This window comes from Tursiops truncatus, chromosome X (genome assembly GCF_011762595.2).
Source record: "Tursiops truncatus isolate mTurTru1 chromosome X, mTurTru1.mat.Y, whole genome shotgun sequence".
Taxonomy (NCBI): Eukaryota; Metazoa; Chordata; class Mammalia; order Artiodactyla; family Delphinidae; genus Tursiops; species Tursiops truncatus.
Window position 1 is genome coordinate 43,182,840 of NC_047055.1, and position 71,910 is coordinate 43,254,749.

The 71,910-nt window shown below is 41.0% G+C and overlaps 3 protein-coding genes across 14 annotated transcripts; 2 read left to right on the plus strand and 1 right to left on the minus strand.

The window, feature by feature from the left end:
• The first annotated feature begins 12,027 nt into the window (after window positions 1–12,027).
• ARMCX2 (armadillo repeat containing X-linked 2) lies at window positions 12,028–21,427 on the plus strand. 7 transcript variants are annotated; one of them, XM_073799609.1, is made up of 5 exons: window positions 12,029–12,166; window positions 17,251–17,322; window positions 18,211–18,274; window positions 18,594–18,666; window positions 19,025–21,427. In XM_073799609.1, exon 5 carries the CDS (start codon window positions 19,154–19,156, stop codon window positions 21,011–21,013), a length of 1,860 nt encoding a protein of 619 aa, XP_073655710.1. In that variant the 5' UTR covers window positions 12,029–12,166; window positions 17,251–17,322; window positions 18,211–18,274; window positions 18,594–18,666; window positions 19,025–19,153; the 3' UTR covers window positions 21,014–21,427. The 7 variants fall into 7 exon arrangements, with proteins under 7 accessions (XP_033705518.1, XP_073655710.1, XP_073655709.1 ...); XM_073799608.1 differs by lacking the exon at window positions 12,029–12,166 and adding an exon at window positions 16,843–16,995; XM_033849627.2 differs by lacking the exon at window positions 17,251–17,322 and having other exon boundaries at window positions 12,028–12,166.
• Window positions 21,428–43,336: 21,909 nt separating this feature from the next.
• Window positions 43,337–48,119, minus strand: ARMCX3 (armadillo repeat containing X-linked 3). Of its 4 annotated transcripts, none has more exons than XM_004328980.4 (5): window positions 47,971–48,119; window positions 47,366–47,445; window positions 46,998–47,058; window positions 46,652–46,722; window positions 43,337–46,385 (listed from the first exon to the last, which is right to left on the minus strand). In XM_004328980.4, exon 5 carries the CDS (start codon window positions 46,234–46,236, stop codon window positions 45,097–45,099), a length of 1,140 nt encoding a protein of 379 aa, XP_004329028.1. In that variant the 5' UTR covers window positions 46,237–46,385; window positions 46,652–46,722; window positions 46,998–47,058; window positions 47,366–47,445; window positions 47,971–48,119; the 3' UTR covers window positions 43,337–45,096. The 4 variants fall into 4 exon arrangements, with proteins under 4 accessions (XP_004329028.1, XP_033705328.1, XP_004329027.1 ...); XM_033849437.2 differs by having other exon boundaries at window positions 46,998–47,095; XM_004328979.4 differs by lacking the exon at window positions 46,652–46,722.
• Window positions 48,120–53,380: 5,261 nt separating this feature from the next.
• Window positions 53,381–56,314, plus strand: ARMCX6 (armadillo repeat containing X-linked 6). 3 transcript variants are annotated; one of them, XM_033849684.2, is made up of 4 exons: window positions 53,381–53,511; window positions 53,813–53,903; window positions 54,233–54,348; window positions 54,655–56,314. In XM_033849684.2, the coding sequence occupies exon 4, from the start codon at window positions 54,804–54,806 to the stop codon at window positions 55,698–55,700; it is 897 nt and encodes a 298-aa protein (XP_033705575.1). In that variant the 5' UTR covers window positions 53,381–53,511; window positions 53,813–53,903; window positions 54,233–54,348; window positions 54,655–54,803; the 3' UTR covers window positions 55,701–56,314. The 3 variants fall into 3 exon arrangements, with proteins under 3 accessions (XP_033705575.1, XP_033705574.1, XP_073655764.1); XM_033849683.2 differs by having other exon boundaries at window positions 53,813–53,891; XM_073799663.1 differs by having other exon boundaries at window positions 53,813–53,891; window positions 54,233–54,342.
• The last annotated feature ends 15,596 nt before the right edge of the window (window positions 56,315–71,910 follow it).

Genomic DNA, 71,910 nt, shown 5'->3' on the forward strand with positions numbered 1-71,910 from the left:
TTACTGCAGTCTCTGTAAACCTACATTTCTATCTTGGATAGGAATAGCAAAGAAGTTACAAATAAACAAAAGATCACTTAGCATGAAAAAGTTAATTGTGTCACACTGGATTTAAGTGATAAATCTGTCGTAAATGAATAATAAAATTTTAAATTGAGAAGATAGTTTTACTGAACAAAACTGTTCAGTGTATTTAGCTAAAAATTTTTGAATGTTTGAATTTCTTTTCCTTGTAATCTTTGAATAAAATAACGTAAGAAGTCAGAAAAAAACAAGATAAATTAGAAGTTGTGAGTAAATACCTCCAACTCTGCAATGAGATGCAGCTACTAATAAGTATTAAACTATTTCTTTTACAAAGACCCATAATCTTTATTTCAGAAAATTACAGTTATACTTGCAGAGTATTTTGCATTTTTTCCTTTAAACTTAAAATAAATTATTTTAAAGTTAGTCAATATTGTGAAAATAATTTGTGGCTCAAAACTCACCTTTAATATTTGAAAAAAATCCAATGGCTCCAATCAAGAATTATACACTCAAAATTTTCATCATTCTTCAAAAATCACAAAATTAGAACAAATGACTTAAGCATTTTAGTATCAAAATCTCCTTCTATAAAGAAACCCTTCCTTTGTGTAATCCAAATTACTCAGAAAAACTATTTCAACTTTTTAAAATCATGCTCATTTGTTCTACTTTCTTACCATCCTTTCATTACTTCAGTGGAGCAGGAAAGGAAAAAAGGAAGGTGAATTTTTTCTTAAGTAAACTTAGTGGTGTCATAAAAAGTCTTACCATTGTCCCTGTTCTAAAAGAAAACAGACTTAAACTTCTAACCTCATAAAACAAATCATGTGTGAACTCTAAAGGTTGTTCTTTCCACCGCTGCTCTTTTCTCATTATTCAAAATGGTAATTTTTTTTCAGTTACACAATTACTGGAATTGCTCAAGAGAAAGGGAATTTACCTTTCAAAATGTGCATTAGATCACACAATCTTCCCACTCTGCCACTCAATATTTGGCATCCTGTATTTTATTTGGCAACACTATCAGTTACCAAATTCTCTCTCTCCTTTTATTGAAGTGTCTTTTACTTACAAAACAGTGCCTCCAATTCCAGCATTCTCACCTCTTCCTCTTTGTAGCAGGCCTTCTTCATTCATGCCTGTACCATTACAATGACTTCCAGACTGTTTTCCTGTCTCCAGTCTCTCTCCTCTGCACATTGCTGCCAGGATAGTTTTTTACTAAGCCACTTCCCAGATTAGAACTTCAATGGTTCTTTAAGAAGCAGATAATTCCCATGTTATTTAAACTATTCAAAGCATGAAGAAACTTTTAAAACTTTCATTTTCTTTTTTATAATGCTAGCAATAATTATAAAAGTTATAAATATATTTTCCCAATACAACTTCCAAAATCGAACACTTGGACTCTTTAGGAATAACAATGCAAAAATCTTGTATATAAAATAGAGAAGCAACAAGGACTTACTGTATAGCACAGGGAACTACATTCAATATCTTATAATAACCTATAATGGAAAAGAACCTGAAAGACAATATATACATATTTATAACAGAATCACTTTGCTGTACACTTGAAACTAACACAGCATTGTAAATAACTGTACTTCAATAAAAAAATTAAAAATGCAAAAATGTCAAATAAAATATTAGCAAATAGTACCCGACATTACATTAAAAATAATACTCTTTGTTAAGTTTCATCTCAGTAGGGTAAACCTGTGACAATATTAAGAAATCTATTGCTATCATTAATTAAAATAATAGTTATAGGAGGAAAACCATATGATCATTCTTAAAGATGCAGAAAAGGAATGTACCAATATTTATCACCTAATCCTGGCTTTTAAAAAGACTTTATAAAATTGATAAGTATATTTTCAGTCAAAGCCACAGTCATTAATGAGGAAACACAACAGAAGCATTTTCAGCAAAATCAAAAACAAAGTAACAGTGCTTTCATCATTATATTTTAACATGGTTCTGGAAGTACCAGCCCAGTGCAATCAGAAAGAAAAAGGGTATATAAATACTGGAAAGGAAGAAGCAAATTTTATCTTTATTTATAGATGATATGATTTAATACCTGGAAAAATCCAAGAAAAAAACTGGAAAGCCATTAGAAGCAATGAGCCAGTTCAGTAAGTGACCATTTACAAGATTAATACATAAAAATTAATAGCTTTCCTGTGACTAAATAAAAAACAGCTAGAAAACAAGGAAAAGGAAGTTTTTATTACTGCAGTTCCTAAAAAACCCACTAAGTCTCTGTTGCTGGAATATGTGAAAATCAGTAATTTTCTTGGGGATTAAGAAGGAATATTGTAACCTGATGTGATGAACTGGCATCCAGCTGAGGCTCAATAAAGGCTATTTCTTTCCTTCTAGAAGCTCTGACTTCAACCTCCACACATCCAAATTGGAACTTAACCCTGAACTAAAGCCCCAGTAAGACCTGCAGTAGGCCTTTTATGGAACGGGTGTTTTCCTTGGTGCCTGTGGATAAATGAACTGTTAAGGACATGGCTGGCGTGGGGACTCTTTATATCTGCACCTCCTTAGCAGCTCACCGACAGCAGTCCTTAAAAGTAGAGTAGCTGTCTCCATGCCCAGATCAGAAGCAGGGAAAAGATCAGCCCAGAACACTGATCTCAAAACTCATAGTTCCTGGTTCTGGGTAGTGGTCTTCAAACATTTATCACCTCACCATTACCCCTCTTATAACTTGCCTTCCTACACACACACACACACACACACACACACACACACACACACACACACACACATTGATAAAGTTATAAATGACTGCAAGTGTAATGTCTGGTCTCTGCTCTACCCAACCAGAAGCCCAGGAAGTTTCCAGTTAAAGAGAAACTAAGACTGTTTATACAGAATGTTTTCAACTACATAAAAAAGTCTCTAGATTGTAGCAGAGTAACATGGAATTAATTTCTTCTTTATACTCAGTTATACTTCCTAAACTGCCTTAGTATCTTATTGCCTTTTCACTGGGTTGAGTCATTGAGGCTGGTCTCTAAGCAAATGGGAACCAGAATAGATCTAAATATTCAAGTTCAAAGCTGTAGGTAAAAAGAAAAACAAAAGCAAGTCCAGGAGAATATCCGTAAGATTTTCCTTGAGGCAGGATGGCAGAGTATGGGAGCCTCAGATAGAGAAGCAAACCTAGTGTTCCTGAATGGAGAGAAAGCTGTGGAGGACACAGCTGGATTGCTATCTGGAGTGTGAACCAGGAGTCTTCTTGAAGGTTATAAAGATTTTCAGTGTCCTAATAGGACAGGACTTAGCAGTAGACCTGGCACCCAGACAAAACCCAATTTGCCTGTACTCCCTTTCCCTTGAATTTCTGTCCTCATCCCTTGCCTCCAAACCCTATACCCTGGATTAGGATTCAATCTTAATTTACTGCTCTGGTTGAGACTTGCAGTCAGCTAGAGTCATGGTTCTATTTTTTTATGTGCAAGGTGATGTTCCAAAAACTTGTTGAATCTATGCAGAAATGTCCAGACTATTCTTCATCTACAGTTGCATAGAGAGCAGGAGACATTGGAGACTGCTTTATGGACTGACTATCATTGGCCATCAGTGCCAATACCTGTTATTTCTGACGCAGGGCCCTGGTTTTCTACTACTTCCTACTTTGTGGACTTGCTCTTAGGCAATTCCATGACACCTGTTCCTAGCTACATTTTCCCTCTCTCCACAGATCAACATTTGGACAGAAAGTGTAATCATACAAGGTGATAGAAAAAGGAAGATTGAGAGAGGCTGAAGCAGCCCCTCCCCTGAAAGAAAACTAGACAAATATTGAGCATTAAATGTTTGAGGGAAGGACAAATACTTGCAGTTCTTTATTCATGGCCATGCTTGTCAAGCTGTTCCCACTTGGAAGTCTATTCCTTTTGTGGCTCCCCTACCACTCTCTCCCTTCATACATCTCACTTACCAGAAACACACCCCCCATCAGCGCAGTACAATCAGGGGTGTGTGGAGGGAGACTGATTGAAAAAAGGAAAATAATCAAAGAGTGGGAGACAAGACTGGGAATCCAGACTTTGATCTGGTCCTTACTCCCTGGGAAGATAAACAAACCGAAAGTAGGGCAGCAGAGACTGCAGAGGTATTCAGAAGAGATAAATAAGTAGCACAGAGTGCAAGAGGTCGTGGCTGCCCCAGGATCCCAGCTGGCCTCAGTCATTCCCACTCTGAAGACACACAAAAGTGGAGAATTGAGTACTCAATGAGTATCCAAGTACTCAATCAGCTCCAGGACACGAGTCTTAATATCAATCTTTGCTGATTGAAACATCCCACTTCAACATCTATCCACTGTGTCCCCAAATCCCACTCCAAGCTCCTCTGTTACCAGCCACTTCCCTAGAAAGTCTTTAAATATTTAAATTCATAATTTTTAAGGTAATCATGGTATTTTAACTAGGTGTTGACAAGGCACAGACCCAAGTTTTAGGATAAAGAAAAGTATACAGCATGAACTTAACTATAGTTTCTCTCTCTCTCTCTTCTCTCTCTCTCTCTCTCTCTCATTCTCATTCTCTCTTCCACTCTTTTTCTTTTCCTCTCTTAATATCCAGTTTTATCTTGATAAATATGGCCTTGAGCAATCCATAAATCTGAAAGAGGCAGTATGATTGATGAACTAAGGTACATCCTGAAGACAGGGTTTCCTGGTTGCCAGAGAATCCTGACATTGTGATACACTGAAGCACAGGATAAGGGAAGTAGTTTAAATAGTAGTAGTAGTAGTCCGTGCTTCCAACACCTCATCCTGTGGCCCACCTTCATTCACCCCCTCCTGTGAGCTGGCTGCCCAGAGAAGCTTTATAATGATGTGATTATTCTAACTCAATTAGCAGGGAATGAAAGGAACAAAGGAAACCTATTTTGCAGCTGGCTGGTCATTCAAAAGCATCCTAACTTGAAATGTCAGCTAATTAGGACATGGTAGGAGGGAGAGATTTTGCTTGAGTACTTAGACCTTATTAACAGACCTCACTGTGATTATTAATATTATACTTCAATAAAATAAACCAAAAACATATTACATATCCAATTTTATTTGAAGGGTGAATTTCTATTGCTCTCACCCCAGACAGACATTAGATTCATAATGTCCCAAATCATAGGAACAATTAATTCCCAAATTAGTGTTTTCTCCATTAAGCACTGACCAGTTCTTTTTAATTCCTTTTTGGTCTTTGAAGCTGTAATAATCTTTGGATATATTTAACTCTCAATTTATAAATGGGAGAGAAGCTGAGAGAGTAAGGTATGTTTGAAAAAATACAATTGGAGTAGACCTAATGGCTACAGACTCTAAAATGCAGAGAGAGTAACTGTTCTGTTCTCTGAGAAGGAAAGGCATATGCAAGAGAAAGCAGCATTTAGGATGACAATTTTAGTTAAATTTACTGAGCACTTACTATGTACCAGGCTCTGCTCTAAACATTCTACACTCAATTATACCCTGTGAGAAAGGATGTTTGTTATCCTAATTTTTCACATAAGGAAAAAACACAAAGAAATTAAATGACTTGTTTAAAGTGATACATATAGCAATTAAAAAAAAGATTTGTACCTAGGCAGTCTGACTGGAGAGTCCAAATTCATAACTATTATGCAATTCTGATAAAAATATAAAACCACAGATATTATTGGGCATCAATAAAGACGAATAATGAGAAAGTATGCTAGAGGATTAAAGGAATGCATGACTAGAGACAAAGGGCTAAACTCAGTCTCTAGCAATAAATTATTAAATCATCCTGTAACCAAGGTTTTTTTTTTAAGGAGGGAAATATAGACACACACACATACATACACACATTGAAGAGCTTAGAAATGAGGTTTCCATCTGAAAGCTAAACAAGTAAACCCAGCCACAGTGGATTTGAAGAGCAGACTGTAAGACACAATCAAAGGACTGCCTTCCCAGGTACAACAGCAGAACATGCACACACCCAACATGCCAGTCAGGGTTAAGTGAGGACCAGCCAGATGAAAGTGAAGAAAGAGCGTGTTCCAGGCAAAAGGGACAACATGTGCCAAAGCTCGGAGATGAGAGACAGCATGGTGCATTCAGAGAACATGAAAAGGTTCAGTATGGCCAAAGCAGTGAAGAAGGAAGAGTAGACAGGGGCAGGGCTGTGGAAAGCTTAGCTGTTTGGAACTTATCCCCAGTGCAGTGGGAAGCCAGCCATTGAGGTGTTTGAGAGACATGGAGGAACACAGATTGGAGGGAGATCTCTGGCTGCAGAGTATGTTGGAGCTCTCCCCACCCCACCCCATAGCAGAGGTGGGTAGATCAGTTAGGAGCTGCTGTAGTCATCCAGGAGAGAGATGGCCAGGCAAGGTTGGCAGAAGTGGTGACTGGGAAGAGGGGGCTGATGGGAAATATTTCAGAAGTAGATAGATGGGGTGTGGGGGTGAGGCAGAGGAGGGGGTCTGGTTTGGGCAGCAGAGTGTGTTGTTGGTGCCCTTCACTGAGAGTGAGACCTTTCAGAGGAGGAGGAGGGGGAGGGAGAAGGGCAGGGCAGGGAGGAGGAGGAACAGTTTGAGGAGGAAGTGGAGGAGCTCAGGTTGAGAAAAGTTGAGTTTTAGGAGTTGGTGAGTTGTCTAAATGGAGCTCTTCAGTGACCAGTTGATGATATGGGTCTGGAGTTGGGCTGTGACGTCTGTCCTGGAGATAAAGATGTAGGTATCATCAGCCTCAGACCCTGTGAGTCGATCAGCTGGCTAGAGGAAGGAGAAGGGAAATGGGAACCAGGAGAAAACTGGAGGTTCAGACAGCACAAGCCAAATGGACATCACATAGTGTGGAAAAGGAGGACCTTTGTAATATCCCAAAGTCAGTATCATTTCTTTCCTCACTGCTTTGTTTTCCTATTTACTGTGTATCTGTGTATCTAGAGGTGGGGTGGCCTGCGGAAGGGTGTGTCATCCTTTTCCTCTCTTTGAATTCTTTGGGCTGTATTTGAGGGCTCTTGCTGTTCCTCCTCTTTTGAGGAGGCAGTTTCTTTTTTCTTTTTTCCCCTCCTCTTCCAGGCTGCTTGTGCAGTTCTCTCTGTCAGAGCCTGCTGGCAGGGACTTCCTGGACATGTACATTAAGATGCAGCATAAACTAGTAGTGAAGGGCATGGGTTTTGGAGACAGTTCAGACTCTAACTCCACTAATTTCTAGCTTTGTGTACATTATCAAAGTTGATTAACTTCTCTGAGTCTTTATTTCCTCATCTGTAAATTAATACCTATCCACAATGAGATTTTATAAAAATTGAAATAAATAACACATAGAAAGCTTTCATTACATTTATCTTTATTATTATTATTATTATTACTATTTCTATTTTTATTATTCTTGCTCCAGGACAATCTGGAGCCTGCCATCCTAAGGCTTTTATGTCAGGTATCAGGAGGAAGAAAGAGTGCCCAAGAAGCATATTGTATTCATGATCTATAATAAACTTTGTACTTTCTAGATGAAGAGAAAGCCACAGGGCTAGTTAGAGCCTGATGAGCAGTTCTGGGTGTTGATTCTGAAAGCCAAAGGTAAGGTTTCCCTTTCTCAAAATACCATCTCATCTACTACAACATGTGATATGGGAAGTTCTCATATTCCAGCAGATTGGGTTGGAGTCCCAGCATCTTTCTTAATGAGATTTTGATTGGATGGTCAACCAGTAAACCAGTTCTACACTCACTCTTCAAAATAAAACTAAAATAGGTGAAACATGTTTCTCTGGATTTCTGATCCCTGGGGGGCCCTAGATGGAGATAACAGAAAGGCTCTTCTCCACTTAGTAGTCAGGATTGTCATGGTTACCAAATTGTTCACAAGACTCACAAGTACACCCTGCTCTCCTATGAAGCAGCATTTGCATTTCAAAGGAACCAACAGTTTCAAAATTCTCCTCTAAAAAACATTTGTTTCAGTGGGGAAAATGGAATTAAGTCTAGAAAACTTGATACTTGCAATAGCAAATTTATATTTGCTGCAGGAATTTCAATAATAAAGGTTTTATTAAAGGTACACGTGTATAGCTATAAAACATAGACTTCCAATGACAAATTCAGGTTTTGATTACATGGAGCATTTGTTCAGGAGTAATGGCTTTTCTTTTCCTTATCACCAAAAGCTCTATCATTAACACAAACCTTCTTACACATTCTTATCAATTTTTATCACTTTTATCACCCACTGTTAGGATAAACAAAATTTAAAGGCATCTCAACCAAGTTGGTATGTTCTTTAAAAAAATACAGGTGATAGTGGCTCCTGATTTTGATGGCGTTAATACCAACCACTCTTTACATAATGTAAGTTAGGTTTCCTAATTAATCAAAGACCTTATATCTGATTTGAATTATGAAAACATGGTTGTGAGAGAAATGCATACACTGAATAAAAATAGGCCATTAATTGGGACTTGGGAATCCTTGTCATGTAGGCATTGTAAACAGACTCTTACATAATATCCTGCAGTGTGCTGTAGTATTTTATTATCTCACAACATTAAAAGTTATGACTTTTAATTATAAGTGAAACTGGTTAGGGATAGGAGAGGGAAATAAATTGAATTATAGTGCAATTTCTCAGTATTTAATTATTTTAATGAGATATATGCTTTTAAAATGAGAAAGAACTTATCCAATGACCCATCAGTATCTATAGGGTCTTGCTTAATTTACTTACCTCCTCTTGGCCTCATCTGTCAAGTTGAGCAAGATAACTTATGGTTTAAAGAGACAGGAATTTCTCCCTAGTCACACACACACAAAAAAAATTCCTCTGTTCTGGGAAAGGGTTAGTGAAAATGAAGAAATGAGGGACTCCTAAACAAGGAGACACCTGTGCCCTGCCCCAAGAGTGCCTCAGTGATGTGGCAAATCTCAGATAGGACAGCCATGATGAGATGCTCAGCAACTTCAGCTTTGACAAAGATTTCTGGTCCTCTAGTATAGAGCAGAAGCACCAGAGCCTTGAAACCTCAAATGGATTTGCAATCTGGGACAATGTGTGTCTCAGCAGACTATGTGAATAGGCCTACCTTTCTGACACTCTGGTCCCAAATTTTGACAACACTCAAGGAGTAAGGGAACCACAAAAATAAATGAGGCTGCTTTTTTTTTTCATATTAGCAAGATGAGGGCCCAAAGTTTAAATTCCTCCAAGGTGCTTTCTATTCCCAGGAACCCAGGACCATTACATAGATGTTAAATTAATGGGTAACCCATTTGTCAGGCTAACAAGGTCCCTTTGCCTTGACACCCTCCCACCTCTGCTTGGGTCATCTGGTCTAGGTGAATAGCACCTGCCCTTCCTCTAGTAACTTCTCGGCTGGTTTCAAGAATTTGGAAGAGAGTTGTATGGCAGTCAATTTAACACCTGCCAAAGCCTGTTCTAAATGGGCCAGAGCCATACATCCTATATCTAAACATCCCTCAACCTTTGTACTAGCCTACAATCTCATAGGCAGAACACATTTTTGCAAGGTGCTAAACTACATGCTACACAGCGCCCCTCCAAAATCTGTACATTGAAGGAGGAGATTTGATTCTTACTCAGGTTGTAGAGAGAAAATTAGCCTCTGAGGGAGAGTGTTTCTGAGACAAACGCTAGAAGATTAGAGAAGTACGAGCACTCTCCTCTTTTTGTTTTGTTTATGGAGAAGCTGGGCATTTCCTGATAGACCGCACCCATGAAATAACTCCACAGCTAGTAATGCTGAAGTTAAGGCTTCCTGATGGGAAGATCACATGGATAGGAAGCACATTTTCATCACAAGAATGCAGAATGGTTGAATTGGGAGATTGAGATTGACATGTATACACTGATGTGTATAAAATTGACGACTAATAAGAACCTGCTTTATTAAAAAAATAAAATAAAATTCAAAACTTTTTTTAAAAATTAAGGAAAAAAATAATATTATACAATAACAATGATAGGTTTATAAAAAATAATGCAGATTGGTTAGTTATAGTAGAATTAGTAGACACTATTTATGCCCTGTCCAGATTCCACTTACTGGGCTAGTACATCCATCCCCCTAAGCTGCTATGAACATTGGTTGCTAAAGATTCACAGTCACACCCTTGTCAGAGGATACCTTGGAGCTAAAACCCCTTTTCTCTCACTCCAACTCACCCATACACCAAGGCTTTCGGTCAGTGGATACAAAAGCCTGGCTCCTTTGTCTCACAATGGATCAGTTCTGTGGCGCCCTTCACATCCCAGATCTGCCCTGGGCTCAAGCTGAAGTTACACTTCAGCTGAACTACAGCTATGCCTAGGTTCTTCCCCTGTCCTATCCTGCTCTCCTATCTCCATACACGTTTCATCTGAGAACACTCCCTCAATAAACTACTTTCAGAAGAATCCCCATGGCAGGCTCTGCTTCTAGGGAACTCCACTTAAGACACAAGGCTATTAATTTATGTTTCATCTCTATGGCTGTCTGTGTTCTCTGCTTTCCCTTTCTCAGTCCAGCCAGTTCTGTACTTCCTTGCCTCAGAGAAAGTTTGTGGCAGGACTTCCCAGATTTTATTTCCTCCATACCCCAAGTCCATTGTGAAAAATGAAGTTCAGGGAGTGAAGGATTTCCCTAACACTAAAAAGAAATCCCTTCCCTCACTCAATGGAAAAAGGGAGAGGTCTCTGAGTCCCTTGAATAGATGAGACCACTGGCCTGCTCCCTGACAGCCCAAAGAAAAGAGAAGGAACTCAAACCTGCTGGCCATATGATGCCCCTGGAAGTCTGGATCCTACCCAGGGCTCCCAGGCTCACCAAATTCCTATGTTCTCTATGCCAAGCAGAAGCTGCCTAACTGGTCATTCTGGAATCTGGGATGATGGCTATCACAGCTATAACTAGTGTGGAAAGACATCCTCTTGTAAGTCTATGTAGATTTTTTCTATATACGGTTATTTTTTCACAAAATTAAGATATCTAATATTTCTTTCCCATCTGAAAGGCTGACAAAAGGAGATTATGATTATGCTGTTATTATGAAACAATCTGTTAAAAGACTTTATGAAGCATTTTCATTAACTAATAAAAGGCATACCCTGCAATGTAACCTGAAAAAAATAATTCCAGGATATCATACACAGTGTAATTGCAGTAATGTTAAACACATCCACATTCTTACAAAGATAGAAAGACAAGGAATAGTAGTTGGTGGCTTATTTTTATTTTCTTCCTTACAGTTTTCTGTATTTTCTAAACTTTTTGTAGGCAGGATTAATGTCTTTTGCATCAGCTGGCCTCTTCTTATTCTGCTCTCCCAACGTCAGTCGGTATATGTAGTACCAGGAGCCAGCCCCGACCACCAGGCCTGTTGCCATCAAGCCCAAATTCTGAGCGCGGCCCATGCTGCAGCTGGAGCGAAGATCTCAGGGGACTCTCTCTCAGGCTAGTGAGAGCCGCTGGGACGCAGGAGTCTGAAACTGCAATCAAGGGGGCGGGGGTGTTCGGGGCGGAGGAAGGAAGAAGGAAATGAGGCGTTGAGCTTCTTTTTCTTTTGCATCATCAACCCACTGATAGATGGACCAGCAGACAGGGACAGACCAAAGCCAGAACCAGACAGGAACAAACAGGAGACAATGAGGACTCTGCTCTGGTGAATGCGGTGAACGCACCAACACCCGAACGTGGGTTCAAACCCGGACCTTTCCTTCTCCGTCCAGGTGGTCAGGCCTGTCTCTCACCTCACAGTCCCCCATCGCTCCACTCCCCGATAACCGCCTCCTCCCCTCCCTTCCGCCCGCTGGAGTCACCCACGCCAACCATTTCAGCTGCCTTTTACAAGGCACAACACGAAAAAGGGGCTGGGTTCGGGTGTCTCCGCGGGGAAATAGAGAAGCGCCTCCAAACTCGAAAGTCGTGCTGCTACCCTCCACCCTCACTCCAAGAGTCTCCAATCAATACCCACCCTCACCGTGACCGGCAGGAATCAGGACGGGTTTCCTCTTGTCCTCCTCCTTCCTTGCCCACAGCCACGTCACCTCAAAAGAAATTGGGAGCCGGTTACCTGAGCAAGAACCGCTATCTGGACAGACCAGCACACAGGCTCCTAGTCACATGAAGTTACGTCACTGGTGAGTTCGGGGTCCCAAATTTCCCCTCCTATTATTGGCAAAGCAGAGGGTGACCCGCCCCCTCCCAACCCCCCACCCCCACCACCATTACCACACAGGACACTGTTGCTCTTTCTAGTCTTTGCACATCCAACAAACGTGTTGTCTTTGATTATTGGAAGGGGCAGTATTTTCTCCTGAGCTACTGGCCAATTCTACTGCTTCTCTGGGGAATGGTCCCGTCCTTTTCCATGCTCCCTCCACCTTTTTTCTTTGGAATCCTTAATGTTCACCTCTGCAGTCCTGAAAATACCTGTAAATGGGGACGGTGGAAGGGGTGTCAGGAAAAGAAGCAGAGAGTAGGAATGAATTTGTTATTTTATTTTATTTATTTATTTATGGCTGTGTTGGGTCTTCGTTTCTGTGCGTGGGCTTTCTCTAGTTGTGGCAAGCGGGGGCCACTCTTCATCGCGGTGCGCAGGCCTCTCACTATCGCGGCCTCTGTTGTTGCGGGGCACAGGCTCCAGACACGCAGGCTCAGTAATTGTGGCTCACGGGCCCAGTTGCTCCGTGGCACGTGGGATCTTCCCAGACCAGGGCTCGAACCCGTGTCCCCTGCATTGGCAGGCAGATTCTCAACCACTGTGCCACCAGGGAAGCCCTGTTATTTTCTTGTTAGCACTATTCTGTTTCTTTTTTTGCCCAAATTTTATTATGGCAAAATAATGATAGAACTATTTTCATTAAAAAAAAAAGATTATTTTTTTAAAAGGCATGTTTCATAAACAATCATTCTCACTGCATAATGAGTTTTATACATGCCACTCAAAGCAATCTTAATTAATGTCTTCCACATCTTGTCACATGACGAGGCCCTGATTTAGCTAATCATTTATTTGAGAGTTAATAAATCTGCTAATGCAGCAAAGCCAACTGGCTTTATTTCTGGACTGCAAGAGAGTCGTTGTAAGTGCAATGTTGGAAAGCCATTTCTTTATTTATTCATTTGTTCAACATATTTACCGAGCACCTACTACATACCATGCATTGTTCTCCATGCTGTGGTTACAAGGGTGAATAAAACAGACCTAAATCTCTAAATCATGTGGCCCTTACATTGTAGTGAGAGAGACAAACAATAAACAAGTAAATAAACTATATATATATATATATATATATATATATATATATATATATACTGTTAGTGATACATACTAAAATATTTTAAAGCAAGGAGATATGAAAAGTCGAGATGGGTTAAACTTTCAGATAGGGTGGCCAGAGAAGGCATCACTAGAAAGGTGACCTTTCAGTAAAGATCTGAAGTTAGTGAAGGATCTAAGTGTGGTGATATCTGGGGGAAGAATATCCCAGGCAGGAGGACAAGCAAATGCAAAGGCTCTGTGAAGGTAACAAGCCCAGTATGTTCCAGGAACATCAAGGAAGCCAGGATCGCTGAGCTAGAGACAGAGCAGTAGAAGATGAGGCAGAAAGGTAATAAGGTTGAAGAGAGTAGGGCTTAGTCAGTTGTAGTGAGGACATTTGCATTTACTCTAAACAAGGGGAAGTGGGTGGGGAGTTTGAGGAGTTAAGGGGAGTGGAGTTAAGGGGAGTTTGAGGAGTTAAGTGGGTGGGGAGTTTGAGGAGTTAAGGAGACTAGAGTGAAAGGGAGACTGGTTTATCTACATCATTCATTGCAACAGCAAACTGAAGGAGAAAATAAATCTTACAATTAAAGCACTTGATAAACTGAGTCAGCCAGTCCTAAATTAAAAAACAAAAAAACTATTAGTAAAATAGGAATAGTGGAAACTTTGCCTGTGCAGTAAGGAATTATATATTTATAATTTAATGAATTATTATTGGTTAAATTAAATTAAGTATAAAAGAAAATAGCCTTAGTCTGATGAAGACTATATCAGAGGCTCTTTTGACCTAGCAGATTCCTCACTCTTTGTGGGCTACCAAGACCACAGAACTTGTGACTTACCTCTACTCACTGATATTATTTCCTTCTACTACTTTTTGTGCAGTACTGGTAAACATAAACAAAAATAACCTTGAAAAACAGATAAAATATATCAGAAACAGCAAAAGTTACACTAAATGATGAAACTTCATAAGAGGTATTCCCATTTTCTTCAAGAACAAGAACAAGAGGTTCTCAAGCACCACCATTGTTCAACATAGTTCTGGTCAATATAACACATGCAGAAAAGGAAAAAAGTTATAAATATTGGAAAGGAAGAAATGTAAAAAATCATCATTTGAAGATGGTTATGTATACATACCTGGAAAAACCAAAAGTATCATTTGAAAACAATTGAAATTAATCAGACAGATCACAGAAATTGGCGGATACAAAATAAATATATAATAGTAGAACACTTTCCTTAAGCAGAAAATCACCTATAAGAAATTACAATTGGATAAAGGAATAGCATTTCAGCAACATAAACTACTAATACCTAGGAAAAACCTAACAAGTAATAGGAATTATTTAGCTGAAGAAACTTACAAAATTTGATTAAAAAACATAAAAATAGATCTGAGCAAAATGGAAATATATCATATTCCTGGAGGGGAAGTCTCAATTTTAAGATGCTAATGTTCCTCAAATTAATCTGCAGATTTACCACAATTACAATACAAATTCTAAATGCTTATTATTTGTTTATTGTTGTTCAATTCAGAACTTGATTAATAACCACAAATGCACTTACTAATATGTGCATAAAAAGAAAGTTGGAAATCTTTAGCAGTGACTAGCAATGGGAAAGATATCATGGAGCTCTTTCCCTGCATGCTTTATACATTTCCTTATTGTTTTGAATATTTTTAACCACTAATATATATATTACTTTCATTACCAGAAAAAAAAAAGATATTTCTAATCTGGACTATTTTATATAACACAGACTCTCTAGGCCATTGTATTGGTTCTTAATATCTAGGGCAGGGATCCTAGACCCCTTGAGAAACTGATGAGGTCAATGACCTTTATTCCCCTTTCCCCCAAAAAATGCACTTAATCACACATACACTCAAAAACAAAACCTTGCATACAATTTCACGTAGAACACAGAGGTAGCCAGTTGAGAATGCCTACTCTAGGTTAATCAGTATCGTCAGTGGGGAGAGACCCTGGGGCCCAGGTATACATTTGGCTAAGGAAGTATCAAAGTGGGTGTGGGCCTCGGGCAGTGACCCTGCAGCAAGGCTGGGTTCTCCCTGGGTGCCCTGAGGTGAGGAGGCCAGAGGTGAGAGGTCAACAGGCTGCAGGCCAGGTGATAGCAGCAGACAGCATCAGGAACAAGGTTAACTCGGCCACACCATGAATAAGGGCAGAGCAGGGCAGGCAGGCCTGGGTGCTTCCCCCAGCAATCTTTGTGGAAACCTGCAGCTGCAGGGGTAGGTGGGAACAGCAATCCCTTCTCTGCATCCCTAAGTTACCACTGTGGGAATTTGAGGGAGGGAGTGAGGGAAGAAGCCAAAGGCATTTACTCAAATTGGTCACCTGAGTAAAGATGGCATTTACCACCCTGGTCACTGTCCATGTATACTTTTAGGATGAACAACAGAGTCAGGTGCCAGAATGCAGGGGATGAGAGGTTCTGGAATATAGGAGAGGTGGGAGGGCAAGCACCTTCCTCCCTCCCCTCTTGACAGGACTGGAAGGATTTGACCATCTCTGCATCCCTCATATCCATCATTTCCTTCGTCTAATAGTTCTTCCTTTTGCCCAGAGCTGAATCACAAAACTGGAACCTAATCCATGGACAGGTGTTCAAAACTGTCATGGTTACAGCCATCAAATTACAAGAGGTTCACACAGCAGTCAGCAATGGTTTGGGAACATTAAATAAATGTGTTTCTCTAAGAGAACAAGACAGCATCATTTATTTACCCAACTTAAAAGCTGTCCCAGAAGGAGAAAAAGTAGGATATTATTTGTCCAAAATAAATAAGATCAGACAACTGAACATCTCTCCATGGATCAATTTACAGATCGTATGGAAACATGCTTATCTTGTTGAGAAAAATTCCATTTTTGGATATTCAAATGCCTTAGCATGTTTTGAAAACTATTTCCTATGTGGACAATAGAATCTTCTATGTGGTAAAAATTAACTAAAATTAATGGTGTCTTCCAATATTAGTGGGAAATCTTTTTTCTAAAACATGCCTACTCTTTTTCTTTTGTTGCTGCTTCCCACACTGAACTCTTGTTTTGTTGTATTTTCTTACTATAATAATAAAGAGTGGTGATAGCTTTAAAAACAAAACAGAGACGTATTACAGAAGTAAAGACCCCACTACCATTCCTACCCCTTACCTATACTGGAGCAGGGGCCCAACTGCAAGGTAAATGGTGGGCACTAGTGGATGGAGGATTGGAGGTGGAGTGAGGGGAGAGTATCCAGTTGCCCAAGAAAGGATGAGACGATTCCCCAACAAGAAAAGCAAAAATTGTCAATAGCCCTCCAAGAAGATGCATCCCCTCCCCAGTAACCAGAGAAAGGCAAATTCTAACACAAGGAGAAGGGGCTACTTGTGGCCTCTGGGACTACAAAGACAAAAAAATGAGTGACAGGACCTGATGTGGTGGGGTGAGGTGCTAGTGGGGGTAAAGGAGGGGGCTCCTGCTCTTGGTGGGAGTGGAAGTTGGGGACCCAAGCTTACTGGCGATGCAGCCCTCACGTGACCAGGAGCTGACGTTGGCAAAGGTACTTAAAGCCCTGACCGCCGTCCTCCGTCCTCCTCTGGGTACCAACTCTATTGCGCTGCGCACTGCCGTGCGTTTAACCCAGGCGAGGAGGAGGAGGAGAAAATTCCCCCAGATCGGGCAGGTGGGTGTGAGAGTGGGCATGGCCTGGCACCCCCGAATAGGGGTAGCCCAGAGATGAGGGAGTCTGAGGCCGCGGGTGTCTCCGCCTCGCCCGCCCCTGGCCGGCTCTCCAGACCCCCGCGCTCAGTCGCAGCTCATTTTGGTGGGCGGCGGGAAGAGGGGGAGGGGGGAACGTAAAGACGCTGATATACTTGTGGAGAATCCGCTTACTTCCCCTCCCAGCCAGTGTTTTTTTGGTTTTGTTTTTGACACTCAGGCCCCGCACCCCACATCCCGTCCTGTTTTGAAAGGAGGAGGGAAGAGAAATAAACGTGGCAGCGCATATAAGGCCAGTGGGGAGGTTGGGGAAAGGGTGATCGGAGGGGCACGCAATTAGTAAACAATCCGGCTTATTCACTCCCACTCTCACTTTGCAGATACCTCTCCCGACCACCGCCCCCGCACCCTCCCCTCTCCCCCGGCCGACCCCACGTCTTTTGGGGGTGCTGGGAAATGGGTGTGACAGCCTTTGTAGGGGAGGTGGCGGTCTGGCTCTGGGCTTTACAAGAGGGAAGGCCCTGAGAGAATCTGGTATTAAACCGCCGTGCTAAGTCCTAGGCTGCTTTCCAGACACCTCCGGCGCATACAACCCTTCACCCCCGTTTCTTCAGTCCTGAAAAAGGAGATCGGGTACCCTGGCGGGAGAAATGGCGGTTAACAGGAGATTGCGATGGGGTGTGGGAGGTGGAATCCAGAGCGGAGAAACAGTGGAAAATCATGACCCTCAAACCGAAAGGGCAGACACTGGGGACCCGTTGTGCAGGCTGATGCTAGGCGTGGGGGCTGGGGACTGCAGGACTGGTGGTCATAGGAAGGAGACGCTAGATTGTCTGGCCATAATCCCCAGTCGCGCGTCCCGTCCAGCCTTCTGTGCACCCTCGCTCCGCCCCCTCCCGCTTCGGTGCAGGAGAAGGGGTGTGGCCGTCTGTCCGGGAGAAATGGCGGAAGGGGGGGCGGGGCAAAGGGAAGGAGAGGTTGACTGCCTGGGGAGTCTGCGCAGGGGCGGGGGTTGGGGTGCGAAGGGAGGGGTGAGAAGAGTTGAAGGAATTGAGAGGTGGAACCGTTTGTCATTCTGGTATGTGAATGCTGAAAGGCAATTGGGGACTTTGGTCTTCAGTCCGTTCCATCCGCCGGGCTCTGTCTCCAACGTCTTGCTATCTGTATTTCTGCCCTTCAGTCTGTCCCTAGGATGGAGCTCTAACTGAACTGAAGAAAGGAGAAACAGCCCTGAATCATTGGAGGTCAGTGTGGGGGCTGGGAACTGTCTTGGAACCCCTGGTATGGTGTGGCAGAAACCAGAGCAGAAATTGGAGCCGGGGGCTCCTCTTCCCCCATCTTCTTCCTCCTTATAAGAAACCCTTGCCCTGGGCCTGTCCTTTTTGGTACAGCGAAAGGGGTGTGGCATTTGCCTTCTTAAATAAGGATTTGAGGAGGAAGGGATATGGAGGGAGTGAGGAGCCCTGAGAGGGGGAAACTTGCCCACAAGGGTTCAAATCAAGAAAAGAAGAGAATCCATCTACCAAAGGCCCCCGAAACCCCCTTTCTGGGATCTCTCCACAGGTCTGTCTGCCTTTTGGGCCCTGCACAACTACAAGCCTGGTGGAAAAGAGCAAATTGCTTCTGCTCCCAGCAGGTTGGTACGTGTATGAGAATCATTTGGGGACCTTTGGGCTGGGGGTGAGGGAATCAGAGAAGAATCTGGGGTTCTTTCTGGTTCTCCACCAGCTTTCCTGAAGTCTATATGGCCTCTCATCCCCCATTTAGGTGCTGGGAAATTAGATGTGTTTACATTGGGCAGTGAGGGCTAGGGATGAAGATGTAAGAAACATCAGACAACCAGGGTCCTGAATCAGCACACAGAGGCCTGGACACTTGTGTCTGGGTACTAGTCCACCCACCAAGCATTATGTTCCCAAACTCTCCTTTAAGTAGGCCTGGTTAAGCACGAAGTGAGCCAGAGCCCTAAGCCTCATTTTTATCCTTTACCCCAGGTCCTGCTTAGTTTGCAACCTCAGCAGAACTTTCGAGCCTGAACTGAAGCACCTTACCTTGTCGTGCACGCACCCCACTTGGGCACACCAGCTCCACACCCTGGATCAGGGAATCACTCCAGCTGCATCATGAGCCGTGTTCGGGATGCTGGCTGTGTAGCCGCTGGGATAGTGATTGGGGCCAGTGCCTGGTACTGCGTCTACAAATATGCCAGGGGAAGAAACCAGATGAAGAAGAGACTGGCCAAGCCCAAGACCAGGGCTGTGGCCGGGACTGGAGCCCGGGCTAGAGCTGGACTAAGGGCTGGATTCACAATTGACCTTGGGCCAGGATTTGGTCCTCCAACCCCAGTCCACACTGGGGCAGAGGTCAGGGTCCAGGATGAAACCTCTGCTCTGGACATGGCTGGAGCTGAAGCAGTGGCCCCAGCTGCATCTAGTGCCAAGGCTCAGAGTGGGGCAGGAAGTCAGGCCCAGGAGGCAGAAGGGGCCGGGGTTGGGCCTAAAGCTGAATCAGAAGCCACAGTGGCTTCTACAGTGGCACCAGCTCCCTGGGAGGCAGAGGCTCCCGTGGCTGCAGAGACCTCCACAATGACAGGGGCTCCTAAATTAGCAGAAGCCCCTGGCACAGCAGAGGCTCCTGGGGCACCAGCTCCTACTGAGGCAGCACCACCTACCGAGGCAGTGGAGGCTTCCATACCAGCAACGCCTACTGTGGTAGCAGCACTTTCTGGGGCAACAGCATCTTCTGGGGCAGCAGCACCTTCTGGGGCTGCAGTGCCTTCTGGGGCAGCAGCCCCTACTGGGGCTGCAGAGGCTCCTGGGACTTCAGGGTCCTCTAAAACAGCAGCAGCCGCCAAGAAAACAACCCCTGGGGCTCATACTGGGGCTATACCTAAGGCCGGGTCAGCTACTGGAGCTGTACCCAAAGGTGGAGCTAAGGGTGGAACCAAGTCCCGGACTGGAGGCAAGGGCAAAGGCAAGAAAAATAAGGTTGAAGTAGACGAATTGGGGCTGGGCTTCCGCCCTGGAGATGGGGCTGCGGCAGCTGCCGCAGCCTCCGCTAATGGAGGACAGGCTTTCCTGGCAGAGGTTCCTGATTCTGAAGAAGGGGAGTCTGGGTGGACGGACACAGAATCGGAGTCAGACTCTGAGCCTGAGACCCAGCAGAGAGGGAGAGGGAAGAGACCCGTTCCCATGCAGAAGCGCCCCTTTCCTTATGAAATTGATGAGATTCTGGGTGTCCGAGATCTCAGGAAAGTCCTTGCTTTGCTTCAGAAATCGGATGATCCTTTCATCCAACAGGTAGCTTTGCTCACTCTGAGCAACAATGCCAATTATTCATGCAACCAAGACACAATTCGCAAATTGGGAGGCCTCCCGATTATTGCAAACATGATCAACAAAACTGATCCCCACATTAAGGAGAAAGCCTTAATGGCCATGAACAACCTGAGTGAGAATTATGAAAATCAGGGCCGGCTTCAGGTATACATGAATAAAGTGATGGATGACATCATGGCCTCTAACCTGAACTCAGCAGTACAGGTAGTTGGACTAAAATTTTTAACAAACATGACTATTACTAATGACTACCAGCACCTGCTTGTCAATTCCATTGCAAACTTTTTCCGTTTGTTATCTCAGGGAGGTGGAAAAATCAAGGTTGAGATTTTGAAAATACTTTCGAATTTTGCTGAAAATCCAGATATGTTAAAAAAGCTGCTCAGTACCCAAGTGCCATCATCATTTAGTTCCCTCTACAATTCTTATGTGGAATCAGAAATTCTCATTAATGCCCTGACTCTATTTGAGATCATCTATGACAATCTCAGAGCAGAAGTATTCAACTACAGAGAGTTCAATAAAGGCTCCCTTTTCTACTTATGCACTACATCTGGAGTGTGCGTTAAGAAAATTCGAGCCTTAGCAGATCACCATGACCTCTTGGTGAAAGTGAAAGTTATAAAACTAGTGGACAAATTCTGATTGGCTATGTGTCTCAGAGACTTGAAGAAATGTCTGGTTTTGCAGTCTGGAAGCAATGAAAATTGAAAGTTACTGCTTTTCCACTTGCTTATATAGTAAAGGGATCCTTTCAGCTGCCAGTTTTGAATAATGTATCATCCAGAGTGATGTTATCTGTGACAGTCTCCAGCTTTAAGCTGAATAATTTTATGAATACCAAATAAATAGTCCTCTTGTACTGAAAACACATTTGTGACTTTAATCGTGCTGCTTGAATGGAAATATTTTTACTGGTTCCTCTATGTGAATTGATAGTGAACCTGTCCATCATGAATAGCCTACACTTCTATCATCTGTTTTGACTTGAATTTATTCACCAAAGACTTCATTTGTGTATCATTAATAAACTTGTATGTTTCAACTGACAAAAAAAAATTGTTCTCTTGCTTGAATTTAAAATCTAGCTGGAGAGATAAGGTACATAAATAGAAAAAGATTACAGTACCTGAGCATATGCTCATTGTCAAATATATGCTATCTGTTTAAATGAAACAGAAGTGGCTAGAATGCTTCAAGGAGGAAGGGCACACTTAAGGTGGGCCCTGAAGGACAGCATGAGAAAACACAGAAGGGCATTCCAGGAGAGGAAATGGCTTGAAGAAAGACACGGAGGTAGGAAATCTGTTCCAGTGACAGGAAGGTAACCAGTTTGCCTGGAATGGAAAGTATGGGAATAGAAGTGATGGGAGATAAGGGTGGAAATGTAGGGCAAAAAAAGTTTAGGGAAGACCCTGAACACCAAGCTGAAGATTGAAATATGATCCTGTCATTTTCTGGGAGTTACTGGGCATTTTTGGCAAAAGGAAAAATAATCTGGTGGCAATGTGAAAAATGGATTGGAGCTGTGATGGGGTTAGGTGTAGAGATATTCGTTAGGAAATTATAAACCAAGCATGAGATGATGAAGAGTGAAATAGGGCGATGGCTATAGGAAATGTTAGGGAATGATGATAAGAGATGCTTACCAAAAAATGTACCAAAATCTGCTATCTTGGCTATAGGTCAACAGAGAGGAAGGATTGTATGATCTTGTGCAGGTTCTGACAGAGAAAGCCCTCTTTCTTGGGCAGTTCTGGCAACCAAGCAATGCCAAAGTGAGTTACCATTTTTTTTCTTTCCATTTTTTTCTTTTTTTTGAGTCACCATTTATAATGATGAGAAAGAGCAGTGTTACAAAAAGAATGACTCTTGGTGCAAAGTGATTTTTCCCCCCTCAGGTTAGAGGTCTAGGTCCTCCTTTGTTTGGAAGAGGGGCAGTGGTGAGGCCTTTTTGGGAACCCCACCCCCACCTCTGAGTTCACTTAAGAGCAGGAAAACCTTCCTTCATCTGCCCCCTGGCCAGTGAAGCAATGAAAGAAGAAAATGGGAGAAGTTGCAGAGATTTTCCAAACCCAGCCTGCTCTCCTGACACCTCTCATGAAACCTTCATTTTGGTGCAGGTGTATGGTAGGCTGTGGCAGAAATAGAGACAGGGACTCCTGGGAGGGGGGCACATAGAAAATGGACAGTTTGGCCTAATATACTGGCACAACTTATCTGGAAGGCAATTTGGTAATCTATATAAGAAACTTTAAAGGTACACCTGCCTTTCAGCCAAGCATTGCACTTGTAGGATATTTTTCCCTATGGAAATAATCAAATAATTGTATACAGAGGAATATCAAGGGTATTCAATTGAGCAGTGTTTCTAAGAGAGAAAAAGAAGCAACTTAAATGTCTAACACTACAGAATTGGCTAAACAATAGGTGGTATGTCCACACAGTAAAATAGTATGCAACTGTTAAAAACTGCGATGTAGGGCTTCCCTGGTGGCTCAGTGGTTGAAAGTCCGCCTGCCAATGCAGGGGACACGGGTTCGTCCCCCGGTCCGGGAAGATCCCACATGGCGCGGAGCAGCTAGGCCCATGAGCTATGGCTGCTGAGCCTGCGCGTCTGGGGCCTGTGCTCCGCAACGGGAGAGGCCACAACAGAGAGAGGCCCGCGTACCTCAAAAAAAAAAAAAACTGCGATGTACTTTTATATTATTGGCATGAAAAGACATTCACCATATGTAAGAGTCTGTTGCATCAGTCAAAAAAAGGCTCCTGCAATTGAAAGTCAGTGAAAATTCTTTCAGATGTTTATTATGTCATCTCAGTGTATTTTTACACAGAATTGGAATCATATTGTACATCAGTGGTTCTCAATGTGTAGTTCACAGACCACTACAGGTCCCTGAAACTGTAAGGTCAAAATTATTTTCAAAATAAAACAATGGTTGGTAAAACTGCTGGTGCCTCAGCATAGATCAAGGCAGTGTCCCCAAACTGTACTAGTAGTGATTGAATTCTTTACAGCCACACACTCAACAAATTTCTGTAATCCACTTTCATTTCTAAATGTCTTTAATGGAGTCCTTATTTATAATAAAATTATATTTTTTATTAAATCTTGTTGATTGAGTGCATATCTTTTTAAAATTCTGTAACACAAAGTGTGCACAAAGCACTTCTCCTGCATAGCTTAATACAGTGGTTGTCTCAAAGGAAAATGTTTGCACCATCATTTGAGTTGTGCACTGAATTAGCTGCTTTTGACGTGGAACACCATTTTTACTTGAAAGAATGACTGGCAGAAAGACTGTGGTTTTTCAGACTTGAGTATTGGGCAGACATTTTCTTGAAAATTAATGAAGTGAACCTTCAAGAAAAACAACTGACTGTATTTGCCACCAACAATAAAATTTGAGCTTTCAAGCAAAATTAGAATTTTGGAAAGCTTGTATCCACAGCCATAGGCTTGACAGCTCGTAATATTTAAGGATTTTCTGAAGAGATCAGTGGTGAAAATAATGAAGGTGAAAGCCTTTTTTCTGTTTCTCCTTTTAGGATAGAAATGATGGAGGACTCTGGGGCCTAATGTTGATCTTACTCAGTTTTACTGTGACCATTGTAACCCATATGACATCAAACCCATGGTCATTTAATAAAGAATATCATTGCTCTGGTAACAAGGTGACCCTGGGTGAGGCTAGACCCAAGATTGTTTGAACCCTTAATAAGGAGAATCTGAAAAGATGTCAATCCTGGAACAGTAATGTCTTCTTCTGGATGAAGTAGAGATGGTATCTGAGCCCATATACTGAAGATGGATGCATTAATGTCTCTTGGCTTGATCCCAGATATGAAGGTAATCTAACCAGCTTCCTTTGCTCTGATTAGCAGTGGAAATTTCCATCGCCTTCAGATGGAACCTATTCCCATGCAGAGACATGTAGTCTGGTCTTATGAATGAGCTAAGAATCACACAATAGGCAAATATTTCATTTCCTAAAGTCTAGGTTTTTGTGTCTTAAATCATCGCATGAGAACGATCAACAGCATAGTCCAGGTGGTGCTGAGATTTAAAAAGGTAGTTCTTTGGAAAGATTTAACCTGGTAAAATTATGACAACAGGCACCAGGAATTGAGCACCAACTATATAGTGTTCTATTATTACTTAAGCATGATTGTTGAAACATTCCTTAGACATTCTGTAGTACTATAGTTTTTACCTTCTACATTGTGTGTTCAGGGCATGGTTGAAGTGGGGGCAATTCTCACAACCATGTTTGCACTGAATAGTCCTGCCTTCCTTGCTTTAATTTATTGGTCTGGGTAAACAATTTGATCAAAAGTTATCATGGTTTCTTTAATTATTTTTAAAGAATATGAACTGATAAATGCAAGAATTGAGAATACAGGGCTGTCATTTTAGTGGTAGAGCACAAGGATGAAGTGATACAAACTCCTGCTCTTGGAGTCCCTGAGCTGCACTTGTTTCCATCCTTTATCAGGCCAGATATTCAACTTTTCCATTACTTGTAAAATATATCACAACATCTTTCCTTAAATTCCCTTTTTGTGCTTAAACAAAAGTCTACAGACTAAGAGTAAGACCAGAAGTGGGTAGTAAGCAATAGAGTCTCAAGAAAACGTGAGGGATTGGGGTTGAGGTGGGCAAAATGCAAATAAGAATTTTTTCCACAGTCTGGGTTTGAAAACTAATAGCCTACAATTAACTGGGTGTCCTTTCCCGCTGACAATGGGTTCTAGGTGACAAGGTTTTTCCTCCCATAGAATGGTTTCATGGAGAAGAGGATTTGGGTGAGATCAGATGTTTGTTTGTAAAATCATTGAGCAAATTCCAGTGAAAACAATGAGTAGACTAAATTATGGAATACCTGATTCAATGTAAAAGATAAAATAGAGCAATTATGAACTCCTACTGCGTGAATCTTTCTCCACTTAAAGCTGTCAGAGACAACTTGAAGAATGAGTTTAGAAACTGGCCTTTTCAATTACTTAATTGTTATATCAGTTGAATGCACCATTTTATCAGATTTCTTTAGTAATATGGGAACACTGGTAACTCAAGTAGGTGATCTGGGAAATTCTGAGCCTTTCTGGGCCTTTTAAAAATAGTTACCACTGTGCCCTGCTTATAAGGAAAATAAATAGCAATTTGCCTCCTGCCTTAACTGAGATTCATACTTTCAAATGTGAAAACACCTTAGGGCTGAGGGTGATATTGCATTATCAGAACAAAAAAGAAAAGAATTATAGATTTTGAGTGTGCCTAAGAACATAAGTTTATATCAGTCCAAATTAATCACAATTAGGACTCTCATCTATTCTTAATATAATTGATTAACTCTAGACTTAAGTTAGATATGAATGATAAAATTGCAAGAGTGACCACTAAAATAATAGAGAGTGTAAAATGTCCAATGCATTAAAGGGAAAAATGCACTAAGAAGAATAATTTAATCCAAAAGAAGGTGAGAAATGAGAAAAGTGAAGCCTTAAAAGAGCAAGAAAAAGAGAAAGCACAGAACTCACATGTATTAGTAATCATAATAAGAAAAAATGGGCTAAACTTACTAGTTAAAAGATTTTGTCAGATTTAAAAAATCAAGCTACATGATAAAGAATAAGCATGCAGAAACTTTGAAAGTAAAAGTCAGAAAAATATACCATGTAAACACTAACCAAAAGGAAGTTGGAAGAGCTAAATTAATGGGACAAAAATAGGTTTTAAGACAGAAGGCATTATTAAAGATAAAAAATATGTGAATGGTTAAACAAACCATGGTACATCCATACCATGGAATATTACTTGGCTATAAAAAGGAATGAACTATTACTGATACACAAAACAACTTGAGTGGATCTCAAGGGCATTGTACTGACTGGGGGGGAAAAGCCAATCTCAAAAAAAAATATACTCTATGATTCAATTTATATAACATTCTTAAAATGAAAAAAATTATAGAAATGAGGAATAGGGAGTTAGGGATGGTGAGGGGGAGAGTGTGTGTGACTAGAAAGAGATAAGACAAAGGAGATCTTTGTGGTGTTGGAAGAGTTTAGAATATTGGTTGCCATGGTGAGAGAAAATGGCATAGAGCTATACACACATATTGTACCAATGTCAGTTTCCTAATTTTGATATCACACTATAGTTATGTAAGATGTAACCATTGGGGAAAACTGTGAAAGGTACAGAAAAATTCTCTGTATTATCCTTGCAACTTCCTGTAAATCTATAATTACTTCAAAGTAAGATTTTTTAACTGATGATAAATGGTTCAATTCACCAAGATAAATAAAAATTCTAAGTGTGTGGGCATTTAATAAAGTAACCTCAAAATATGTAAAGAAAAAAAGAAATGAACACATCAACGATCACATGGGATAATTCAACACACTTTTCTAAAATATTTAAAGGACAAGTATTTACTAAAAATGGTAAAGTTATAGAATAGAGAACAATACAATCAACAAGCTGATTTAATGAAAATAAACAGAATCCTGCACCCAATAATAGGAAAATACACTTTCTTCTCAAGCATACACAGGACTTTTACAATAATTGATCACATAGTTGGCCATAAATCAAGTCTCAACAAATTTCTGAGAATGACTTTCATAAAGTTCACCTTATCTGACCAAAATGCAATTAGAATAAAAATCAATAATAAAAAGGCAACATTTTTTTAAATCCATGTGCTTGGAAATTTTAAAACATATTTCTAAATAATCAATGGGTTAAAAAGGAAGCATAGTGGACATTTTAAAATACTGAGAACTGAATAATAATAAGAATGCTAAAGATCAAAATTTGTGGGATTCAGTAAAAACGGTATTTCAAGGGAAATTTATGGCCTTAAATCTTTATGTTATACAATACGTCCAGAATAGGTGAATCTATAGAGACAAATAGTAGAATCATGGTGGACAAGTGCTGGAGGGGTTGTGGAGGAGAGATGAAGAGTGACAGCTAAAGGGTACAGGGTTTCTTTTTGGAGTGATAAAAATGTTTTAAGGGCTTCCCTGGTGGTGCAGTGGTTGAGAGTCCGCCTGCCGATGCAGGGGACATGGCTCGTGCCCCAGTCCGGGAGGATCCCACATGCCACGGAGTGGCTGGGTCCGTGAGCCATGGCCGCTGGGCCTGCGCGTCCGGAGCCTGTGCTCTGCAACAGGAGCGGCCACAGCGGTGAGAGGCCCGCATACCGCCAAAAAAAAAAAAAAAAAGTTTTAAAATTGATTGTGGTGATGATGGTTGTACAACTCTATGAATATACTTAAAACACATTGAATTGTACACTTTAAATAGGTGAATTTAGTAGGTGAATTATCTCTCAATAAAGTTATTTTTTTAAATCTGTTAGACTAGAAAAAAAGGCTAAACATTGATAAGATAAGCATTCAAATTAAGAAGTTAGAAAAAGACCAACAGAATAAAGACAGAAGAATGAAAAAGACAAGAGCAGAAATAGATAAAATAGAAAGTAAAAATACTTTAGACAGTATCAACAAAGCCAAAACCTGGTCCTGTGAATGGTATAATAAAAAAAGCAAACCTTTGGTGAGACTAATGAAGGAAAAAAAGGTATTAAGAAAAAATATTAGCAATGAACAAGAGGACATAATAATGAGTAAGCAAAGATTTTTAAAGATAAAAGAATATTATGATTAACTTTATGCAATGAATTTGAAAATGTGGATGAAATGTTAGAATTCCTTGAAGAATAGAACCTACCAAAACTGACTCAAAAAGATACAGAAATTCTAAAGGGTCCTATAACCACTGAGGAAATTAAATCAGTAGTTTAAAAGTCCCTCTGCTCCCCAAAATAGGCCCAGATGGAATTGATAATTCCAATCTTGTACAAACTCTTCCAGAGAACAGAAATAAGTAATACTATCCAATGCATTTTATGAGACTAGTACTAACCTTTATATCAAAACCAAAGTTAGTATGAAAAAGGAAAACTATACATCTTACCTATAAACATAAATGTAAAATTTTTAAACAAAATATCAGCAAGTGGAATCCAGCTATGTATAAAAAATTTTTTCATGATCAACTTGGAATGCAAAAGTGGCTTAACACGAAAAATAGCTATCAAAGCTTGATTGACACATTCTAACATATATATATATATATATATATATGAAGTATTAAGACTCTAAAAGAGCTATGCCAGTTTTGAAAAATAATGATAAAGAGAGGAGACTGATTCTACCAGATAGTAAGATATACTACAAAATTTTATCATTAGTCAAGATAACAATAGGCTATGCTGCAGTAACAAATGAACCCCCAAATCTCAATGAATACACAAAGGTTTATTTCTTGTTTACATAAAATTTAATGCCGGTTGGGCAGCTCTCAGTCTTCCATGTTGTTACTCTTCCATCTTGTGGTTTCTTCTATCTCGTGGCTCCTCCATCTCAAATGTGGCCTCTTATACAGGATTTTAAACTACCTTGAACCAGAAGTAATTCACATTACTTTTGCTTATAGTACCTTGTCCAGATCTAGTCATATGGCCTCAATTATTATAAATGCAAGGCAGGCAGGAGAGTAGGAAAAAACAGAGATCATTTGGTGATTGATTACTAGCTGTCCCTGCCATATCATAGTAATAAAAGAAATATGTAAGAGATAAACAGATAAATGTAAAAGCTTAGAGGCAGACTTAAGTAAATATAAAAACTTATACTATAAAATTGGCACTACAAATCAATGGAAAAGGATGGACTCTTTAGTATATGGTATTGGGAAGACTGGCTCTCGATTTGGAGAAAAATAAAACTGGACCCCTGCCTAACACCAAATATAAATCTGGACTCTGGAGGATGAAAGACCTAAATATGAAAGTTAAAATTATGAAGTTAATGGAAGATAATATAGGAGAATATCTTTGTGGCCTAGAATTGGACAAAAATTTCTTAAAACCTCAGAAATACATACCATACGGCAAAAAAGATGAATAGATTTTGTTATATAAAAATAAGAATTTCTATTCAATAAGGGACGCCATGAACAAAGTTAATAGAAGACAGATAGAAAAAAAGATATTTGCAATATTTTAAACTAACAAAGGATTAATATCTAGCATATGCACAGTACTCTTCAAATACAAGAGAAAAAGACAGAGACACACCACCCTAAATTGGCAAAATATATGAAAATTATACCTAGAGAAGAGGAAAACCAAAATGCTTAAAAATACATGGAGATGTTCAAACTCATTATTAATCAGATAATTGCTAATTAAAATATAATTATAAATACAGGTTTCCCCCACTGGCTAAAAGTAGAGTGTTTCATAAGCAGAAATGGTCTAAAGTGAAGAAACAATTACCTTAGGACACATCTTGCTAACGGATGCACAAAATAAATCGAGATAAAACACAGATGCTTACAGACACAGTTCACAGCTATGGTAGCTTGATGCTGAGTGTAGTTCCGGGAGAAGGAGCTTGATGGTGCTACTCCTGCTGCTCTGGATGCACGCTGCCTCTATAATGGCTTGCTGCAAAACAAACCCTGAACTGCTATTTTCACTTTTCTCCATTTTTCATAAAAGCAAAATCCTCTTCAGATTTCTTTCTGTTAGCAGAAAGAGCTACTAAGGTTAAGTCTTTCGTAAAAGTGAACTTTCAAAAAGCAGAGGATACCTGTACACTTACACCTATTTGGCCAGCAATTCAAAAGATGGGAAATGCCAAGTGTTAGTAAGGGTGCAAGGATATAGGAACTCATACACTTACAGGCAGCTAATTAGATTTTAGACTGTCGCTGCTATTCCAAAAAGCAATCTGACAGTATTTAATCACATTAATTATATATGTACCCTATGACCTAACAATTCCATTTTTATATTCCAGAACACTTCTCACACAGGTCCATAAGGGGACATATATGAGGACATTCATCTCAGTGTTTGGGGTAGTAAGGAGTTGAAAGCAGTCTAGATTCTATTCCTAGGAAAATGAAGAAGTAAATTAGAGTGATGAACACTTTGGTACATCATGCAAAAGCTGGAAACTACAGATTAGATGTACCCAGAGTAACATGTAACATAAAAATAATACTGCTGAGTGGGAAAAAAAACCAAAATAAGAACCACAGCAACATACCACTATCTAAATTAAAAATTCATGCATATTAAATAATGTAAGTTCTAAAAGAAACTCAGACAAACAAGAATATACACATCAAATATATTAAAACCGTTGCCTGTTGGGAGGAAGATGGAAGTGAGGAATAGAGATGAAAGAAACAAAGTAGTATATGAATGAATAAAGAAGAGGGATTTTTAAAACTTATTTATATATTTATTAAAATAAGCAGAATAGATCTTGTGCCAAAAAGCCTTTCAAAAAGGAAAAGGTTTTGATTAGACCTATGCAAATGGTATGATATGAAGGAAGGAATCTGATTAGTGTAATCTTCATCATCTGAGGTCCAAAAAAAAAAGGAAGGAAAGAAAGCCATGAATGTCATAGTAGCATAAAAGGGTAAAACTGTTACAACAAAAGACTCAAAAAAGTATGATTTTATCCATCATCAGATGAATGGATAAAGAAGATGTGGCACATATATACAATGGAATATTACTCAGCCATAAAAAGAAATGAAACTGAGCTATTTATAATGAGGTGGATAGACCTAGAGTCTGTCATACAGAGTGAAGTAAATCAGAAAGAGAAAGACAAATACCATATGCTAACACATATATATGGAATCTAAAAAAAAATGTCATGAAGAACCGAGGGGTAAGACAGGAATAAAGACACAGACCTACTAGAGAATGGACTTGAGGATATGGGGAGGGGGAAGGGTAAGCTGTGACAAAGCAAGAGAGAGGAATGGACATATATACACTACCAAACGTAAGGTAGATAGCTAGTGGGAAGCAGCTGCATAGCACAGGGAGATCAGCTCGGTGCTTTGTGACTGCCTGGAGGGGTGGGGTAGGGAGGGTGGGAGGGAGGGAGACGCAAGAGGGAAGAGATATGGGAACATATGTTTATGTATAACTGATTCACTTTGTTATAAAGCAGAATCTAACACACCATTGTAAAGCAATTATACTCCAATAAAAAAAATAATAATTTTTTTCCCACAAAGGAGTCTCAAGTTAATGTTTCAGTTTAGCAGAGAGGTTCCGCTGTCCATCCATTCAGCTGGTGGATGGGAAAAGAGAGAGCACAGGTCAAGCATGGAGAGGTTTTACGTGGAAAAATCTGGAGGTGACTTACATCACTTCTGCCACAATTCTTTGGCCCACAATTAGACTTATGGCTGCACTCGATCAAAAGGAACACTTACCATTGTCATCTAGCTGGATACCCAGGAGGAAGCAGACAACATGAATATTGGGGAGCATTAACAGCCTCTGCCACAATAGGCAAGAGCTTTGTGGAAGGAATTATAAAATGTTATTAAAAGACATTAATCATCCAGGATGCTGGTCTCAGTGGCTGCTTTTTCTGACTCTGGGTAACAGTTTTCAAATGTTTTCAGCCCCATCGATATCTTTCACAAGACTAGTCTGATCCTCAGGCCCCCTCCCTCTGCCTTCAATCCCCTGGGGCAGTAACGTCTTCCATCTCCCCTACAACCATATCCATATACCAAAATGGAGCAGGGGATTGGGGTTAGAGAGTGGGCAGGAAGTCAGTAGTAGAGGCAGAGAGTAAACATGAGATTTGTACTTACTTCCTCATATTTTCTAGTACTATTGCAGCCCTTTTAAAAATAAGCATCAGCATGCAATCATTTTTTACCATCAGAAAAAAAGGCAATGAAATTATTTTCACTGAAAAAGTAACAAGGAATCAATTCGAGGAAAAATATATCGTAAAAAATATTTCCAACTTAAGAAGGAGGCTTTGCTTCATGCAAGTGCCTTAGTCCAATTAAGTTTTACGATTGTACTGTTTTTCTACATAAGAAGTGTTATAAACATGCTTAAAGTATGTTTTTTTAAGACTTTTTTAATGTGGACCATTTTTAAGGTCTTTATTGAATTTGTTACAATATTGCTTTCATTCTACGTTTTGGCTTTTTGGCCACAAGGCATACGGGATCTTAGCTCCCCAACCAGGGATTGAACCTGCACCCGCTGCGTTGGAAGGCGAAGTCTTTAACCACTGGACCGCCAGGGAAGTCCCCCACATGCTTAAAGTATTTGGTAAGTTTTTAGACTGAATCCTTCTGAACAGTGAGATTCAACTCTGAGCAAAGGGAAGAGCTGTGAGGCTGAGGCAGCTGAGAGTGTAAGGGTTGCAAAGATGGTGTGATTCTCCCTGTCCTGTCAAGATGGGCATAAGGTGCTGTCTCCCAACCCCTTCCCATATTCCACAGCCTCTCATTCTTTGCACCTGACTCTGTTGCTCACTTCAAAAATATACACGAACAGGTGACCAAGGTGGTAACCTGGGTAAATGCCTTTGGCCCTTTCCATCCCTCTCCCAAATTCCCATAAAGATAACTCAGCCTCAACATAGATGGGAGCACTGTTCCCACCAATGGAAAACAGAATGGGATCGCTCTCTCCTAGACCCCTGTATCTGAGGGTTTCCATGTAGCCTAGAGAAGTGATTGCTGCAGGGAGAGCCCCCCAGACCCACTTGTTCTCTCCCTGAGTAGAAGCCTCCCTGGACCGTGTCTACTACCTCCCACCTAGCCTGAGGAGTGCAGTCTGGTAGGCCTCTCATTCCCAAACTCCAGGGAACCCAGGAGGAGCCTAGCCTTGCAGCAGGGTTGCTGCCTGCCATTCCACATCCTCCCTGGTGGCCCCTCAGCCAGGCTTAGGCCAGTGTCCAAGGAGCTCTCACCCACTAACCATACTGATAAACCTAGACCAGGTGTTCTCTGGCCAAGTCTAGAAATACCTAAAGTATATGTAAAGTTGTGTGTTAGGAATGAAAGGAGGGTGTATGTGGATTTTTCAGGAGAGAGAAGCTATAATTACCAACACATTCTTATTAGGAAGTGTGACCCTCAAATAATCACTGGCCCAGAAGATCTACGTTTATATTTGTTCTAAATAGGATAATCTTTATTTTCTTTTAATAATGAAATTAATACAATCATTGTAAAATATTCAAACAATGTAGAAATATATTCATTTATCCATTTAATAAGTCTTTATTGAGTGCCTATGCAAGGTACTGAGAATACAATGATGAGAAAAACTAAGTCTTTGCGTTCATGAAGCTCACAGAATAGTGGGGGATATACATTAATCAAATAATCACACAAGTGCATGTATAATTATAATTCCACATAAGTACAAAGAAAGAATGGGACACCGGTATATAAGAATATACAACAGAAGATCAAAGCTCTCTGAAGGGGGTAGAAAGGGGACAGAAAAAAATTCCCCAAGGAGTAAAATTTGAGCTAAAATAAGGAAAAGTGTAGTTAACTAGGCAAAGAAGACAATGTAAATGTCTTGTAACCTTACTGCTACTACAGAATGCCATTCTAATACACTGTGGTATATCCTTCCAGCTTGTTTACTATCCATATACAAATATGCGTGTGTGTATATATGTATGTATTTATATGTAACTGGAATAAATCTCAGTCCACAAATTCAAGTGTGTAAGACATCCAACTTTTATTTTCCATAGCAATACTCACAATTTTCATCTTGTCTTCTCATTCCATGGGGGTGACTGAAACAGTATCAGTTCAAGATCTACTGTTTTCTCCATCTGTTTTCTCCATGGTGTGTCTAAGTTCAAGGATGCTTATGGAGTGCCTTAGAGTTCTTAGAAGGAAGGAGTCCATGTGGATCTAGTATTATTCTACATAATTCACCACTTCCATTCCCTCCTTGTGGCCCCTTCAGACAAGATGGCTCTCTATTTGCTTCTGTGTCTTCCTTGAATGATCAAGACTTTCTCTGCTGCTTCCCTGCCGTTGCCATTCTGGGATACAGAAAGCTTGGTAAGACCCTATATTATTTGGCTGGAAGAAATATAAAACAGCATTCCCCCAAGATATCTCTTAAGAGGCATCACATAAGTCACCTACACAATCCAATGCAACAAACCTGTATGAGGAACTTCCAGTCAATAGCATACTGAACTGACTCAGAACTGACTCCTTCCACTTAAAACTCACAGAAATTATAGAATATGAACCCCCTCTAAAAGTAGTAATATAGTCAAGCTCATAATCATGAAATGGAAATCCCCAAGGAACAAAGAAGGAACTAACAGCAGTGAGCAAGAGATAAAGACGAACAGATGGATATTGGCCTTAAGGGCTGGGGAACAGGGTTTTAATCCCACATGGCAACAGGAGGCAATGCCTCTAGGAAGTGGAAGATGGCAGGCTGGTACTGAGCTCCTGTCTAAATCCAGATCCCATAGAAGCACAACCAGTACCTAAAATGATGACTAGAAAACCTTTTCTCACAGCGAAGATATATAACAAGAAAGCTTGCCTTTTATGTGAGGTTATGGGTGGATAAAGAGATCCCTGAGAGCAATCAGAACACAGGCCAGCTCCACCCATAGGTGTAGGGTTGAATTCACAGTTCCTACATGTTAGTGAACCCAAAGGACACAAACTAACATAAAAATTAATCTGGAACTGGTTAAAGTTGTGTGACGCTAGCAGAGGTAAACTCAAACCCAAGGAGATAATTAAGACATTCAAAGATATATCTCAAAAAATAATCACCCAGAATGCAGCATAAAAAGATAAAGTGGTGCAAAATATGCATGAGAACCTAGAAGACATGGCAGAAAGAATGAAAAGTATCAAAATACACTTGGAAGAAATTCCATAAAAAGAAGACTAGAAAGAATAAGCAAAAGGTAATATTTGAAGAGATTGTGGCACAGAATTTTCAACAACTGAAGCAAGACATGAATCCTTATATGTAACACACTGACTCTTGAGCAGGTTGAATACAAATAAAACCATAACTAGACACATCTTAGTGTAGAGCATCAACTATCCCTAGCATGATACTTTCATGTGTTTGGGCTTTGGGAAATGACAAAGCCCTTCCATAAACCTTTCCTGAAGAAAGGAGTAGGGAAAATGGAAAAGTAAGAGATATTGTGGGAGAGAAAAACAAGAATATAAGTTTATATCTAAAACATAATATTATATCATATATGAATACACATAAATATGTGAGAGAGTACATGGAAATGTTCATGTAGTTTTTGGTGTCTGTCACCCCATCCCTTAGTAAATTACTGTATATTTTTTTCTTTCTGACTATTCAGACGTTTCCCGCAGAGACATAAGTAGGATGAGCCCATTGGGAAATTGTATCAGCTGTTGGTTAAGCCACAGTCTCTACACAGCTTATTTGCCTGCACTGTGTTTTCTCTTGGACTCTAAATTCTGAGCATAGCTTTTTTAAGCTACAACTAAGGTAACCAACATACAATACAATAAAATAATGATAGCTGGAGCACTGTGTTAATGAGATACATTGCAAATCTGGAAGAGGTAAGAGAGACAGAGTGAGAAAACAAATGAATTATGGGTAAGAGTCTAAAGATACTTTCTAAAAAAATCTTTAATCTACCACTTAGGTAGGCATCACTAGGTATGTCTAAGAAACAATGTTTGAAGAAAATGCACATATAGTGAAGAATAAATGCAGAATCATAAAATTATTTCAATCAAATCCCAGTCCTGCCTCCAAGGGATATCTCCCAGAAGACCTTCCTCAGAGTTTCTATTCTCCAAATTTCTCCAGTCCCTTGTATTACTTCCACAGATGACTATTCATATCCATGTCTGTGCACTTCAAAACATATTATCTCCCACTGAAATAGAACTACTTAAGGAGTCAGCTATAATCTTTAGCAAAATAAGTAATAAGAGCACTGAAAGGAGTACAAGTAAAGCAGAAAAAAATAATTTCTGGGATTGAAAAACATGATTTTCAAATTTAAAAACTCAGAATAAATATAAGAGAAAATACATTCTAAAAAGGAGAGAATTTATAGGCACATCCTCTTACCTTAACAAAATAAAATTAGAAATAAATAATAAAAGATCACCATTAAACATAACTGCCTGACAATATAGCACTGTTCTCCATAATAACCCCTGGGTCAAAGAGGAAATTAAAAGCAAAATTGCAAGCTATAAGGAAAGCAAAGAAAAAGAGAATACATCATATCAAAGCTTATGGGGCATGGCTAAAGCTGTATTCAGAGAAAAATAAATAATCTTAATTACCATTATTATTCAAGAAGATCATAAATAAAAGAAATAAGCCCTATTCTTGAAGCATTAGAAAAGCACAATAGAACAAATCCAAAGATAGAAGAAATTAGTAAAGTTAAAAATAATGACCAGAAAAAACATTGTAGAAATGATAAATAAAAGCCTGTTTCTTTGAAAAGACCAATAAAATAAACACACTCTTCATAAGTAAAACTAAGTAATAACGGAAGAAAAGCAAAAGTATACAAATTATGAATAATAAAGGATTTCACTACAAAAATAGATGTGATTAAAAGAGTTATAATTTTACATATACATCTTCGACATCAAATTTAAAAATCTAAAGGTAATGGATGATTTCCCAGTAGAATAGAAGTTACCAACATTAACCCAAGAAATAGAAAATTTGAGTAGACAAATTACAAGGGATAAGATTGGAAATGTGATTGTAGACCTACCACTAAAAAAGGAATCAGGATCAAATAGTTTTGCAGTTCAGTTCTATCTAACATTTAAAGAGGAGATAATACCAATATTATTTACACTCAACCAGAAAAGAGGAAAAAAATTGAAGTTCACTAACGAATTTTATAAAGCTAGCAAACCTAAGACCAAAACATGCTAAAGGTAGTACATAAAAGGTAACTATAAATAAATATTAATAATAAATATAAAAATCAAAATAAAACATTAACAAACTATAAAACTTATAAACAAACAGAACTCAGAAGTTTGGCAATAAAAAGCTCTACTATGACCTAGTAGGATTAGAAAAAAATCAGCAGCTACTTCTAATGGGTACCAACAAGAATAGAAAGGAATAACTTAAACATTGAAAGTGCTTTTTACCAACAGTCAACAGCAATCCTCATTCTAACCATGAAATGCTAAAGTCATTTCCACTAAAACCAGGAACAAGTCAAGGTCATCCACAATCTCCATTTTTATTCAATAGTATTTTGGGTGATTCTAGTTATTGCAATAAGATAAGGAAATAAATAATTAGTGTAAAACTGGGAAAAGTTAAAAGCAATTTCTATTTACAACTGATATGACTGTATTTGTCTAAAACACAGAGGACTATTTAAAAATCACAAAGTCAATAAGCAAAATAGAAGAGATGGTGAGGCAAAGATAAACACAAAAAAATCAATAGCTTTCCTCTATTCTAGCAAGTTTTTAGGAAGTATTGCACTCTAGAGACCATGTGCTAACATTATTTTCTTATTTCTTTTGCTTAAAAGGATACATATTACTAATGAAAGGAGTATCCTCTATCAAAGTCATCCATAGAATGTTTTAATCAATTGCCACTCCAACCAATTGTTTCAGTGTCAATGTGTCACTGATGTTTATTTCAGTTTTTTCATTATATTATTTTCTCTATTTGTACACAAGTGTCTTTTATAAATTTAAATCTGTATCTCTACCAGTTTTTGATAAGAATATTACTTTATCTTGTAAGTGTCCACCAAAATGTCTTAATTCATAGTGCTCAAGCCTTCTAGATCTGACAGTTCATTCCATGTTTCAAAAATATCGGTTTCTTATCTTCGGTTTCAAGGCACATGTGACAATATGTAATAACTCCCCTGCTTGGAAGACTGAGTTAGCTAGCGGATTTTCAAACTCTCAAATACACCGATTAGCTTGCTCATTGTCAATGCTTTGAGTGAAGTGTTGTCACACTCGTGTAAGTCACTTGCTAGACTACTTTTTACAAATTGTGGCATTTTCATAGCCCATAGTGCACTGTATTTACCCTTTGGTGTTTCAAATTTCTTCATAATAGACCCATAAACAATTAATTACTAGTATCACAACCCAATACTATTCATTCCAACTTTAATAAAACAGGTTCTGTGATATAGGACTTCACCAACAGTCTTCAGTGCATCATGCCTCAAAGATAGCAAAAAGAGCAATAATGTTTCCATTTATAGAGAAGAATAACATGTGGTAAATAACCTGTAACTAATAATCTCTAAAAAGTTCTGTCAAAAAGTGGAGAAAAGGATGACACATTCAATGTCTGGGGATGGGAAAAAGAAATAAAATTACATCTCTACTTCATACCACATACAAAATTATATACCAGAAGGATTAAACACACACACATACAAATAGCTATTTTTAAAAGCTTGAAGAAAATATTAAAAATTATTGTAAACTCTTGGGATAGGAAAAGCTTGCCTCAGCATGTCCAGAATCCTAGAAGCCATAAAGGGAAAGGCTGAATTATATGACTACCTAAATATGTAGCTCTTCTACAGAAGAAGACACCATGAACAAAGTTAAATGAGGTAGGATATGCATGGAAATACACACATGATGTATTTTAAGTGAAATAAAAGTTGCAGAACAGAACAATATACGGACTGTGACTTCATTTTCTGATAAAAATATGAATATGTGTATCATTTATGTTTAAATACACATAAAACACATTCATAGTAAGTAACTGTAAAAATGGGCGAGAAAAGGGCAGTTTTACATTTTAATTTATATTTTATCTGTTTTAGTTTTTAATAGAACTGCTATGGTTTAAGAAAATAAAGAAGATTAAAATAGAGTTCTTTATGAAAAATAATCTCTCAGAGTGGTGTTAATTCCCAAATCTGTCTCAGAGTGGTAGTCAAATATCCAGATGGATGCATAATCCTGTCCACCAGTGCAGAAGCGATAATATGGCCTTCTTCCCCAGATACTAATTTTTCCCCTTTCTAAGTTAAAACAAATATGTCTGGGACTTCTACTGATAGGTTTAAAATAGATGAAAAACAGGGCTTCCCTGGTGGCGCAGTAGTTGAGAGTCCTCCTGCCGATGCAGGGGACACGGGTTCCCGCCTGCCAACACAGGGGACACGGGTTCATGCCCTGGTCCGGGAAGATCCCACATGCCATGGAGCGGCTAGGCCCATGAGCCATGGCCACTGAGCCTGCGCGTCCGGAGCCTGGGCTCCGCAACGGGAGAGGCCACACCAGTGAGAGGGCCGCGTACCGCAAAAAAAAAATAAATTAATTAAAAAATAAATAAATAAATAAAATAGCTGAAAAACAATTCCAGAGTGTTACTAATATCTTAATATTTCCCCAATTATAGTCATTTCCACCTAAACACATGTGATGATATATGTATGACATATATTTATAGACATTCACAAGTTATGACATTCATAAATAAAGATTTAACTTTTATATCGGAAGAAAATCAACCAGAATTTAATGGAATTATAAGCGACATGGTGCAATTTAATACTTCCAACTTTGGCTATAGATTACACAGACCAGCATAACAAGAGCTGATGACTGATGATGTTAAATAATTAGTGATTACAAAGAATCATTCCCCAAGTCAGCTTAAATGGATTTAAGATTTAGAAAATATTTTAAATATTGTTTGTTTTATTTGGTCTTGCCTAGATTCCATCCTTTCTAATAACAAAAAGAGAATCCAATTTAATTCATTTTAAATGATGGAAGAAGGTAAAAATTAAAAGTTTTCTTTTATTGATCCATTTCATTATGTCAGGGTTTTCATTACAGCTTATTGAAAGAAAGCCACAAAAATTAGCAAGATTATAGTTAAACCACATTTTAGCAAAGACTGAAATAGAAATGGAAAAAAAACTAAAGAGGTGACAATTCATTTTGCTTGAGTTTCAAAAAAAAATCAATAACAAGTTATCATTACTCATCAAAAAAAATCCAGAAAAGAAAGATACTAATCAACATGTAGGAGAGGATGCATTGCAGATATTACAGTTTTCTCCTGTTGTAAAAGTATACACTCTCAAACTCTGTATGAAAGCTAATTGATAATATACCTTAACAGTCATAAAACTACCATCAATTGATGATCCACCTCTGGCAAAGGGGTATCTAGGCAGACAAAATTTTTAATTGTGTCCAAGGAGAAAGATGCTCTAGCTCTTGAATACAAGTATTTGATTTCAGCCACAAGTCAATCACCATAGCAGATGTGGATGCACCTGGTTCTACTACTTTGACAGCACTAACATCTAGCTAAGTCAGCTTGCCCTGATTCCTTGAGCACTAAATAAAAAACCTTCTGATAATTTGGTTTCTGATGCAAATTGACCTTAGGGACAGAATGTTCTTAGCAGCCAACACTAAGAATCTGATCTATTTGGTAATTACATTTCTTATAGTAACATAGACTGTCATTCTGTTATTTTATTTTCAAAAAGAAATTCCACCCCATTTAATAACATGTTATGTCCATGTGCAAACTTAGAAAAATGCTCAATAAACAGAAGGCTCTAATGCCCAAACAAAGATGCTTGTATTACACTTACTCTTTCACTTTTTAAAATGTAAATGGTCAACAGGGCCAAAAAGTTACACTTAGCCCACTGCCAGTGCTGGATTGAATTCCATTGGCATGAACCTGTTAGGATAAAATTACCCATCCAATAAGGCTTCTTTCCCACCCCCTACCTTCTCCCTCCACTCAGACTTACCCCCAAACCTAACATTGCCCAAGCCCTTAACACAAGGCCTGAGAGGGACCCAATGGAGAGGGGAAAGCATGGAGATACACATCTCTGAAAGTAAATATGTGTTGACCTGCTTGACACCACACCTCAGGGCAGAGCAAACCAGGGGTCATTACCCTAGTCTTCGGCACCCCGAGATGGCAGCACGATAGTTCTGGTTTAAAGGCAAGGAAGAGCCACAGTTTAAACAGAGAAATCAGAATCAAACATTCAACCTGGGATGTGATGTAAAATGAATGTAAAAAGATAGCATTGAAAATAGTCATAATCACTCTTCAAAAAAACCATTCTCAAGGGAATTTAGCAGAGAAATTAACCAAACAGAGGCATAAACACAAAATTTGCCTGAACCACATCAATTTGCTAAACCTACACTTAGAATCCCTTTTGAAACAAGGCAAGTAAAATATGAATTTAAAAATAGAAAACCAGTTTCCTGAGCCTTGAAATATTATGCTTTGGGTGACAATTTATAAGAGAACTATACTCCATCTTTGTAAAATTCCCTTTGAACACATTTGACTGGGATAGACCCACTTAAATTCCTAAAACAATTAGATGAGAGAAAAACCAAAATAGCAAAATATCCTCTGAGTTTCTAATTTCCTCAGTTACCCAGAAGTTGCCATCCTCTCTAAAGAGAGGACACTGCCCCCTCCCTGCCCCGATGAGCTGCCACAATCACAGAACTGTGCCCTTCCCAAAATGTTTGAGTGGCAGCCTCCGATGTGAAAGCATGAGGACATCTGCGTGTGGCTGGGCCGGCCCTGTGGCCTCCCTGGACCAGGCAGTCACATATCTGTCTCACACAGCACTTACCAAAGTCTGGGTGATTCTGTGCCAAACAATACCAGGTGTGGGACATCAAAATTGCATGCAGTGCACATAGTGCTGTGCCACGTTAAGACTGGTGCCTTCTCAGTCTCTGTTCAACAAAGGTCCAAAAAATCTTGGCATCCAGCCACACCCAGGTCACCGTATTACCACAGCAATGACAAATATTATTCTGTATCAAATGCCCACCGGTGCATCACCTGGTGTCATGGGGATTAAATGGTCATCCACAAAAGACACAGAAGCACAGAGACTACTGCCAATGGTCTCTCAGAAGGAGGAAATAAAAAAGACAAGTGCAAGGGAGGGAGAGGGAAGAAGAATGGGAAGGGATGAGAAAAGAGACCTGCAGGAGCAGATGGACACTGGTCAGACCTGTGCCCCTGCTGCACAGTGGCTTTTTATTACGCAAGTTGACCTCATTTTTCACCCCATGTAGAAAAGTCACTCAGCACCCCAAGTTCAACATGGCTTGATCTGAATATTTTTTAGATGTTCAAGATACAGATCCGGGTCAGGGGACAAGTTTGTTCTTGTTGTCTCTATTTTCTTAAGTATCTCCAATGAATAATTTTTAGTAGAAAAATAGAAAAAATTTAAATCAGGCTCTGAAAATTCATCTACAGTATCATCCAATTTGATGTATAGAATATATAGGTATATGGATAGTACAAGTGTCTGGAAGGGTATCCACAGTTGCAATTCTATGCTTCTCTCCCCAGCTGCCACAGTCCCTTACCCAGTTCTTTCTGCAGCCCTCCACTCTTACTCTCTGCACCTTCTCTCTGGGGATCACATCCACTCCAATGTCCTCAATTATCATTCATCCTCCAGTGGCCCCCAAATCTTATCTATAGCCTAGTCTTCTCTGAGCGCCAGATCAATACATTCAAGTGACAATAGGGTGTATCCATCTGGATGTCACACAGTTACCTCAAACTCAATTTATTTTAAATGGATTAGGCTTCCCCTCCCAAATCCTTTTCTCCTGCCTAATAATAGAGCAAGAAAAAAGTTAGTTCCCTTTACCCTCATCCCATCCTTAAAAATGATGTCAAATTAGCCCCCACGTGTTCATGATTCAGTAGGGTCACCATACCCAACAACTTTAAGCTAACCAGTCCTTGGTCCTTTTGTCGACTATAGGCAACATTAGAGTAAGTATATGGAAGCCTGAGGCTAAAACCAGATCATAACTGAACAGACATTTTACCCTTTCCTGGCCTCATGTATAAAGCAGGATAAGATCTCCAAACTGACTAGGAATATGTTGTGAGGGCGGGTGAGATCATGTCTGATGAAACACTTTGTGTCCTTAGAAATAAGAAAACCTTATTTCTTTGAGAAATTATTGTAACAGTTGCCTTGCAGGAATGACATCACTCTACACAGTGGTCACTTAATAAGTGCTAAACTTTATTGTTGTTATTATTTATTAAATGATGCTGACATGTGGAAGAATGCCCCCAGCGAAACAAAGGTCAACCAAAAAAGCTATCAACCTTGAATTCCAGGGAATTAAGCGTGCTCACTTTTCTTAATTAACTGCTATGTGCCAGAACATTCTAAGTATTTCCCATGTATTACTTCATTTAATCCTCACAACGAGCCCCATCTTCAGCACTCATCTATTATTTCAGAGAGAAAACTTCAACCCATCTCATGTTTAATCTAAATATTTTTTCCACTCAGTACATGCTCCAATCACCTGCTCCATTCCCAACACTTCTTTTTCAAAAATTTTTGAAAAAATCAGTATTTGTTTTAGATAAATAAGAACACATAGATGAATAAAAAGTAAAAAGGTAAAGATTACTCTATCCTTCCACCCAAAGATAACCACTGTTACTATTTGGGTGTCTGTAATTCCAGAGTTTTTAGTGTCTACTTAAACGTCTTATATTCTCAAAAAAGTGGAATCATACTATGAATACTGCTATCTAACCTACCTTTCTCACTTAACAATGCATGATGAATATCGTTCCCTGGCAATATGGATTGCAAGTGACATATTTATCTTATACCGTGTGAATATTCTTTAATTTATTTAACCAATCCAGTGTGCTAAATTGTTTAAGTTGGTTCCAGTTTTTACTATTTTACACATTGCTGGGATGAACAGCCTTGTACATACAGTTTTTGGCCAATGAATCAGTTATTTCTTTGGGACAAAGGGTTTACATATTTTAAGGCTTATGATATGTATTACAAAATGGCCCTCCACAAACCTTGAGCCAGTGTAAGCTCATTCCTACCACCAGGGTTTGAAAGGATCCATTTTGCCACACCCTCAAGCACACTGCACAGTGGGTGAGAGAGGAACTTTTATATGAATTCCAATTATTCTTTCTAGTCAAAATTATTTACTGGCTCTCAGTGTTCAGTGGGATAATATTCAAACAGTTCTCCACAAACTGGCTTCAGCCAGTTTTCCAAATTTATTTACTTCCCATCCTTACACTCTCCACTCTAAGCAGACTAGTCTCCCCCTTACTGTCATAGGAAGACTTCCTACCTCCATGCCTTTCTCACACCAGTCCCCCGTCACTCCCATCATACGGAATGCCCTAACTACCTATCCCATAGAGGACTCATTTTAAATGGCCACTTCCTCCATAAATCTGTAGCTGACTATTGTATCCCACAGAAACCTTTGCTTCCTCTGTGCTCTGAACGCACATATTTGACGATGAATATATGCTTGAGATATTGTTATCTTTTTATTTGTATGTTTCTTATCTCTCCAACTAGATTATAAACCAAAAGACAAGGATGGTTTCTTTTTCTTCTTTCTTTTTTTCCAGCATTAGCACACAACTTTATTGATGATATACAAATTAAGTCAATGCCCATGACAGGAGAGAGCTTATTTATGACGAATTGGTTCACTGTCACTTGTGCAGAAGAAATAGTAAAAATATTTCAATCTAGGCAGTGAGATAAAAAGCAACAAACTTGTTTTCAGAACAGGTAGTGATATTCATTCATCCAGCTTAGACCTGAAGACCAACTCAGATAAATATCAGCGTTGATGATACAATATGATATTCATTACTCAAAATTGGCAGCTGAAAGGATTCCTTTACCATATAAACAAGGTGGAGAAAAGGAGTAGTTTACAATGTGTGTTGCTTCTAAACTACAAAATCAAGAAGTTATTCCTGGCTCTTTGGGAACATATGCTCAGCCAGTTTGGCCATGAATTTTCCAACTTTTACTTTCACCAAAAAATCATGATGGCTTTCTATCCCCAGAATCTTATCAGCACACACTTGAAATTCTTTTAAAAAGAAAAAAAGTGAAACTTCGCTGAATTGATTCTGAGTAGGTTCATTTTCCTCCCATTTAAAATTGTCATTTATGTTCTCAAATATGACCAGAAGTTTAAGAATCACCTCTTTGTTCTCCTTCTTATTAAAGAGGGAACCCAGTGAAGATGGTACTTGGGCCCTGAGCAGTTCTCTAGTCATGGCTGGATTTTCAGCCAAATTCAAAAGGAGTTTCAAAACCTGAAATTTGGTTTCTTCATTTCCTGCTGAAAATAAACGAAAAAAGTCTGAAATGGAATTAGCAAGCATGTGCTGATACTCATTAGTAACAGTCATGTTCGTAAGCAATCTTAGTCCCGCCAGCTGCACAGATGAGTTCAAGCGAGAAGTGATTGTGTCATCACACACTTGATTCATGTATATCTTAAGCCTGCGCTGATTTTCAGCATTCACACTCAAGTTATTTAGGACAATTAAAGCCTTTTCCTTAACTATGGGATCCCGAGTATTGAGAATCTTTGCAACAATCGGGAGACCACCCAGATCACGAATAATATCTCTGTTAAATGCGTAAGCAGCATTGTTACCCAGGGCAATTAAAGCTGCTTCGAGAATATAAGGCTTTTCAGACATCTCAACCAAGCAAAGAACTTTTTGCAACTCTTGAGGGGACAAAATAGTATCATCTGAATTGGGGGAAGCCCTTTTCTGCACGGCCCGACGAGCCCGGGTAGCCCTGGCCCTTGCCCTGGCCCTAGCTCTGGTCCCAGCCTCAGTCCCAATCCGGGCCCAAGGTGGGTACCATACTATACCTTTGTTCTCACTGTTGTCATCATCATCATCAGACCAGTCATTGTACCTGGCCCCAGGACAGTCCCCAACATCATCCATGTCGCCAGACCCGCCCTCAGCCATTTTCTCCTTGTTCTGTTTTCTTCCCCTGGTCAGTCTATAAATGCAATAGCAGGCGCCAGCCCCAATCACCAGTCCTGCGGTCACCCAGCCTACTTTCCTGGCGTAGCCCATGCAATCGTCCCTGACGATATCAGGGACCAAGGAACACAGTAGTCACAGGCTGGGGGAGGAGGGCTATGGGCCTGGCCTGGGTGCAGGCCTTCGGAGGATGATTGTCTTCAGCCTCTTCAAGGCCACAACAGCTGATTCTGGAGGCGGACCTTAGGGGGTGGAGGAAGGAAAAGGGGTTTGAGTTTCTCTTCTCCTTGTGTTGTCTCATGCAGAGAGTTGCACAGAGGGATAAGTAAATGAGTTCTTGGCAGGAAATGTAGATTGTTAACAAATTCTTTCCTCATTTCACTCTCCCCCTACCCTCCGCAGTCCACCCCCTCCCCAAGCCTAGATAAAGGCAACGGAGCCCATAGTCCGCTGGGCCCTCAGCCACCCCAACCTCGGGTGTTCCCAGGGAGTGGCACCTTGCACTAACCTCCTTCAGACAGGCAGTTTGCCCCTTCTTCCCTCCCCTGGAGGTGTGCCACGCCCAACAACCCTTGCAATCTGCAGAGAGACCAGAGCCAGTGAGAACTGAAGCCTTGATGGATTGACTGTTCATTCCTTGCTTTCCTGATTCACCTATCTAGGTTGTCAGATTTAAAAAAACAAAACAAAACAAAACCTCTCTATGCCATCCAAAACATGCATGTGCCTGCCCCTTCCCTAGCCTGAAATGGGAGGGATGTTAGGGAAATAAGGTAGGATTGGGTGAGCCTGTCCAACCGCGGGCGATTTCCAACCCCTCCCCCATTCCAAGCAGCCCCCACGCCCACACCGACCTCTACTGATCTGAGGAAACTTCCTCCCTCTTTTCAAGTGGTGCCACCTGCTACAGCAGACCTGCAGGATGACAGATCGAAAACATGGGGACTAAATGCTGTTGAGAGAAGAGGATTATGAACAAACTATCTGATAGGTTTCCCTTCTGTCATTCTCCCCCACCCCACCCCCCGCGACACACGCGCGCGCGCTCGCACACACACACACACACACACACACACACACACACACACATCGCACGCCATTTCGCCACAGTCCCGGGAGTGCAAGAAACACACTCAGACTCAAACCCAACCTAGATTATTGCCATCTCTGGTTTCTCCCCACCCCCACCACCGCCCCGGTTAGGGTCCCCATTTGGTCTTACCCTCAAATCGACCTTCACCGATCGGGGTTAATTTCCTTCCTCTTCTCTAGCCTGGCGTAGTGCCGCAACCTACGGAAAGACTGGCAACCCGGGAGAGGCTCGGACCCACAAAACACAGAGCCATGGTCAGGAAGACACAGTCACAGAAAAACTGGAAACAGCCGCTACCGAGTGCTTGGTGGACGGACCGGTCCCCAGAACAGAAAACTCTTTCCTAATTCAGAGGCCTGGTTGTCAAAGGTTTCCCACCCCTATAACCCCTCTCGGGGTTCTGCTGACACATCACGTTGCACCCCCGCCTCCCCATGTCCAGCCTTTCCCCGCCGGCACTGTCCTGGAGTACTGGGGGCAAACACCCAGGCCGCAGCTCCCTTTCCAGATTATGGCCTCGGTTCCACCAGATTCCCACCTCCCAATCTCTGAGCTCCTCCCCAAACACCCCGCTGCTCACCATTTCGCAGCAACGAAATGGGCTGCGGGCGGGACAGATGTCTTGGAAAGCCGGCGGCGAGTGGGAGAGACGATGGAGGCGCCCCAGGACTCGCGACGGTCTCCGCCCTGCGCCCTCGGCCACCCCCACCTTCTGGAATCTCCCAGGCACTGACCTGCAGGGATCCGGGACAATTTCCTTCTCCTCCTCCTTCTTGCCTCTGCTGCAGGCCCGCTCGCCCTCAGGGCAATGGGGAGCTGGTACTCAGACGGGAACAACGACCAGAACAAGAAGGACTTCTGCACACGTCAGCTCTTGGTCACGTGAGAGCTACGTCATCCACCAACTCGGGTCCCCAATTTCCCCTCCCACCAGCAGTGCGGCAGAAGAGGGCCCGCCCCCCTCCATTCCCTCCCCCATATCAGGCCTTGTTACTCTTTCTTCTTTGCTAATCCCATCTCCCTGTAGTTGTGTTTGCCTTCCTCTGATTACCAGAAAGGGACAGCATCTTCCCCTGGGGTTACTGGCCACTTGTACTTTTTGAAAAATTGCCTCTTCCTTCCCTAGGCTCCTGGGGCAGCAACCTCTCCTTCCACCTTCCAGCTACAAATGTCTACCGTTTCCTCTGAAATCTAGTCCCAGATCTGAAAAGAAAAAGCCATCAGAAAAGGAGACCTGGAGTGAGTGTGGTTTTTTCTTTCTTAATGCTTTTTTGTTCTTTCAGTTCTGCCCTCTCCCACCCCCAGCCTACATTCTTTTTATGAGAAAAGAATTGCTGTAAAGCTATTTTCATTTGAGAAAGAAAAAAAGAGTGGGAGTTGGAGAGTGATGTTGGGTGATGGCCTCCAAAAGTCCCACATTTTCTCACTTGCAGGGAGTGTTACACACTTCACTCAAAGCAATCTTAATGTCTTCTGGGGCCTAGCACATAACACAATCCTGAATGAGCTCATCAGTGTGTCTGAGGATACATAAATCTTCTGACTAGGCCAGTCTTCTAAACAGTAGACTTTTACTCCCATCAGTTAGCAGGGAAGAGGCATGGAGACCTCAGAAGCCACTGACACAGAAAAGGTTGAGTAGAAATCACAACTATGTTGTGGATGTCTGTCAGATAGAGGGGCACGCACACTGACAAAGTGAGTGGCAGACAAAGAACATTACAAAATATACAAATAGTATCATCTTTAAATGAAATAGGTGTTAGAGGAACACTGAGACCAAGACAAAATTTGCTGAACTCGGAATCTAGCAATTAGTGTGAAACCTTTTCACTGACTGCTTTGATGAACTCAATGATTCATCTGTCAGCAATGAGAAAACTATTTAAGAGTGGGAAAAATAATAAAATAATGTCAGAACACGGGGTCTACAGTGGGATATGCCCTAATGTTAAAGATATAAGTTTATTATCTGAGTATAAATTTTAAGATCCACAGACCATATGGGAGTAAATCAAGAGTCTGGGAAGTTGGGGAACAGGCAAAACTCCAGGGAAATTCATATCGATGTAACTTCTGGAAGACAGTACTAGGATATGACTAAAATTTATTTTTTTCTTCCAGTTTTATGAGATATAATTGATATACAACACTGTGTACGTTTAAGGTGAACAGGATATGACTGAAATTTAGTAAGCAGAAACCAAATCAACTATATGATTCTGTATTTGGAGAAAGATCATGTGCAACAAGGGGGCTTATTTAAGCACAGGAATATATGAAAAGGAGAGTCAGAGGAAAGTGTTGATAGTTCCCACCCAAGCACTGTCTGGAGGAGAGGGAGTCTTGGCGAAGATGAATGGAAAAAAGAGCTTTCTTTGGCAGAGCCATCCCCGTGATGCATAAGTGTACTTCAAGTTTCTTAGCTGAGAGACTCTTCTTAACATGCACCAATGCCCTTGCTCTGACTTCAGGCTCACCACACAACCTTCTGAGGTTGTGGCTTCCCAAGGAGTAGCTTGTCAACAGGGAGAGAATGAGCTGGTAAAACTGACAGAAACCTCTAGTACCCCAGAAGGTTGTATTTCTCAGGATAAATTTTTCAGTTGTCATTCCTTTGTGAGACTTAGCTTCCCTTGTGGCCTTCTTACATGGAGAGAATGCAAAGACCCATGGGTTTGGGCATTCAGATATAGATTTATGTATGTCTCTTTGAATGGGAGTCTTTCCTTGACAGAGGCATCTGCTCTCATCGTACAGACAAAATCAGGTATTGATCATGAAGGGATGAGAACAAGACTGAACTGTAGATGCAACCTTGTCTACAATCTTGTCAGGGAAGCCAAGTAGCTTTAGCTTAGAAGACAGCCTTGTGCGTCACCATTTCAGAATTGTACCTCTACAACGTTCACTTAATGTGAAAGTGAAAACTAAAGCATGCTGTGGCAAATAGGCCCCCAGCACCTCAGTCACAGCTGAACAAAGGATTCATATCCAAAGTAGTTAAAGGTCTCCTGCAAATCAACAATAACATCTGAAACAGTTTACATTTCTCTCTGGGAAAAGAAAGGAAGTGCATTTTACATTTTACATGCCCTGTCATTTTCCCCAGCAAAAGGGTGGGCATTGTGCCCAAAACAGACCAACTCAATACTCTCTTACTGAAATTTAAACCTTAAGCAGAGATAGAAAACCAAAAATCAGTGGAAGTATGGCATCCTGAAAAGACCATATATCAATTCCTTCTACCTAGACACCTCAGAGCTGATGCTGGTCTTCAACATTCGTTTAAGTTAAACAGGTTTGCTTTCTGTTGCTTGCAATTAAACAAAATTAACTAATACACAACACAAAAACAAATAACACAATACAAAAAGTAATACAGCTTTTTAAGATAACAATCTTCTATAATTTATTTTTTTCACCCTCCAAAATTCCATTAGTGTTACCATCTGCTGATCCTTTTCTGCTTTTGGATACTTTATAAATCACACATCACATGTGACCATATACTGATTTAAGCCAAAAGGTTCTTTCTGGCAGTGGCTTCACATAGTCTTTTGAAGGCTCGTCTGAAAAACTGCTTAAGGATTTTCCATTTTTGCTGTTGAAATATTATGTCAGGCAAATAGCATGTCCTTAAATAAATATTTGTTGGTGGATTTATAACGGAGAGAAAAGTAGATTTTAAATGCTAGTCTCGGGCTTCCCTGGTGGCGCAGTGGTTAAGAATCCGCCTGCCAGTGCAGGGGATAAGGGTTCTAGCCCTGGTCTGGGAAGATCCCACATGCCGTGGAGCAACTAAGCCTGGGTGCCACAACTACTGAAGCCCCCGCGCCTAGAGCCCGTGTTCTGCAATAAGAGAAGCCACCGCAGTGAGAAGCCTGCGCACCGCAAGGAAGAGTGGCCCCCACTCGCCGCAACTAGAGAAAGCCCGCGTGCAGCAATGAAGACCCAACGCAGCCAAAAATAAATAAATAAAATAATTTTTAAAAAAATGCTAGTCTCCAGGTTCCTTGGTAGGAATTGTGGGTCAAAATTACAAAGTAAGAGAACTGAAAGTGTTATCATTCCCATGGGGTTTAGGAAGTTTAAGAGAGGGAGTGGATCCAAACAGAAAAGTTCTGACAGCCTGGGAGAATGATGGTCAGGGGTTATACAGTGGAATAACTGAAAAATATACCAAAGGGGAGAGATATTTTTTACTAATGAGGAGCGGTAAGAGTGGAGCTTTTGTCCTTGAAGGCTGGCTGAGTTGTGAGAATGAGTTCTTACTGGAAAGCCACGTCAATGACACTGAAGCACCTGCCTCTTTTAAGCTTTACATACTCCTTAGTTCTTTCTAATGTATATATTCAAAATAAATAAAAGCCACTTATATAAGTTCTTAGCAGCCAAAGATTGAATGATAACAGTTGAATCTGCGAGTTCTGTTAGTAAGGTTTCATAAATAGAATTCACTTGCCTCGGAGAAGCAAATAAAGGGCAATGAAAAGAATGGTGTAAGGAGATGATGGCAAAACAAATAAGGTAGGGGTTTAGAGAGATGAGCTGTAATACTGGTTTGTTTGGTCTATAAAAGTTTGAGGAAGACCAGAAAGCTGTGACATGTTCTTGACTTCTGAATTTTCACCAGCAAGGCACTCTGGGCTTCCTGGCTCACCTCCTGAAAGGGCCTCCCCCACACTGGGGCCCCTCACACAGGGAGCTTCCTGCTGGGGTGTCAGATTTCAGCGTTCTAAGAAAGAGGCTGCCTGAAGGGACTATATTTAGAGTATGACTCCCCACCGGGGACAGCTGAATGTCTGGGGACTAAGTTCTGCATACTTTGTCCCTGAGTTCTGGGATTATTCTGAGGGGCTTGTATGGGTGGTGCAGTAAAATTGTAACAGAAGGCAGGGAATGGAAAGGACTCTTTCCCCTGGCGACTGCTTGGGATCCTGTAAACCGTGCCTTTTGTGAGAGAAAAATGACGGATCTCAAGGGTTGTCGCAGTGATTTACAGTCACCCACAGACTCTAACTACTATTTCCACTGGAAAATGCTGGACACTAGCCGCTGCTAGGGGGACATACAGTGCACGAATGACAGATACCAGAGATATTTCTCCAGTGTAATGATGAAATGAAAATTCCATCTACCAAGTCTCATTTTCATCAATGGGATAGCAGGGAATCCTCTAATTTCTGGATGATTTATAGGTTACACCATGAAACTTCAGAATAGATTTAAATAAAGACATTTGAATGAAAAGCAAGCTCATCTGTGAAGTTACTAATTTGTAAGATTCATCTAAATTTGGGGTCTGCAGAAAGTCTGTCCTTTGAAGCCAGAATGAAAGCCATCCAGCAGTCCCCTCTGACGATCTCAATCGTGTGACGCCTAACACCAGGAGTTCAGCCAGGAAGAAGGGATAGTGGTTCACTTAACTAAACTGGTCACAATTAAAGCACTGACCACTTCACTATAGATTCATTTTATCCGTCAATTTATAAATCATATTGAAAGCACACTGGCTTTGTTTGTAATGATATGTTTTTAAATTTTAATATACTGCTTGAAAGCTGCTATTTCCTGTGCAGTCAGAAGAAAATATTTTCAGTGTGGTATAAATCAGCTTAAATCGATGAGGCCTCCTTATTAACTAGGAAATCTTGTTATATATACGTATATATATATATATATTTGTATTTTCTGATTACAAAATAGTGTAGCTTGAATCAATAAAAAAAGGAAGGGCCGACGAAAGCGAACATAAATATATTAAAAATACTAACAAAAATCTCACTGCTACTTGGGCTTTTCTTCCCCACCCCTCCGCTTAATTTTGGTGCAGAGACTGGTTGTGGGAAAGGGTAAAAATTAAGAAAGAGAGGACAGGAACTTCAGAGCCAAGGAAAGGATAAGACATTTCCCCAGAAAGAAGTATAAGTAATGATAGACCCAGGAAAAGATGCTGCCCCTTCCTGTAATTAGAGAAAGGCAAAGGCAAACACCAGAGAGCCACGGTCACTTCTGGTTTCTGGTATTGTTACAGAGGAAAAGAGTGACAGGGCCCAGTGTGATGGGGGGAGGTACGGGGCAGGCTGGCGCCTGCCGCACTGCTTGTGGGAGTGGAAATTGGGGGCCAGAGCTCACTGGTGACGTGGTCGTCACGTGACCAAGAGCTGCCTAGAGCAGAAGTACTGCTAGTCGCCTCCGTCTGGGTACCAGCCCCCTATCACACTGCAGGCGTGTGAGGGAAGAAGGAAAGTAGCCCCGGACCGTGCAGATCGGTATGAGCGTGGGCTCTGCTTGGAGGGAGATGGGATGGGAGAAGGCCAAGAGCGCCACGGATCCACGTTCGGGCCGATGGGGGCTGTGTCCCCTTCTCGCCTACTTTCTAAATACCGCCGCCCCCCCCCCATGCCCATTTTAGTAGAGAGAACTGGCGGACTTCGGGCGGCGGGTGAGGGGAGTGAATGGCTGGTACAGAGACTCCGAGGAAAGAAAGGTTCCACAATCAGGGCACTCGTGTCCCGAGTGCTGCTCCGTCCACCAAGCACTCCGTCCCCTCGGTCCCCCGTCTGTCTGCAGGTTTGTAGATCTGTTGGCCAGTAGGTCGCTGGGGAAAGTCGCGGCGAGCGAAGGACCAAAGTGCCTTGGGACCGTGCAGGTCGGTGTGAAGGTGGGATGAGCCCTGGTCCCTGGGTGGGGGTGGCGGTGGGGATGGCGCAGAGGGGGTGCTGGGATCGGTGCGGGCCGGGTCCGAGTCGCCCCCTCCCGGCCCCTTCTTTCTCCACACCCCCTCCCATTTCAGTGCAGGGAAAGGGGTGTGGCGGCCTTTGCTGGGGAAATGGCGGACGCCAAGGGGGGTGGGGCGGGGAAGCCCGCGTTAGGAAAGTCAGGAGGGTGTGAGAAATATTTTAAACTCAAAGGCTGGAAATTCAGAAAAGCGGGTACTGGGACCTGTGTTCTCAGTACTGATCCATCCACTACACTTTCACTTCCCCAAAGGCGGCTGTCTTTCCATCTGTCCTTCTGCCAGACTGTCTGTCCGTCAATCACTGTGGAAGGCGCACTGACCACAGAAGACAAGAGAAGGCGAAGGAATTTACCTGACTTTGGTAGAGGTTGGTGGGAGAGACTGCCTCTGAGTCTTTGGGGGTGGGGGTGTGGTGGAGGAGACTACCTGAGGGTTAGCCTCTCCTGTCACCCTCCTGGCTGTCACAGCCCAGCCCCACCTCCTGCCCTTCTCTGTAGGCCCTGGAAGAGAAATGGTCGGTCCTGAGGGTAGACAGAGGATGACAGAAAAGAACAAAGAAATAGTTGCCAAATAATCCACCTCTCTCAACCAGAACTCAAACTCCACTCTGTCTGCCTGGTGAGGCACAAATCCAGGCACAGCCCAAAGTCCTAATGTTATTTTTCACCCGTAGATTCATCACAAGAGAGCCTCAGGAGCCTGGGATATAGACTGAAGACGTCTCCCCTCCACCATCATTCAGGTGGAGCCTTAAGAACACTCTTCATTCAGGTGGAGCAAGGCCCTCTCCTGTCCTGCCCCCAGGCTGGCACGGACCTGAGCATGGGCCGGGCTCGGGAAGTGGGTTGGATGGCAGCAGGACTGATGATTGGGGCAGGTGCCTGCTACTGCGTTTACAAACTAACCATAGGAAGAGATGACAGTGAGAAGTTGGAGGAGGAGGAGGAGGAATGGGATGATGAACAGGAGCTTGACGAGGAGGAGCCCGAGATTTGGTTTGATTTCACAACTATGGCTCGGCCCTGGAGTGAGGATGGGGATTGGAATGAACCTGGGGCCCCTGGTGGCACCGAGGACAGGCCTGCAGGTGGGGGCAAGGCCAACCGAACACATCCGGTAAAACAGCGCCCATTCCCTTATGAACGTAAAAATACTTGGAGTGCTCAAAGCTTTAAAAATTTCAGTTCTGTTCTTGGCCTCTCCAAGTGCCCTTTCATTCAGGGAAAAGTGTTGTTAGCTCAGCCCAGGGACACTGGTTTTTCATTTAGCCACGATATCAATAGTCATTTGGCCAGCCTCTCCATTGCTGGAAACACGATCCCTATTCCCGACCCTGCTGTTGAGGCTTTCTGTGCCCTGGATAACTTGAAAGCCAGTGTTGAAAATCAGGGCCAGATTAAGATGTACATCAACGAAGTGTGTCGGGAGACTGTGTCACTTTGCTGCAACTCATTTCTGCAGCAGGCCGGATTAAATTTGTTAATAATCATGACAGTTATTAATAACATGCTTGCCAAGTCCGTTTCAGACTTGAAGTTTCCTTTGATACCAGAGGGAAGTGAATGTGCTGAGGGGCACGTTGTGAAACCCTTGATGGGTTTGTCTGAAAAGCCAGTCTTGGCGGGGGAGTTGCTGGGAGCCCAGATGTTGCTCTCCTTCTTGTCCCTCTTTATCAGGAACGCAAACAGACAGCTTCTCCCAGAAATCCCGGCCTCTTAAATGGCCCCCTCCAACAGGATGGGACTGATCCACCCCGAACCAAAACCCGATCAGTGAACCACACACTTGTGTTCTCAATCAAAGACTCTGCAGTGGGTGCTATTGAAGATCCAGCCTTAGCCAGTAGCCGTATCTCTGGGTGAAAGTTACACTTGCTAAATCCAGGACCACTCTCTTGTTGGCCAGGCAGGGGTTCCCACAGAGCTTTGAGTAACCTCTTGGTTTTGCAGTCTGCAGGCAGTGCGCATTGTAAATTGCTCCCTTGCGGCCTTCTTCCTGTGGTAAAGGGATCATTTCAGCTGTGTGGTGAAAGGACAACATTTTCTAGCCTGACAAGGGATGCCTTGCCTGTGGTGGTCTCCCTGTCTAAGCTGGACCGTCTTGTGGAGACCAGACCCATATGGGAGCTTGTGCCGAAAATGCATTGGTTGCTGCGTAGGTTGAATTCTTTTTCATTTACTCTCTTTTCTTCACGAGCCTATGGATGGTAAACCTGTTCAGCAAAAAATGTACACTCCCCTTCTATGAGTTGTACTGACTCAGCCTCGTCCACCAAGTCTGCATTTTTATGTATCACCAATAAAGCTGTGTGCTTTAGCTGGCAAAAACGAGAACATGGTACTTGTCTTTGAGTTTATAGTCTGCGTGAAGAGGAAGCCCAAAATACATGATCAGTGCTAACTAACTGGGGCGTTTGCTCCTGAAGAATGTCCGCCTAGCAGTGTCCACAGGAGGCAGTGGAAGAGATGGGCTGCAGGGTTCAGGATAAGCTTCCAGAAGGGGCTGGGGGCGGGGCTGGGGCAGGGGAATGGGGTGGAGGGTGGAATTAAGAAGGACTGCTGGGAGGACTAAAGGAGACAGCACCTGTGAAGCAGGCAGCACAGTGCCTGATGCAGAGGAATCCTTCCCTCGATGAAGTTGTCTTTCCTCGCCTGCTGGCCTCTTAGAGAGGAAGGTCAGTATCCTTGAGGTTTTGTCTACACATCCTTGGGGGCCACAGGGCAACCCATCCCTGCACAAGTTAGTGCACAGTTATAGCAGTAACAGTTGCTACTTGCTGAGTGCCTGCTTTGTGTTGTTCTCTCTCCTGAGAAGCAGCTGTGAAACCTACTTCCAGGCCCCCTCCCTTCCTTGGGATGCCAAGCTCAAATTCCTGGCCGAGTGAAAAGGCTTGGCCGTTGCTTCCTCTGGCCAAGGAAGGGCAGAACCTCCTTTCTGCCCTATCCCTGGTACTTCTGTGGGATCCAGGAAGGGGACAGTGGAGGCCTCCGTGAATCCCCGAAGGGGTGGGAGGGCAGATGCTGAGGGGCGTGGCATGGCCATGGCTGGTCCATCCATCAGGAGACATATTCATGCCCTCCATCCAAGCCCCTGGCACCCCTTGGAGGAAAGGAAGAACACAGCCCTGCACACTGAACCACTCCATGAATCTGGGCAACTCATTCCACCACCCCCTCCCAACATTTACAGACCCCTCCCAGCAAGCCTCAGCCCCTGCATCACCAAAGCCAGGTTCCCTGCGTGTTGTTGATGTGTCCTGAAATGGTTCTCCTCCTCAAAGCCCTGGCTAACAGAGGGGACAAGAAGCTTCCTTTGGGCGGTGCTGCTTCTGAGCTCGGTGCCCTCTCCTGGTCTCCCTGGGATGTGACTCTGGGCCACTGCTCCCTGGGCATCAGCTGTGTACAAGTGCTCTGCCTTCTGACTGCCCTCCTCCATATAGAGCATAGTTTTATTTCAAATTTTTAGGGTTTTTTTTTTCAATTTTTTCCTCCCTTCTCCTGGAGTTTGGGGAGCAGGTGGGTTGCCACTCTCCTGCTTGTACTCATCCACCCCACAGTTTGGGCTGACTAGTAGTCACGGGTGCCTGCCAGGGACTCTGCCCCTTCCCAGGCCCTGCTGCCTTGATGGGCCAGCATGTGACTGTGGTTGCTGCAACATCACACCCGCAGCAACGTTCACCCCGCTGGGGCTTTGTTTGCTGGCTCTGGGGCTCTGTCTTGTTTCCAAAGAGCTGCTAACGTGGTCCCCCCTTTCTCCCAAGCCAGCCTCAGGTGGGCTGGGCAGTCTGTTTCCCACGCAGGATTGCCCTGCGGGCAGCCCTGCATGCACTTGTCCCAGTGGAGCCTGCTGGCCGATGGTGTCTTCAGCGACACCTTACTGCTCAGCCTCTGTAATCTCAGCCCAAAGGCAGAGCATTTCTCCTTCCTCCTGGCTCGGGGTCCCAAATTAACACGTGCTTCCCTCCTGCTCTGCACTCTGCCGAGTCCCCCGTTTTGAGTCCTGCCACAGGTAGTAGGCCCACCATCTCTGAGGCAGGAATTTGGCACTTTCAGGCCACAGCTGACTCCTATCGCAGGGAGGACCTCGGAGACCTTCTGCCCATCTCCTGAGCAATTCTGTCACAGGGCAGCCTGCCAGCATTGATGTGTCTCCACGGTGTGGTCTTGGCCCAAGTCAAGAGCCCCTTCTCCATTTGCTGGCACTGCCCTCCCGAAAACACTCCCTGCGTGTGGAAGCACAGGGCTCTGGTCTGCCCTTCATCCCTTTGTTGGTTGCTGTGCCAGGGCAGGAGCCCAGTTCCCAGTTCTGCCTACTACCGGGGTGCGGAGGGGGACTTCAGAGGGGGGCGTGGAGGGGGGGCGCAGGGGGCGGGGCGCATGCCTGCCAGTCAGGGCCTGATTAAGACATTCAGAGGCTTTCAGCACTGGAAAGACTAAGGTGCCTCCTCCCATGCTTAATTCAAAAATGAAACAGCAGGGGACCACCAAGCACAAACTAACCCACCTCTCTTCTGCAACCAAATGAGCTTCTTGCCAGGTTTCCCCATGGCAAACATTAGACAAGGTCATCAAAGCTTGAGCTTGTCACACTCTGTGGGGAGATGCCTGCCTTGATGGGGTCGCCCTAGCCGAAGCTGTCTCTTTGGTAAATCTGGAACTGCCTCCACAGACTGCTCTCCAGCTCCAGAAAGGGCCTTGGATTCCCTTCTTCTTCATCTCATTATCTTGTCTACACTTTGTGCCTGTAGGTACTGATTTCTGCACTAACTCCCAGCCTGCTACATCTCCTGGGAATTTTGTTATTTGACCCCCCCACTGCACCCCTCCCTGCCATAAGTGCAGGCAAGGTTGCAGACATCCAGCTTCCCAGCTGGTACACCCAGTCTCACACAATGCATCCCCACGGGGGCCCTTAGTGCCACTCTCAGAGCAGTTTCAACCACGATCCCCTCACTTTGAAATGTCACCAGGGACAGGCACAGCCCTCACCAAGTCGGTCTCTACGCTGGGCCACCGCAGCACCTTTTGGCTAAGAGTGTGACAGCTGTGTGCAGCACTGCCCCCCACCTCCTCGTAGCGGCCACCAGTTGGTCTAAGATGTGATGGGCACTGCAGCACAGTCCTGTGGGGCATCAGTCAGTCCCTTGTCTGCTCCTCATGCTGCATGGATCACCTTACACTCTGTCGCTTCCCCCTTCACTTTACTCACGACCTCCTCTTCCCCTGAAGGCTCATTTTCCCTTATTGCCTCTTGCTTTTGCGTGTGGCTTAGGACGGCCTTCCCCACTTCCCAATTACAAAAGGAGTCTCCTATATGGTTTCCTAATTCTTTCATACCTTTCTACTTAAAGGGTTGTCTCAGGGATATACTTGGAATTTCCTGACTCCTTTTCCAAATGGATAACCTGTTAACCCAGCACCACTTATCACTCCATTCTCACGGTATAATTGGTGCATTCTGGGACCTTCATGCACCCAGCTGAGCATCCTCGCTGTGGCTGCCTGCTGTGGAATTCCTCTTGGGGCACAACCCTTTCTCCCAGGAACCCCTCACTGACTCGGGGACCCTCTGCTCACTGGGTGGCCTGTGGCAGGTGGGGTGCGTGTGTTGGCAGGGAGGCTGTGTTGGTGCCTGTGAGCAGGCGTCTGCCCCAGGTACCTTCTCAGGACATGCTCTGGCCCACAGGAAACTTAGGAACCCCCCCGCCCTGCCTGCTTCAGCACCAAGGGAGATGGGACTGTTTTCTTCCCTCACCAAAATTGCCTCATTTTTGTGCGGCAAAACAAGTTGGAGCACACTGTGTTATGCATATTATTATAAACATTTTATGTAATATATTCTGTCGTGTATGATTTTAAATTTTCTATTTTAGTAAAAATTATCTTTTTTAAATCATCATATAAAATTGTGTAGTGATACACATTTATAGGCATAACACTTTTTGCCTCCATTTGGATATATTGGGTTTGTATGGGGAAAAGTCAGTAAAAGACTCATTTTTATTTTTCTGTCTTTTGTGCCTTTGGAATTTTGTACTTATATATATTTTTTTCCATCAAAAGTAAGTATTATTGGAAATGATTTTTGCTTGTTTGTATAAAAGCTCTTGATGGAACATTGTTTCTACAGTCAGGCTCCTTTGGTGAACTCTCTTATTATATTTATTTTTTGCCTCTTTTTTCTTTCTGACTTTTTTTTTTTTTTTTGCAGTCCACGGGCCCCTCACTGTTGTGGCCTCTCCTGTTGTGGAGCACAGGCTCTGGACGCGCAGGCTCAGTGGCCATGGCTCATGGGCCCAGGCGCTCCGCGGCATGTGGGATCTTCCCGGACTGGGGCACATCGGCAGGCGGACTCTCAACCACTGCACCACCAGGGAAGCCCTCTCTCTGACTTTTTAACTAGACAAACATAGTTTACAAATTATGACAGTTTTATCTCTTCTTATTCAATATTTTATAGCTCATTTCTTTTTCTTATCTCATTGCACTGTCAAGGACCTCCAGAGCAACAGTATTGATGATACAGTGCATACTTGTCATGTTTCTGATTTTAATGTCTGATGTTTCAGCAGTAAGGTTGATATTTGCTGTAGGTCTTTGAATAATATAATATGTCATCTATCTATATAATAGAATTTATAAAGCAGTAAAAATAGGTGAACTAGATCTCTACAGATCAGTCTAGACAATTCTCAGAAACCTAATGTTTAGTGAGATAAGTAATTTAAAGAAAGATACAATATAATGCCATTTATATAATTTTAAGACTATAAAACAATACTATATATTATTTTGGATACAAAATTAAAACTGGGTACTGAAAGATGCACATCAATTTTACAATATTACTTGCTTCTGGGAAGAGATTGAGGAAAATGTGACCCTAACAATTTTGTAGTTTAATTTTGTCTATTAATAAAGAAATTATAAACAAATACAAAAAAGTGTTAATGTTTGTTGTTAATTATGAATGATTTATATGTAGAACCTCATTATTTTTCTCTGTATTTTTTTTTTTTTGCGGTATGCGGGCCTCTCTCACTGCTGTGGCCCCTCCCACCGCAGAGCACAGGCTCCGGACGCACAGGCTCAGCGGCCATGGCTCATGGGCCCAGCCGCTCCGCAGCATGTGGGATCTTCCCGGATCGGGGCACGAACCCGCGTCCCAACCCGCATCCCCTGCATCGGCAGGCGGACTCTCAACCACTGTGCCACCAGGGAAGCCCCTTCTCTGTATTTTTTTTAATTAAAAAGAAACCTGCATTTTGTGTCGAATACAATGAATTAAAAAACCCTCATCTAGACATATCGCCAAGAAATTTTAGAATAATAATGATTAAAAGGAGACCTTAAAATTTCTCAACGGTAGGAATAAAGCCATCTACCAAGCAGACTGGCATCAGACATGTTATTCATAATACTGGATATGATATGACAATGTATAAATGCCTTAAAATTCTTAGAAAATATGCTTTTCTCTAGTATTCTACTTCTAAACAGACATACCCACATACCACATCGGTATGTGATGACCATACAGATGTTTTCAGGATGGAAAGTACACAAATTTTGCCTCTTGTGGACCTTCTCTTAGGAAATTATTTGAACATGGACTCCAAGAAAAGAAGGTAGTAATCAAGTCAAAGGTAAATATGGAATCAAGGAAATGGTGATCACAACTTGGGAAAGGAATAAAGGTTAATTTTAAGACGACAGCTAAACAGCAGGCCCTGGTTTATCAGACCAAAGTGGAGCAAGAAGACAGAAGATTTGGGGTAGTAGGTGAACAAAAGGGGACTTGTTAAAATCAATTGAGAGGTTAGAAGAACTAGAGGGTATGATACAGGCAAATAAGGGAAGAAAAACAATTAGAAGGACCTCTAAGAAAATATTACAGTAAGAGCCCCCAATGGACCATGCCTCCTTGTTACCATACCATTGTATAATCCCCTCCCACACTGAATCTGGACCTGGCATGTGATTTGCTTTGGCCAGTTTGAACATTAGAAAACATGACCCATGAAGAGGCTTGAACAGTGCATTTTCAGTGGGCATTTCACTCTTCCTGCTCTGAAACCACCATGTGCCAAGCAGACTAGCCTGCTAGAGGATGAGACCATGTAGAACAGCCATGAACTGTTCTGAGGACCCCTAGGAAGAGCTGCCAGATAAAATTCAGAACTCCCAGTTAAATTTAAATTTCAGATGAACATAAAACATTTTTCAGTGTAAGTATGTCCCAAATATTGCATGGGGCATACTTATACTAAAACAATTATTAATTATTTAACTGGAATTCAAATTTAACTGGGCATCCTGTATTTTTATTTGCTACATCTGCCAACCTTAGTCAGAGGAAAATCAGCCCCCAACTGATTTGCCAGCTGACTCCAGTCACATAAATGACCTCAGGCAAGATTAGCAGAAGAACCAACCAGTGCAAATTCCTGATACGCAAAATAATGAGTAAATAAAATGGCTGTTTTAAGCTACTGAGTTTTGGAGTGCTTTGTTAGGCAGCAATCAACAACAGACTTAAAAAAACCCAAAAAGTTCAAAGTGTGTACTTGCTTCAAATATGCAGCAAATTAAGATAAAGAGTGAGTTCAGCATTTGAAGGAGTATAAGGAAAAAGAATCTATTTAGTCTTGAATCTAACAACAGTATCCTTTAAGTGACTCAAGTTAAGAGCCTTGACCTCGGATTCCAGAACATTTCTAAGTGACTATAGTGGACCAGATTGAAGCAAAAGCTAATCTTAGGTGTCTGTGGGATCTGGCCATGTCACCTAGGATGGTACAGGCTTGAATGAGCTCCTAAGTTACTAAGTAAGTATTCTCAGGATAAGTTGCATCCATACCCTGATAAAATTGATTTATAACTTACACCTAGTTCTACCATACCAGATGACAGTGCATGAGTGGACCATGGCTACATGGCTCCCAGAACAGTCTGAAGTGACCAAATAGATATAAAGCCAACCCTTCTGCATCCCAAGAAAGACCTACATTGAACACGTGAAGGCACCTGAGGGAGTCAGGTGGTATCATCATCAAAAGGGTGTCTTCATGGGGTATTGAAAGCAAGGGGAACTTGCCCTTCTAATGGAGAAAACGTTCCTAGTTTTTTTGCTTTACATAGCCATATGTCTATTTCTCTATATCTACCTATCTATCTATCTCTATCGTGAGTTCCAGTTAACTTTTACATTAAGTTCTATAACAACCAAGTCTTCCATTAAAGCTTTCTGCCTTCAGCTCTATGCATTGAAAATCAATAAACAGTATATACTTTTTATTGAAGTATAGTTGATTAACAATATTACATTAGTTTCAGGTGTACAGCATACTGATTCAGTACTTTTACAGATTAAAAGTTATTACAAGATAATGGTTATAATTCCCTGTGCTATACAATATATCCTTGTTGTTTATCTATTTTATACATAGTAGTTTGCATCTCTTAATCCCATACCCCTAACTTGCCCCTCCCCACTTCTCTCTCCCCTCTGGTAAACAATAGTTTGTTTTCTATATCTGTGAGTCTGTTTCTGTTTTGCTATATTGGATTATTTTTTAGATTCCACATATAAGTGATATCATACAGTATTTGTCTTTCTCTGTCTGACATTTCACTGAGCATAATATTCTCTAAGTCTATCCACATTGCTGCAAATGGCAGAATTTCATTCTTTTTTAATGAGTAATATTCATATATATATTCATATATAATATTCATATATATATCTCACATATATAAATCTCACATCTCACATCCATTTGTCTGTTGAAGAACACTTGGGTTGCTTCTTTGTCTTGGCTATTGTAAATAGTGCTGCTATGAACACTGGGGTGCATGTATCTTTTCGAATTAGTTTTTTCATTTTTCCCAGGTATATACCTAGGAGTGGAATTGCTGGATCATATGGTAGTTCTATTTTTAATTTTTTTAGGAACCTCCATACTGTTTCCCATAGTGGCTGTACCAATTTACATTCCTACCAACAGTGTACAAGTGTTTCCTTTTCTTCACATCCTCTCCAACATCTGTTATTTGTAGACTTTTTGACGATAGCCATTCTGACAGGTGTGAGGTGATAATTCGTTTTGATTTGCATTCCTCTAATAACTAGCCATGTTGAGCAGCTTTTTATATGCCTGTTAGCCATCTGTATGTCTTCTTTGGAAAAATGTCTATTCAGGTCTTCTGCCCATTTTTTGATTGTGTTGTTTGGTTTTTTGATATTGAGTTGTATAAGCTGTTTATATACTTTGGATATTAACACCTTGTCTGTTATCATTTGCAAATATCTTCTCCCATTCCGTAACTGTCTTTTCATTTTGTCAATGGTTTCCTTTGCTGTGCAAAAACTTTTAAGTTTAGTGAGGTCCCATTTGTTTATTTTTGTTTTATTTCTTTTGCCTTAAAAAAACAGATCCAAAAATATATTGCTGTGATTTATGTCAAAGAATGTTCTGCCTATGTTTTCTTCTAGGAGTTTTAAGGTTTCAGATCTTACATTTATGTCTTTAATCCATTTTGAATTTGTTTTTGTATGTGGTATGAGGGAATGTTCTAATCTCATTGTTTTACATGTAGCTGTCCAATATTCCCAGCACCACTTATTGAAGAGGTTGTCTTTTCTCCATTGTATATTCTTGCCTCCTTTGTCATAGATTAATTGACCATCGGTGTGTGGGTTTATTTCTGGGCTCTTTATTCTCTTCCATTACTCTATGTGTCTGTTTTGTGCCAGTATCATGCTGTTTTGATACTGTGGCTTTGTTGAATAGTCTGAAGTCTGGAAGGGTGCTACCTCCAGTTTTGTTCTTTTTTTCTCAAGCTTGCTTTGGCAATTCAGGGTCTTTTGTGGCTCCATATGAATTTTAGGGCTATTTGTTCTAGTTCTGTGAAAAATGTCCTAGGTATTTTGATAGGGATTGCATTAAATCTGTAGATTGCTTTAGATAGTATGGCCATTTTAACAATATTAATTCTTCCAATCTAAGAACACAGAATATTTTTCCATTTCTTTGTATCATCTTCAATTTCTTTCCTTAATGTTTCGTGAACAGTATTTAGATGATTATGACTATATAAATGCTGTTCATTGCTGAGCTGAAGTAGTCTCCTAACATGTGAATCTATTTGTATAGTTTTAGAAAATGATTCACATATTACCTGTGGGGAGGAAATTTTAAGTAGGCATGAGACAATAAAATATAGCTGACAGAATGTGGGATGTAGAAGAAGATGATAAAAGACAGAAGAAAAGACAGCAGAGCTGATATCCTCATTTTATAAAGTGAGAAGTGAACAAGTCCTGCTGGAAGTTTATGAAACAAAATAAATGTTTATGTATATAATTTAAAGTTAAATTTAGCTACTTTATTTAGTTTAATTGATTTTATGGCCTACTTTCTCCATAAGAAAGCAAGCTTAATAAAGGCTGTCTGTCTTGCTCACTACCGAATTCTAAATGCTTTGAATAGTGCTTGGCACACAGTGGTGTTCAATAAATAATTGTTGACTGTATGATTAAACTAAAATAATAATAACATTACAAACATCAGGAATAAGACAAAGGAAGGAAGGGCTGTAAGATTAATGAGCTAAGTGTCCTATTTACATATCAGAAGTTCATTAGAGTACAAGTATATTTTTGGCATTTTGAAGATGACCACAAGAACAGTTCTCAGTCTTGGCACTATCAATTGTTTGGGCTGGGGGCTGCCTTGTGCACTGGAGGATCACTGACATCTACCCACAAGATGCCAGTAGCACACCTGTCCTCTGTTGTGACAATCAAAAATGTCTCCAGACACTGACAAATGTATCCTGGAAGCAAAATCACCCCTGGTTGAGAAACACTGCATCAGAAGAAGCTAACATCAGATAAGTGAAGAAAAGTTGCCTCTGGACTCTAGAGAATGGTCCTGAGTCTAGGGAAGAGCAGGAGGGGAAATGACTCATTTTCATCATAAACTCTGTACTAATTGCTTTGCTATTATGTATGTATTGTTCTGATAATATTAACATTTGTAAAAAATATGAAATAAATGGAATAAAAGGGATTTTGAGATAGGCTAGCAATATGGGATGAGAGAGAAGGAAGGAGTCAGTAATGACTAGGATTCTGGCAGGTGCAACTGGGTGGATGGTGATTGTGCTCACCAAGACAGGGAAGACAGGAAGGGAAAAAGTTTTGGTGTGGGACTGGGGAATGATGACTCCAATTTCAAATTTGTTGAAGTTGAAATATCTGTGGGATATGAAATCTGTAGACATCAAATAAATTAATCTTGGACTCTGGATATATAGACTTGTGAGCCATTAACATACAGGTGATAACTGAAGCCATGGCAATGGATGAGATTCCTAGAAAGAGAAGAGACTTGAGAACAGGACCTCAAGATACAGAGCGTGTAACGTTCTTGTCTTTTTCAAGTACCTACATTTTTAAAATTAATTAGGGCCATATTGTAAATATTGTTTAACATACTTTAAAAACAAATTTCTTTCTGCAAACATAATGCACATTTACTGAAGATATTTCTCAAAAATATCTAGATAAGCACAAATTCCTGTCCAGAGTCAAAATTGCAGCTTGAATGCTAGACAATCAAATTGAGTAGACACTGAGCACTAATTATGTGCAGGGCAGATGGAGATTCAATAGTAAACAAACAGGTATCATTCCTGTGTTCATAGAATGTATCATCTAGTGGGGAATACAGGCAAAGAAAATGGAAAATACAGTGGAGTGTAATGAATGCTAAGAAAATTAATCATGAAAAGCTACTTCAACTAAAGATGCAATGAGATGTGATTTAAGCATCTTTTGTGTCACCCAATTTTCTCTTAATTGGCACAAGCTCAGTTACCGGGACAGGAAGAAACTTTGTTGTGTGTTACTTTTCCCCCTGTGTCATGTAGTAAGAACGCTCAGGAAGGCTGGCAGAGAGCATGGAGTTATTTGTCTTTCTGGGCCTGACTAGAGGCTCTGTCCAAACTAAGTCTCGCAGTATGCTGGGCTCTAACTCCTTCACAGAGAACATCTCCATGAATTGTAAATTAGTTTTATGCTTTACAGTCTGTTCAGTTAATTTTCCAGAAACTCTCTAGCTGTGATTCTACTTTCTTAAGTAAGCTACAAGCCAACAATGAATTCCAGAAAAGAAAAAGACTGTTTCTTCCTTCCTTCCTTCCTTTCTTCTTTATTCCTTTCTTTCTTTCTTATTATGGTAAGAACACTTAACATGAGATCTACCCTCTTAACAAATTTGTGTATTTCTTAAAGATAAGAAGCATGCACAACTTGACAGCTGGAGCCACCATGGAGCAGAAGATCCATAATAAGAAGGAAAGAGAGATTGGGCCAAATAAGGAGTCACAAAGGTCATATTTGAAGGAAATAATCTGTCCCCAACAAGCATTAGAGATGAGTCTGGCCTCGAGCAGCAGGAGAGAAGAGAGACTGCACTTTTAGCAGCCCCACAGCTACCTCTCTCTAATGACTTGAGCCATAAAAAAATTATTGGTATCAGACAATCCTGGCCCTTATCCTAGATGAACATTCTGCAAAAAACTGGTTCAGTAAAACCTGATATCCCTCAAAGATGGGGAATCAAAATGGAACTGACACAAGAGGTAAACAGAGGTAATGCACGGGAAAAAAGAAGGAAAGGGACCTGAAAATGCATGGCAGATAAAGAAAACTCATCTGAAAAATAGTAGGTGAAAATTGTCACCAGATATTTCACCATGAATTAGAAAGTTTTAATGAAGCAATAAAGCAAGAGCTCAAGAAAAGGATGGTAAGAGAAGAATGAGCTGAAATGTGAGCTGTCAGGCCTCAGGGAAAATGTAGAAGAAATTTAACAATCACAGAGATGAAGGCAAAAGTGACAGGAAAGGAAGAAACCTTAGCAAAAGTCTAGCAATTAGTGTCAAATCTATGCAAATTTAAGACGAAGACCAAAACAAACGTGGTGATTATGGTTACAGAACAAATGTAACGGTGATAAACCCAGATGGAGTAGAAATGATATAATTAGCAACAATTGGGAGAGAAAGAAAGAAAAAGAAAGTGAGAGGTAATGTAAATATGTTGGTTTTCCTATCCTTAGTACCTGGGGGTCAAAACATGACATCTAAAGCAGACAAATCTGGCAATAAGGGTCCAAGTATATTGAGCAGTAAAAAGACAAACACTAAGAAATATAATTTAATCAACTAAAATTGGGTAGATGAAACAAGGAAATAGAAGGGACGAAAAAGAAATATGTATAATATGTAAATATGTATAACCATTGAATCATTATTTCTAATATCAAGAAAAATGGTGAAAAACCCTAATATCCACACATAAGGGACTGACTAAATAATTATGGCATATTTATACAATAAAATACTATTCAACTATAAACTAAAAAGCAATTTTTTAATGTAGTGATATCAAAGGATTGAGAAGATTATTATATGTCTGTGAATATATATATACAAGCATATATTACATATTTTGCCATATATTCCCCCCCTCTCTATATATATAGATGCACAAGAAATTGATAATATTGCCGCTGGTGGCGAAAAACTGGGTAGTGGCGACACAGAGTTGAGAGAAAGGTTTACAATGTATACCCTTTGTTATCTTTTGAATTTTGAACCATTAGGCTCCTACTTATTTTTTTAAATAAATTAAATTTAAATTTAAGATGAAATATAAAGAATTGGTTGACCTGTCTTTGCCCAGACTTGTGGATGTCATGTTATGTGAGATGCCTGATACATACTTTGTAGAGCTTCCTGACTCCACATACATCTCTCTCTGTTCTAGACCCCTGAGGAGTGAGGCAAACATACAGGGCAGTGCCCTGGTTGCCCACCTGCCCAACTATGTCCCTGCCCATTCTTTTTTTTTTTTTTACATCTTTATTGGAGTATAATTGCTTTACAATGGTGTGTTAGTTTCTACTTTATAACAAAGTGAATCAATTACACATAAACATATGTTCCCATATCTCTTCCCTCTTGCGTCTCCCTCCCTCCCACCCTCCCTATCCCACCCCTCCAGGCGGTCACAAAGCACCGAGCTGATCTCCCTGTGCTATGCAGCTGCTTCCCACTAGCTATCTACCTTACGTTTGGTAGTGTATATATGTCCATGCCTCTCTCTCACTTTGTCACAGCTTACCCTTCCCCCTCCCCATATCCTCAAGTCCATTCTCTAGTAGGTCTGTATCTTTATTCCTGTCTTACCCCTAGGTTCTTCATGACATTTTTTTCTTAAATTCCATATATATGTGTTAGCATACGGTATTTGCCTGTCTCTTTCTGACTTACTTCACTCTGTATGACAGACTCTAGGTCTATCCACCTCATTACAAATAGCTCAATTTTGTTTCTTTTTATGGCTGAGTAATATTCCATTGTATATATGTGCCACATCTTCTTTATCCATTCATCCGATGATGGACGCTTAGGTTTTTTCCATCTCTGAGCTATTGTAAATAGAGCTGCAATGAACATTTTGGTACATGACTCTTTCTGAATTATGGTTTTCTCAGGGTATATGCCCAGTAGTGGGATTGCTGGGTCATATGGTAGTTCTATTTGTAGTTTTTTTAAGGAACCTCCAGACTGTTCTCCATAGTGGCTGTAACAATTCACATTCCCACCAGCAGTGCAAGAGTGTTCCCTTTTCTCCACACCCTCTCCAGCATTTATTGTTTCTAGATATTTTGATGATGGCCATTCTGACTAGCATGAGATGATATCTCATTGTAGTGTTGATTTGCAATCTCTAATGATTAATGATGTTGAGCATTCTTTCATGTGTTTGTTGGCAGTCTGTATATCTTCTTTGGAGAAATGTCTATTTAGGTCTTCTGCCCATTTTTGGATTGGGTTGTTTGTTTTTTTGTTATTGAGCTGCATAAGCTGCTTCTAAATTTTGGAGATTAATCCTTTGTCAGTTGCTTCATTTGCAAATATTTTCTCCCATTCTGAGGGTTGTCTTTTGGTCTTGTTTATGGTTTCTTTTGCTGTGCAAAAGCTTTGAAGTTTCATTAGGTCCCATTTGTTTATTTTTGTTTTTATTTCCATTTCTCTAGGAGGTGGGCCAAAAAGGATCTTGCTGTGATTTATGTCATAGAGTGTTCTGCCTATGTTTTCCTCTAAGAGTTTGATAGTTTCTGGCCTTACATTTAGGTCTTTAATCCATTTTGAGTTTATTTTTGTGTATGGTGTTAGGGAGTGATCTAATCTCATACTTTTACATGTACCTGTCCAGTTTTCCCAGCACCACTTATTGAAGATGCTGTCCTTTCTCCACTGTACATTCCTGCCTCCTTTATCAAAGATAAGGTGACCATATGTGCGTGGGTTTATCTCTGGGCTTTCTATCCTGTTCCATTGATCTATCTTTCTGTTTTTGTGCCAGTACCATACTGTCTTGATTACTGTAGCTTTGTAGTATAGTCTGAAGTCAGGAAGCCTGATTCCTCCAGCTCCATTTTTCGTTCTCAAGATAGCTTTGGTTATTTGGGGTCTTTTGTGTTTCCATACAAATTGCGAAGTTTTTTGTTCTAGTTCTATGAAAAATGCCAGTGGTAGTTTGATAGGGATTGCATTGAATCTATAGATTGCTTTGGGTAGTAGAGTCATTTTCACAATGTTGATTCTTCAAATCCAAGTCATGGTATATCTCTCCATCTATGTGTATCATCTTTAATTTCTTTCATCAGTGTCTTATAATTTTCTGCATACAGGTCTTTTGTCTCCTTAGGTAGGTTTATTCCTAGATATTTTATTCATTTTGTTGCAATGGTAAATGGGAGTGTTTTCTTGATTTCAATTTCAGATTTTTCATCATTAGTATATAGGAATGCCAGAGATTTCTGTGCATTAATTTTGTATCCTGCTACTTTACCAAATTCATTTATTAGCTCTAGTAGTTTTCTGGTAGCATCTTTAGGATTCTCTATGTATAGTATCATGTCATCTGCAAACAGTGACAGCTTTACTTCTTCTTTTCCAATTTGGATTCCTTTTATTTCCTTTTCTTCTCTGATAGCTGTGGCTAAAACTTCCAAAACTATGTTGAATAATAGTGGTGAGAGTGCCTGCCCATTCTTAATTCTGATCTGGGGCAGTCTCATTAGCATGTAACAGGAATGATATTACAAAAAATATTTAACCAATCTATATCTAACTGCCTCTGTAAATAATGTTGTTGTATAGCCCATTCATCATTAAGATTAAATAATTAGGATTATAACCTCACACAAAGAGAAACAAACTACTGCTTATACCTGGATCAAGAAACTTAGGGTTGGGCTTCCCTGGTGGTGCAGTGGTTGAGAGTCCGCCTACCGATGCAGGGGACACGGGTTCGTGCCCCAGTCCAGGAAGATCCCCCATGCCGCGGAGCGGCTGGGCCCGTGAGCCATGGCCGCTGAGCCTGCGCGTCCGGACCCTGTGCTCCACAACTGGAGTGGCCACAACAGTGAGAGGCCTGAGTACCGCAAAAAAAAAAAAAAAAAAAAAAAAAAAAAGAAACTTAGGGTTCTCAAAGCTAATTTTTAAAACTCATAACCATCGATTTAGAGTTTTCCTAAATCCCTAAAACTCTCATTACATATAAAAATCAGGTTTGGAAGACTCTGACCATAGATCTCTACCACAAGCTATAGGTAGTGAGAACTTGGAACCTAAAGGAAGTGTCCATCAGAGAGGAACTTTGTGGAGTGAGAGAGGGGAGAAGAAGGGAAAACAACCAACTACATGTCTCCTGGCTCAAATCAATTCCTAGATTGAAACCTTACAGGGGGGTGGGTGTTGGTAATGACCAGATGAGTTATTGGAAAATCTCAGAGCACTGGGATTAGTTTCTCATTTCCCCAGGCACAAGCTTGGAAAAGTGTGGG

Coding starts and splice junctions, on each gene's coding strand:
- ARMCX2 (XM_033849627.2), top strand. CDS start 19,154: ATGAGCCGTGTTCGGGATGCTGGCTGTGTAGCCGCTGGGATAGTGATT.
- ARMCX3 (XM_004328979.4), bottom strand. CDS start 46,236: ATGGGCTACGCCAGGAAAGTAGGCTGGGTGACCGCAGGACTGGTGATT.
- ARMCX6 (XM_033849684.2), top strand. CDS start 54,804: ATGGGCCGGGCTCGGGAAGTGGGTTGGATGGCAGCAGGACTGATGATT.